The 72,089-nt window shown below is 37.0% G+C and overlaps 2 pseudogenes; both read right to left on the bottom strand.

Annotated features, from left to right (window-relative positions):
* Positions 1–23,881: 23,881 nt before the first annotated feature.
* Positions 23,882–25,341, bottom strand: LOC149253394 (phosphatidylinositol 4-kinase gamma 6 pseudogene; annotated as a pseudogene).
* A 51-nt stretch (positions 25,342–25,392) lies between these two features.
* Positions 25,393–44,828, bottom strand: LOC149253393 (phosphatidylinositol 4-kinase gamma 6 pseudogene; annotated as a pseudogene).
* Positions 44,829–72,089: the final 27,261 nt, after the last annotated feature.

Raw genomic sequence — 72,089 nt, 5'->3', positions numbered from 1 at the left:
TAAGCATTTGAGCCTACCATCCACACCAAATCTGCATCCATACACCATCAGGTGGCTCCACCAAGGATGAGATCTTCGCATTAGCCAACAATGTCACCTTCCTTGCTCATCAAGCCCTTTACATATGAGGTTCTATGTGATGTTGCTCTTCTTTAATTTTGTCATGTGTTATTATGCCAACTATACTTGTGGAAGTGAGAAGATATGTATGAGTCCAAGCCTCACATTGTTATTATTAATTTGGGCAGTAAGTTATACAAGATACCAAAGGTAGCCCCGACTACCACCATCTCTTTTATCTCTGCTAAGAAATGCAGTAAGATCATCTCTGAGACCGAGAAATTGGTTTTATTTATTATTCACTCTCTAAGTAAGGGGAAGATCGTGGTCACATCCATGGCCCCCGAGAAGGGTTCCACCACGTAGTAGAAGCAAGTGGATAAGGGTGTGGAAGAATACAAGAACATCTTCTCCTCACCCACAGGGGTACCTTTGCACTGTCAAGCCAAGAATTCGATCGATATGACCCCTAGAGCACCCAATGGGCTGATATACCTCTAATATATTATTGAAAATGAATAAATCAAGTGGGAGATACAGGAGTTTCTACAAAAAGGGCACATCCAACCTAGTTTTTCACCTCACAGGAACCCTATTGTACTGGTATAGAAGAAGGATGGGATCTAGAGACTCTACATTTATTATCCAGCACTAAATAAAATCACTGTAAAGAATAAGTATCCAATCCCACATATTGATGGCCTTCTTGACCAGCTCAAAGGGGCCAAGTACTTCAACAAGATCAATTTAAAGTCTGGTTACCACTAGGTTCCAATAGAACCCACAAATGTATGGAAGATCACCTTCAAATCCAAAGAGGGCTTTTTTGAGTGGTTGGTCATGCCTTTCGGGTTGACAAATGCCTATGCAACTTTTATGAGGCTAATGGATGAAATATTGCATCCCTTTACCAACTCCTTTGTGGTTGAATGACATCCTTATCTTCAACAAGAATTTGGAAGAGCACTTTCAACACATTTGACAGGCCCTTCAAGCCTTGTGGTAGCACAAGCTATGTGCCAAGTTGGAGAAATGCACCTTAGGCATGAGCCACGTTCAATATTTGGGTTACATCGTTATTGATAAATGCATGCATGTGGATCAGGCTAAGATCCAAGTCATTTAGGATTGTCCAACCCTGACCACTCTAACATAGTTTCGCAGTCTTTTGGGTCTTGCTAATTTTTATCGGAGGCTCATGTTGGGATTCTCTCATATCACTTGGCCTTTGAGTCAAGTTACCAAGGGTGGAGAAAAAGAAAAAAAAAATTAGTCGGAGTCCCAACAAAAGGTGTTCATTGAGATGAAGCACCACCTTTGATCTGTACTAGAACTCACATTTCCATATATTTAACAACCATTTTAAATTGAAACAGATGACTTTGACTATGCTATTTGTGCAGTTCTCACCTAGTAAGGATAGTCAGTGGCCTCCCATAGTGAGACACATTCCAATACAAATCAGAAATACCCCACCTATGATAAAGAGATGTATTCCATCATGCTGGCTTGTCGACAATGGAAACATTACGTTCTAGGGAAGGAGATGATCATTCACATAGACCACTGACCTCTTAAATTTATACAGACAGAAGGGAAGTTACATAATGATCGCCATTACAATTTTTCCACATATCTGCAACAATTCCATTTGAATATTAAATAAAAGAAGGGTAGCACCAATCATGTTTTGGATTGCCTCAGCCAGCTCCTCGTTAAAGCACTGACCATTATTCTCAACCCTTATGTACATGAGACCTATGGATGGCTAAAACTATACAAAAATGATCCATAATTCACCACCACATACCATATGCTAATGGATGGCAAGTAAGTTCTTAACTTCCACCTCCAATACACATTATTATGCTACCTGGGCCACATTTGTGTTCTTTCAAGCCAATGAGGCAAGCTGATTTGTGAGGCACACTATAGTCGAGTCACAGGGAACTTTGGTGTGGAGAAAATTGTGGTAGTACTATAGAAGTATTTTTATTAGCCAAAACTCCAATGGGACATTGGAAAATATATCAGATCTTGAACTTTCTGTGCCATCACCAAGCTAACCATCAAGAAGCAGGGTTTGTAAAATCTTCTTCCTAATCCCATCTAGCCCTAGAAATCCATCTCCATGGACTATCTATCTAGCTTCCCTTCTACCAAGCATGGTAATGACTTTTTATTTGTGGTAGTGTATAAAGTTTCTAAGATTTCTATATTGGCAGCCTACAACAAGAGTATCACAGTAGAGGGCACTGCCAAACTCTTCTTTGAACAGTTGTGGGTACATTTTGGGATCCCGCATACCTGATCCAGGTGGATATTGGTGGCCACCTGCCAAGTCCACCTGGACCCCCACCATTGTCTTTCTCAGCATTTTCAGTTTCCTTAATTGTAGCACAACTTACTATTTTTAGCAGTTTTTCGGGTCCTGAACTTCCGGAGCCGTTTTGAGGCCCTAAACGACGTTTTTTGGGAAATCTACCGCGATTTTTCTGATAAAAATCGTCTTTTCCGTCGTAGTCCTCGGAGAGATCTTTCCAACGGGCTATCATGGACATCAAACGGAGATAGTATGACCAATTCGCGACCCCGGGAAGTTGATGTACCAACTTACCCAAAAACGGGGCCCACAATTTGGCGTTTCATCTTCTAGGGTTAGGTTTTGGAATGTGAAGGGTTTTCTATTGTTTCTCAACGATAAATAGGCCTCCGAGCCTCATTGTAAGACAGTTCAGAGGCATGTAGCCATCACATCTCTTCTCAGAGATAAGCTACCATCGCCCTAGCTAGTTTATTTCCATTTCTGTTGTAAGCATATTTGAGTATTTTCCATTAATGAAATGAAGTATTATTTCCGCTGCATCTTTGCGTATATGGTTATCTCTGTAATTTGTTGCGTTCCTGTTTAAATCCGGATCAGTGGTATCAGAGCGGTCTGCTTTTTCTCTATTTTTCTTTGCATGTCCCCAACAAGGTCGGGATATAAGGAGTTAGGGCTTGAACTGGTTGAACCTTTGCAAGACCAGCCTCGCAAATCCCGACGGCCTCCCATGGCGGACGAGAAGAAAGACGAGGGGGCAGGAGATCCCATCAAAATCTTGCTCGAAGAAGCCCTCGAGCGACAACGGAACGCGATGATGGACAATTTTGCCCAGATCCTTCAGCGGCTACCGAGAAGCAACGCATCGGCTTCCAGCAGCTACTCTGGAAACGCCACACCCTTTAAGGTACAAGTTAATTTTGAAATCCCCATATTCGAAGGTCAGATAGACGCAGATGCCGTAGATAAATGGTTAAATCTGCTAGAGGGTTATTTTTCTGTTCATGAATTTTCGAGTCGGGAAAAGATTATTTTTGCTCTCCTCAAAGCAGCCCCCCACGTCAAGGACTGGTGGGAAACCTACTGCGAGCAGAAGGATGAAAGTACTGGCTCACTATTTTCAGCCGCACCCACCTGGGATTCGTTCCGGGATGCTATCAAGGAGCAGTACTACCCTGTCGGGAGCTATGAGGATGAATACATAAAGTGGACCACGCTGCGGCAGGGAAGGGACCAAGACGTGCCGGAGTTCACCAATCTTTTCCATACCCTTCGCACAAAGTTGGGTATCAAGGATTCGAAGCAACATTTGATACTCAAATACCGTGGCTGCCTGCACAAGTACATCCAGGAAGAAATACAATTCCTAGACATCCCCTCGCTCAGCGCAGCCTACCGGTATGCCGTCAAGGTCGAGCAGAAGTTTAAACAAAAGAAGCGAGACTTTGGATCTGCGAATCCAAAGCAGGGGAAAGGTGCCCCTAAACCACAGAACAAAGGACAAATCCAAGGCGGGACAGCCCAAGACAACCAGCCGAAGCTGCAAGCAAAGAACAGCGCCGCAAAGCCGAGAAAGGACACTGGAAAATGGTGCGAGTTCCATAAGAGCTCCACTCACAACACAAGTGAGTGTCGGGCCAAGCAGTCACTGGTGGCTGAGCTAAAGGTTTCAGAATCAGATGCATGTTCCGACACGGAGTCAGAACCCGATAAGGGGTATGAAAAAGGGAAGCAGATCATTGATGCGGACCCCAGCGCCACTGTTGCTACCGCAAAGATCCAGAAAAATGAACCCGAAGATCCAGAGGAGGAGGAGCGTCTCTTCCACTCCCAGATGTGGGTAAAGGGCTCCCCGATACAGTTCATTGTTGATAGCGGGAGTCAAAAGAACCTCATTTCGGCAGAGATCGTGAAGCGGTTGGGCTTACCGACCACATCACATCCACAACCATACACCATTGGGTGGCTTCACCAAGGACGAGATCTTCGCGTGAGCCAGCAGTGTCACCTTCCATACAACATCAAGCCCTTCACGGATGAGGTATTGTGTGACATTGCTCCCCTTGAAGTTTGTGATGTATTACTAGGACAACCATACTTGTGGAAGCGACATGCTGTGTATGAATCGAGGCCCCGTGCAGTTATTATTACATTGGGAAATAAGTTGTTTAGGATACCAGAGGTAGCACCACCTGCCGCCCTCTCTTTGATTACTGCAAAACAATGCAGTAAGATCATTTCCAAAACCAGGAAATTTGTTTTCCTGATGATACGCCCTCAAGGAAAGAAGAAGACAGTGGCCGCGGCCTCCAAACGGGGCCCCTCTGCACGACAACTACAGATGGACAAGATTGTGGAGGAGTACGAGGACATCTTCACCTCCCCAGCAGGGGTTCCTCTGCACTGTCAAGTCAAGCACTCCATCGATCTGACCCCAGGTGCACCGCTACCCAATGGACCAATTTATCAGCGCTCCGTTCTGGAGAACGATGAAATCAAGAGGCAGATTCAGGAGCTCCTGCAGAAAGGTCACATCCGTCCGAGTTCATCGCCCTGTGGGAGCCCGATCGTGTTGGTACAGAAGAAGGATGGGACGTGGAGACTCTGTATTGACTATCGGGCGCTGAACAAGATCACTGTCCGTAATAGGTACCCGATCCCACGGATTGATGACCTCCTAGACCAACTAAAGGGGGCAAAATATTTCAGCAAGATCGATCTGAAGTCAGGATATCACCAGGTACCAATCGAACCCTCAGATGTGTGGAAGACTGCCTTCAAATCCAAGGAGGGCCTCTTCGAATGGTTGGTCATGCCTTTCGGATTGACGAATGCTCCTGCAACCTTTATGAGGCTAATGGATGACATCTTGCGGCCATTCACCAACTCCTTTGTAGTAGTATACTTGGATGACATTCTGATCTTCAGCCAGAGTTGGGAAGAGCACCTCCACCACATCCGACAGGTTCTCCAAACACTGCGGCAACACAAGCTATGTGCCAATTTGGAGAAATGCACTTTTGGCATGACCGAGGTTCAGTATCTGGGATACATCATTGATGAACAGGGGGTGCATGTCGATCCAGCCAAGGTCCAAGTCATTCGGGATTGGCCCTCTCCAACCACTCTAACAGAGCTCCGCAGCTTTCTAGGTCTTGCCAACTTCTACCGCAGGTTTGTGTTGGGGTTTTCTCATATTTCTTGGCCCTTGAGTCAAGTCACCAAGGGCGGGGCGAAAGCAAAATTCTTTTGGTCTGAATCTCAACAGAAGGCATTCAGGGAGTTGAAGGATCGCCTCTGCACGGCACCAGTGCTCGCGTTACCAGATTTACAACAACCATTTGAGGTCGAGACAGATGCCTCTGACTATGCTATTGGGGCAGTCCTTACTCAACATGGACATCCAGTGGCATATCACAGTGAAACACTTTCAGACACAGTCCGGAAGTACCCCACTTATGATAAAGAGATGTATTCCATTGTACAGGCCTGCCGACAATGGAAGCATTACATTTTGGGGAAGGAAACGGTCATCCACACAGACCACCGACCTCTGCAGTTCATACAGACCCAAGGGAAATTGCAGAATGATCGCCATCAGAAGTGGTCTACATACCTGCAACAGTTTCACTTGAATATCAAGTACAAAAAGGGCAGCACCAATAATGTTGCAGATTGCCTCAGTCGACCACCGATCATGGCGCTAACCACCGTGCTCAACTCCTGCGGGCACGAGACTTCTGATTGGCCACTTCTCTACAAAAGCGACCCAGAATTCGGCCACACATACCAGACACTCTTGGAGGGTCGGCAGGTTGCAGATTTTCACCTCCAGGATGCCCTATTATGCCACCTCGGTCACCTTTGTGTTCCTTCAAGCGAGCGTGCCAAGATGATTTGGGAAGCACACTACAGTCGGGCTGCTGGGCATTTCGGGGTCGAGAAAACAGTGGCAGTACTACAAAATTATTTCTATTGGCCGAATCTTCGACAGGATGTTGGGAAGTACATCCCATCATGTACTGCCTGTGCCATTGCCAAACCGACCATTAAGAAGCAAGGCCTCTACACCCCGTTGCCTACCCCTAGTCGACCTTGGGAATCCATCTCCATGGATTACATGTCAGGCCTTCCTTCCACTAAGCATGGAAATGACTGTGTTTTTGTGGTCGTCGACAGGTTCTCAAAGATGGCCATTATGATGGCCTGCAAGAAGAATATCACAGCAGAAGCCACTGCTAAACTCTTCTTTGAACGAGTGTGGGTGCACTTTGGGATCCCACAGTCTATCATCTCAGATCGGGACAGTCGGTTTCTCAGCACATTTTGGTCCAGTCTCTGGTCAATGATGGACACCAAACTCACGAAGTCCACAACCTTCCATCCTCAAACTGATGGCCAGACAGAGGTTGTCAATAGGATGATTGTGCACATTCTGCGCATGTATAACTCAAAGCATCCATGCACATGGGACGAGAGCCTCCCCTATGTTCAGCATAGCTACAACCGAGCTCTTCACAGCTCCACTGGCCATAGCCCTTTTCAAGTGGGTTTGGGATTCCAGCCACTATGCCCCATTGATGTGGCCATGCCACTTGCAGCTACTCACATGAATTCAGCTCATGTCCAGTCCGAAACAGATAAGGCCACCAGCTTCATTGAGCGCATCCAACATATTCACCAGCAGGTCCATGAAATTCTTGAGAAATCAAATGCCAAGTACAAGCAGCGACATGATCAACATCGGGTGCCACACAAGTTTCAGGTGGGCGACAAAGTCTGGTTGCATTTGCAAAAGGAACGCCTTACTGGAGCCTATCGGAAATTGAGACCACTCCGATATGGTCCTTACACCATTACTAAGGCTATGGGAGACAATGCATTTGAGCTCAGCATTCCCCCATTCCTTGGCCTGCACCCAGTGTTCAATGTGGACCGCCTTCGGCCATACTTTTCAACCATTGCTAGACACATCCGACATTGCAGAACAGCTCAAACCCACAGAATTAAATCCAGATTGCATGGAACAAGCTGCAACTGATCGGATCATGGACACACAGATCAAGAACACTCGCCAACAGAATATCCAACTGTATCGAGTTGTCAAAGCAGGCCAACTCCTTCAGCAGGGCAAGTGGCTCACCAGGGAACAAGATCAGCAGAAGTTTCCTCATCTCATGGAGGATCTCAACGCAATGGGGACCATTGCTTCCTAAGGGGGGAGGAATGATCCAGGTGGATATTGGTGGCCACCTGCCAAGTCCACCTGGACCCCCACCATTGTATTTCTCAGCATTTTCAGTTTCCTTAATTGTAGCACAACTTACTATTTTTAGCATTTTTTCGGGTCCTGAACTTCCGGAGCCGTTTTGAGGCCCTAAACGACGTTTTTTGGGAAATCTACCACGATTTTTCTAATAAAAATCGTCTTTTCCGTCGTAGTCCTCGGAGAGATCTTTCCAACGGGCTATCATGCACATCAAACGGAGATAGTATGACCAATTCGCAACCCCGGGAAGTTGATGTACCAACTTACCCAAAAACGGGGCCCACAATTTGGCGTTTCATCTTCTAGGGTTAGGTTTTGGAATGTGAAGGGTTTTCTATTGTTTCTCAACAATAAATAGGCCTCCGAGCCTCATTGTAAGACAGTTCAGAGGCATGTAGCCATCACATCTCTTCTCAGAGATAAGCTACCATCGCCCTAGCTAGTTTATTTCCATTTCTGTTGTAAGCATATTTGAGTATTTTCCATTAATGAAATGAAGTATTATTTCCGCTGCATCTTTGCGTATATGGTTATCTCTGTAATTTGTTGCGTTCCTGTTTAAATCCGGATCAATACCATTATATTAGATCGGGATAGTAGGTTCATGAGCACATTCTAGTCAAGCCTATGGTCATTATTGGACACCAAGCTCACCAATTCGACTGCATTCCATCCCCAAAATGATTGCCAAACAGAGATCGTCAACAAGATGCTCGTACACATATCACGCATGTACAACCCCACACACCCACAAACATGAGACAAGATCATTCCCTACATGCAACACAGCTCTAATTGATCTCTCTACAGCATGATGGGATGAAACCCCTTTCAAGTGGGTCTAGGATTCCAACCATTGTGTATGTTTGATGTTTCCATGCCTCATGCGACTACATAGGTAGAATCTGCACATGTACAGTCTAAGGCTGATAAAATAACCAAGTTTATCAAATGCATCTAGCACATCCACCAACAAGTTCACAACATCTTCGAGAAATCCAATGCCAAGTACAAGCAACAACATGATCAACATCGATTACCACATAAGTTTGAGCTAGGTGAAAAAGTTTGGTTGCATTTATAGAAATAACACCTTATCAAAGCCCATAGAAAGATCCATCCACTCTAATATGGACCTTACACCATAACCAAGGTTGTGGGAGAGAAGGATTTCAAGCTCAGCATTCCCCCATTCCCTGGCCTCCACCCAGTGTTTAATGTGGACCATATTTGGCCATACATTCCACCATTGCTAGACACATTGGACATTGTCAAACAACTAACACCAACATATCTCAACCCAAACTACAGGGAATCGACCACAACTATTCGAATCATGGACACACGGATCAGTAACACTTTTCAACAAAGGATCTAGCTATATAGGTTGTCAAAGCTAGCCAATTCCTGCACCAAGACAAGTGGCTCACCAAGGACCAAGTTCAACAAAAGTTTCCCCATCTCATGGAGGCACTCAACGTAATGGGTATTATTGCTTCCTAAGGGGAGGGACTACTCCAAGTAGATATTGGTGGCCACCCACCTATTCCACTTGGAACCCCAACATTATTTCTTTCACTTTTTTAATTGGAGCACATTTTACTATTTTTGGCATTTTTTCGAGTGTCGAACTTCCAGAGCCGTTTTGAGGCCCTAAACAATGTTTTTTTTGGAAAATAGGCGAACATGTTGCATATATTTGAGGTTTGTAGTCAAAATTTGTAGTCTTCGGATATAACTTTATAAAGAGGTATCATACGTGTCAAACAGAGATCGTATGCCAAAGTTACGACCCTGAGAAGTTGGTGTACCAGATAACCCCAACAGGGCCAATAAACTTTTAGTGCTTCATCTCCTAGAGTTAGGATTTTGGATGTTTATGGTTGTCCCTTGTTTCCAAAAAATAAAAAGGTATTTGAGCCTCATTGTAACACAATTCAGAGGCATGTAGCCACTGCATCTCTTCTGAGAGAGAAGCTACCATCGCCCGAGATAGGTTATTTCAATTCTTCATGTAAATAATTTTGAGTATTTTGTTATTAATGAATTTAAGTTCAGTTTTTGTTGTAGCTCTATGTTTCTATTTAAATCTATATTTCATTTCTTTCCTTCATAAATATGGATTAATGGTATTAGAATTGGTTGAACCTTTTCAATATCAGCCTCACCGACCCCAACAGGCTCCCATGGTGGAAGAAAAGAAAGACAAGGGAGCAGGAGATCCTTTCAAAATGTTACTCTAAGAAGCCCTCAGGAAACAGAGGAACGAGATGGTGGATAAATTTTCCCAGATCCTTCAGTAGGTATCAGAGGGCAAGCATCTTCATCTGACAGTCACCTCAGATGTGCCACCCCTTCAAGGTACAAGTTGACTTTGACATTCTTGTATTTGAAGGCTAGATAAATGCAAGCGTCGTAGATAAATGGTTAAATCCCCTTGAAGGACGTTTTTTGGTCCATAATTTTTCTAACGGGGAAAATATTACTTTTCCACTCCTCAAGGACACCCCCCCATATCAAGGATTGGTGGGAAACCTTTTGTGAGCAGAGGGACAAGAGGGAACCCTTTCAATTTTCAGTCACACCCACTTGGAATTCTAAATTTCGAGACGTCATCAAGGAACAATATTACCATATTGGGAGCTATGAACATAAGTACATAAAATGAACCACATTGCAGAAGGGAAGGGACCAAGACTTGTAGGAATTCACAAACAATTTTTATATCCTTCACACGAAGTTTCGTATCAAAATTTTTGAGTGGCATCTGGTACTCAACTACCAAGACTATCTACAAAATACATCCAAGATGAGATGGAGTTCTTGGACATCTCCTCGCTTGGCACCACATACCGATATGTTGTCAAGATTGATCATAAATTTAAATAGAAGAAGCCAAACTTTGGATCTGTGAATATGAAGCATGGAAGACGTGTCCCCAAACCATGGAACAAAGGACAGAGTCAAGGTGGGGTGACCAAGGACAACCCATTGAAGTCGTAAGCAAATAAAAAGGTCGAGACCCATAACAAAAAAATTATAAAGGAAAATAACAAAAAAGAAAGGTTCTGGGACCCTTTCTCTCTCCTCTAACATGGCAGGTGATGGAAGCATGATATTAGGTATGGTTGACACATGGCATGTATATTCATTTTTTTGGGTAATCAAATGGGTCAATTCTGAGTGATATGTGGATCACTCATAGAGTGTTGCATGGAACTGATGATGTCAGCAGGATGTCACCCCGTAGGCCAGAACCTAGAAGGTTTTAAGAGGTGCATGAAGGAACTGTCAGGATGACTGGGTGTCAGTTTGACATAGTGGAGTCAAAGAAAAATCAACCCGTGATGCAAATGATTAACTTATAAGTGTAGCAGGGGACCCCACTAGGACAACGCATCCCTAAAGGTAGAGCCCAAAGGTAAATTAAAGGCGCAAAGAGGATATCACTAAGATGATGAGCACTAAGACACGTCGAAAGTCCAGTTGGGTAGCCAAAGACAAATGGGAGAAATACATAAGAGGTCCCGCCAGGAAACATCATCCCTGTAGATTGACCTCTAAAAGTTTTCAGAATTTGAATAAGAGAACTGATGGGTTGAAAATATGTAGGACACATTGGCATGGACAGTTGTGAAGCAACGATATATGGAAAAGTGGGTAGGCAACCCCATAGGACATGTAATCCCATAAGGGTTTTCCAAAGGTATTGTAAGGGTGAAAAGAGAAGTGACAAGATAAAGGTGTCAAGAGCCAAGATCCAACACTTGAATCCATGTGACAAGAAAACCGAAGGTGCGGAGGAAGATAGGCCCTCGGGGCTTAAACTCAAAAAGGCCCATGGAGTTTAAAACTAAGTGCTCAAGGACTAAACTCGTGGTCATTGGGCTTGGTCTTGTGGGAAGCAAAGGGATAAATCTAAAGCACAAGGGGGCTTAAAGGGACAAAATGGAAGCATGAACATTAATAATATAATAATTGGAATTTTTATATAATTAGCGGCCACAAAAGTTAGAACCGTAGCCAAAACTGCAGCTAAAACCTGTAAAGTGCTAGATTGCTAGAATTAGAAAAATTAATAAGTTTTTATTGCACAAACAGGTGGTCAAACTAAAGCTTGAAGAGAACATCTGGAAGACTCAAGTGAACAGGACAAAGGAAAAAGAAACATATTCATGCAAAGATTGAAAACAGGAATTTAACTAAAAGGCCTAATGTAAGCAAGAAGTAAAAATCATTTAGAAGCATAATCGATTGAGCAGGCTAGACATACTTTTATGTGAGAAATTGTGGTGTGTGTGAATTGGATTGATGCTGGTGTGGATAATGAGTTTCTCATTAATCATATATTGTTGAAGGTGGTGTTGGATAAATTGTTTTATTTTGTAAAAGGACATGGCATTCATGGTTCTAGTTTGAAAATGGATTAAAGATGAATTATTGATGTCAAACAATTTGTATCTTGTAGATCAAGGGTTGTAGATCCTTCCAATAGGTGTTGGTGTTGTTGCTCCTTTCCTTTGTAGCTGATAAATTAGGGAATTCTAGCTTCCTATTAGTTGTAGCCAAAAAAATTTGCAACAACAAGTTGTAGCTTTCCTTATGAAGAAATTGCATATTTTTTTTAAGAATATATGTGTACTGTTTGGGCTAGTTATGTTGATTATTTTCATGCTCATCTAAATTAATTTTTGAAGTAGTGTTTGGTGTGCTAATATCATTACAAGTGAAAGAAAGTTTATAAAATTACCACAATACCGATTCACCCCCCGTCTCAGTATTTAATTTGTTTCTAACAATTGGTATCAGAGCCAAGTTACTTCATATTAGTTGAAAAACTAGAAGAAGGATTGAGGACCACAACAAAATAGGAAGGAGGATGTACCAGTAGGGCACCTATGTTCAATGGAACAAACTATGTGTTTTGGAAAGTAAAGATGAAGGCCTACATTCAATCACTTAGAGATGATGTATAGGATGATGTGGAAGAAGAATATCAAAAGGCTCTAATAGTAATTGCTAAAGATTAAAATTTGGAGTTCACATGCAATGCTAAAGCCATGAATTCCCTTCTTGCTAGCCTACTTGAATCAGAACTTTCCAAAGTGATGGATTGCACATCCTCCAAATATATCTAGGACAAGATGAGTAGTTTCTATGAAGGTTATATCAAGGTCAACAAAGCTAAACTTCAATTTTAAGAATGCAATTTGAGTCTTTGAGGATGCATGATGATGAAGATATTGAAAAGTAATTCTTAAGCTTTGATGAGGTTTTGAACACTATAAGAGGCCTTGATGAGAAGCTATATGAATTTGTAGTAGTTCAAAAGGTGTTGAGATATCTCTGTGATAGATTTAATCCCAAGGTTTCAGTGATTGAACAAATAACCAATCTGAACACTCTCACTCTAGATCACCTACTAGGCACACTCACTGCTTATTAGATGATAATTTCAAATGGGAAGCCTACAACAAAAGAGTCAACCTTCAAAGAAGATAAGAATCCCAAGGAAGAGCATGATGATTCATGTTGTGAATTAGATGAAGAAGAAGACAAGTTTGTGAGGAAGCTCAAGCAAGGCTCAGGTAAATATCAAGGTAAGCTACCTTTTCAGTCCTTTCATTGTAGCAAAGTTGGTCACTATGCTTCAAAACATCCTGAAAAGAAGAAGAAGGATTATGTAATATATTTGACCTGCAAATATATTAAAATTGAAAATATACCTAATAACAGCAAATAATCCCAAGAGAAATATAAGAACAAAATATAGAAGCTTCAGATCTTTATTAATATCAAACACTTGCAGTAGGGTAACACCATACAATTACTCCTTAAGGAAGGAGATTGCTCCACCAGCCATATGCTTGTCAATACAACAATACTTGACATCTCTCAATGGAGAGTCTCTAGCCTCTATATAGACTTCTTACATACAATACCGTGGATCATTACCATGCATCTTTTAGTACCATATACATAATACAATGGGATTATTACAGTATTCTCTAACTACTTGTGGTCCCTTACATAATGTGAGGTAACCACTTTATTTGTTAATTATGACCCATTTATGTATCATCCTTACATTATTACATTATTCCATTGGGTACCTCCCTCTGTACCTGATATTATCCCCCTATATATACTTCATTCCAACCCCCTTAAACATGTTTCGTCCCTGAAACTTAAGAAGAACACAAATAATAAGATCTACACAAAAGGGTAGTCCACTAGTACCATGCACGTGCATCTAGCCATCCAAGATAAAGGTGAACACTTGATATAGCTATTTCCTTACTCACTTGAGATGGAAATTGGTTCTTGTGGTGCCCATGTGGAAATGTGTTGCAGGTAGCTTGCACTGCCTCTATGTATGTCTTCCAGTTGCCCCTGTCCTGGTTGCTAATCTTGTGCCATTTTGTGGGTTGTTGTCTTGCTGGATGGTCTTATGGTGATATGTTGAAACCTTGACTGTTGGTGTTGTTTTCTTCAATTCTCAACCTAATGGAGCCTGAGTGGTATTAGGCTACTTTCTTGGTTTCTTTTCTTCCATTATTACATCCTTCGTGGACTCCTCCTCTGAGGTGTTAGTACCTGTAGATTTTTTACTTGGTCCTCCCCAGACTCTACCAATTTAGTGATGGAAATATCCATTAATGTAATTTTCTTCTTTTTATACCATAGCTTCAGGGATTTCTTTTATACATTAATATTAACAGTACCAATGGATTCCATCCAATGGTATCCCAAAACAACATCCAAATCATCCATATATAAAGCATAAAAATCAGAATGCAACACATACTTATCCATAGAAATATTCAAATCTTTATAAATTTGAACATCATCATCATCAACCTGTGTGTTCTCAATATGTTTGACTGGGACTTGCAATTTTTTTCCAAATTAATATTGATAAAATTATGCTTGCAACTAGGATTGATAGACACAATGATCGTGTCTTGCTGAGTACATCCATGAACCTGTAGTAATGATATACTATTATAAAATAACCTCTTATGTTTCTCATTATCCTATTTTATAGCATGAGACCATTTGTCCAAAAATACTTCCTCAAATTATTCATCCGCTAGTAGAAAATGAGAAATTAGTGACTAGGTGACTAAAAAAGTTAGTCACCACAACTTTTGCAAGTGAAATACGACCAAAAATGGGAAATCTTAAGTGACACAACTAAAAACGACTAACATAAACAACTAAGTTAGTCACGGGCTAAAATATACAACTAGTTAATAAGTTATGCAATTAAAAATTACTAACATGAATGGCTAATTTAGTCTAGGAACAAAAACACGACCACCTAACAAGTACTACAATAATACAAATCAGTCATTTATGTTAGGCATTGTAATTGTGTATGGAAAATTCAAGATGATGGATGAAGATCCATCTTACTGGAGCCCAGCCAATAATATTTGCCTAAAAATAATTTGAGAGTGTGTTTGGGATTGTAAAATAAATACATGTCAAAGCTTCAAAAAAAAAGAAAAACTTAAAAGTGTGTATGGATTTGTAACATAAACCCATATCAAAACTTTATATGGCGATAAATTTAACGCTTATCTTTAAATATTCTTATGGTCGCCTTAAGGTACTAGGCAAACTCTAATATGATTGATGCAAATATAATTGATAACTTCTTGTCACCATGTAAATTCAACCCTAATTTGAGAAGCCCAAATACCCATTAGAAAATGATGTATAATTTTTTTAAAGAAAACATGTAGATAGATTTAAGTTTATATAATGTAAACACATACTCTAACCTCTTGGTGCCATGAATTTTAACCTAGGGTCATATTTTAGTATGTAAACTCAAGGCATTGGGAAAAGAGCCATGTGAATAGAACTTCATTCACTCCAAGGCCATATTTGATATTGAGTAAACTCAAGGCATTGGGAAAAGAGCCACGTGAATATAACTTCATTCACTCCAAGACCAAATTTGATATTGAACATAGTAAGTGGATCTCAATGAGACCAAGTGATGACTTATTTTAGTTTGTAGTATTTAAAATGAAAGAAGACAAATTCTCGACAAACACTTTCCACTCCAATAACAAAATATAAATAAAAAATGGTTTGACGCATTTAGAATTAACTTTAAAAAATACAAGTTGAAAAATTAACTTAATCCTTTCAAACTTATACATTTAAGTCAATCCTTAAAAACTTTAGCTAATTAATTAACTAATAACAATAATATAACTTAAAGTTATTGTTAAGCTAGAAACCAAATTGCTATATAAAATCCATGTATTCCTAAAAGAAAAATAGTCTAATATTTAAAATTTATGGCGATATACTTACTAGGCAAATCTGAGTTTGAACCTATAACATTGCATGATATATCCAAATAAATTATTTTATAATATAATAATATAATATATCATTTCTTATCCAATTTATAACAAAATAATGCAACAAAATGAAGCTATTTTTCCAAAAATTCACATCATTAATTGTTAGGATATTCCGACACATAGGAAATACTTAAGTATAACTTGGTCTAGAGTAGAGTTAGGTAAAGTGTGTTTCTTTACTATGTACTTTTGTAACGTACAATCCGACGGTCACGATATGTAGTGATCCGACAGTTCATTCTCTCCTTGGTATTACCGACACTTGATCCGTGGCTTAACACCCGATTGTTCCATGATCTCTATTTAAAGAGCATGGAGGGTCATTTGTAGGGTAACAGATCATGAAAGAAGATTATGTAAATTTTCATTCTTTTATTAATAAATTTCCTGAAGTGGCCGTGTTGGCTCAGGTCCTGGACCATTTCCCTCTTTGAGGGTTTTAACCACGTCAACAATATTGGTGTATTGATCTGTGATCTGTTTGGGAGCGGTGTCCTTTGGTGTTCTGTCTAAGGAACTTACCCTGTAAATTCCTACATGGTATCGGAGCTATTTGAGGCCGCATCCATTGGTGATCCAAATATGAAGCCGGTAGAACTGCATCCAACTGCCGTCTCCTAGATCTACTATTTCTGACTGCTTTCGGGCTGATAGGACTGCTCTATTGTGTTAGGAGCATCTGTTCCAGTGAGGAACCCCTTTCGTTTCATGCGAAAAGGTTTCCGGTAGCCCTAGCTACATCATTTTTAAGATCTGGAGGTATACAATGTTTATTTGTAGTTTCTAGTTATTTTCTCTCTGTTTATTTCGATTTATTTATCTCTTTGTTTTTTATTACCGGATCTACACCTTTCATTTCTGTGTATGCTCTTTGCCCCGTGACTCTGTGCAATCTAGGCAAATCAGAAATAGAAATGAAGTTTTTTTCTCATGCATATGCTCTTTTCCACCGCACCTTAGTGTGATCTCGGAAAATCAGAAACATTGAGGAAAATTGTTAGTTTTCAGGTAAAGCTAACTTCAAACCATAAGGTTTGTTTTTTTTGTATGTCCATTTTGGGTTTTATGGTTTTTGTTTTGCAGGAAAAAAAGAGCTTTCTCAAGTAAGCACGCACCCCAAAGTTTCAGTGACAAAAACAAAACAAAAACAAAAAAACAATGCCCCCCTTCCTTTTTTCCAAAAATTACTAACCTTTTAAACTAGCTCACTTGGTCCAAAGTTACTTTATGAGAATAGAGGTCTTGAGTTCAAGTCTTTCTCTTTGTTGAGCTAATTAGATTATGTTTGGAAAGGGGGCAGATTTTTTTTTAAATATAACATTATCATTCATTTCCACACATTCCCGCACTTCGTCGGCATCTTCAACAACTTTTCTTCAAAACGCCATAAATTCTTCATCCGAAAGCCGTTTTCAGAGCCGTTTTTTTAATCAGCCTATTTTTTCAATATCTTTCCATTGGAACACTTATTTTCAGCATCTACAGCTTCAGTTTCTATTAAAATGGAAAGTCCATGCGAAGTTATTCTTGAAAGCACCAACTACATCCAATGGTGGTCCTACATTGTGGATTTACTTAGAAGTAAAGGTCTTTATAGAATAGCCTCAGGCCAAGAAACCAAATTGAAAGATGACGATAAGGCAACCAAATGGGAAAATAGGCAAGATCAAGCACGTGGCTTGATAGGGATGTCTATTTCTCCAGACCTTAGATTCCATATCGCAGAACTTGATACTCCTAATGAAGCAATGATACAGATCACTAAAGTTTTTGGAATTAAAAATGAACTTAGAGCCCATCAACTCGAAAATGAGTTGCTTACATTGGACCCCAATAATTTTTCTTCCATTGAATATTTTCTGTCCAAGTTCAAGACCCTTAGACTTCTCTTGGAAGGTGTTAAGGTTAAGAAAGAAGATGGTAACCTTATCTATTCCATTCTTACTAAGTTGGGACCAGCCTACTCTATGTTTGTTTCCAACTTCCATTCTACAAGAGAAGCCTTCATTTCTCAAGGACAAGACTACAAGTCCCCCCCCCCTTTGATTCCTTTTGTGATTCTTTAATAAGAGAACAAGAAAAACTCTTACACCTTGGTCTTCTTAATCTTGGAAACTCTTCTAAGAAAGCCTTAGCCACCCAACAACAACCAAATTCAAAGAATCCTAAGAAGTCGTATCCTAAAAAGAATGGTCCTAAACCAAACAAGGGTCCTAAGCAATTTCAGCCTCAAAATGAAAAGTCATTTCAACAAAATGATAAGGCAAATAAAAACAAAGGGAAGAAGACTGATAGACATTGCCACTTTTGTAATTGAGATGGCCACTTAGAATCAAAATGCTTTAAGAAGATGGAAGCCTTGGAAGCAGCAATGAAGAAGCATAACATCCATTTGAATCACTCTTCAACTTCAACTTCATCTTCAGGAATAGCACTTTCTGCATGTGGTTGTCAAACATCTTGGTCTGGATATGCACTAAATGTATCTTCTTCTAATTCTCATGAGTGTCTCATTGATTTTGGAGCTTCTTATCACATGGCCAAAAACAAAGCCATGTTTTCTTATTTAAATGATTGTAACACCAAAAATATATATATGTTGATGATGATAGATCTCTTAGTGTTGTAGGGACTGGAACTGTTCATATAGATAATGGTCAATTTAATGATGTATTATGTGTTCCAACCTTATCCTGCAACCTTCTATCTATATATCAGATAACTCATTCAGGTGAAGGTAAAATCGTTGAATTTTCACCTCACGATGTTGTAATTAAGGACCTAAGAGATCCTAGACAGATTTTAGCTACTGGCATTGCTGATGATTCTACAAGGTTGTATAAGTTTAACAACTTTGGGTCATCAAATCTTCCCTCGGTATTTGTTGCTCATAATGATTAAGTGAACAAACTTTGGCATGAGTGATTTGGTCACTTCAACTATCGCTCCCTTCAGAATTTATGTAAAGAAAATATGGTGACAGGTCTTCCCATGGTATCTTGCAGAGATGGTGTTTGTTCTGGATGTGTACTCAAAAAACATCATTGGGACAGTTTTGAAAAACGTGCCTCTTGGCACGCCTCAGCCCCTTTACAACTTGTGCATAGTGATTTATGCAGTCCACTTCAAGTTATTTCATTCTCTGGCTACAAGTATTTCTTAACTTTCATTGATGATTTCTCTAGACGCACTTGGGTATGCTTCTTAAAACTCAAGATTGAAGTATTTAACATGTTCTTGGCCTTTAAGGACTTTGTTGAAAAACAATCTGGACATCAAATTCTTAAGCTAAGATCTGATAATGGCGGAGAATATGTTAACAACAAATTCATCAACTTTTTCACTGAGAATGGAATTCAAATGCAACATATTGTTCCATATACTCCACAACAAAATGGTGTAGTTGAAAGTAAAAATCACACCTTAAAGGAAATGGCTAATTGTATGCTTCAATCTAAAGGACTTAGTCTTAATTTTTGGGCAGAAGCAATTAACTGTGCAAATTACATAATAAATCACACTCCTACTAGGGTTTTAAAGAATATCACTCTAGAAGAAGCATGAAGCTCAATTAAACCAGATGTAAGTCACTTTCGTGTTTTTGGAAGTGAAGCATGGTCCCATATTCTAGATGAGAAACATAAAGCTTTAGAACCTAAGAGTGAAAAATGTATTTTTGTTGGATATTCTGAGGATGCCAAAGGATATAGACTTATTCCACTTAAGTCCAAAAATGTTATCATTAGAAGAGATGTAAAGTTTGATGAAAATATATCGGCCTATGAGCCTAGTTCGACGGATGTGCCACCTCTCTATATATCTTCTACTTTTGAAAATATTTCTTCTTTAGATGATGAAAGCGAGGATGAAAATCCTCCCCCACCTTCTCAGGATCCTTCTTCAACTCCTCAGCTTCCAAAATGGGTCCATGCTACTCAGGATGCAGCGGGCGCTCTTGCCGATGATCCTACATATCAGCGACGTACATGTTCTCAGTTCAATAGAGCCTCTTCTTTACTGGCTCAAGCTTCAGCGAATTATGATCCTGACACCTTTGCAGAAGCTTCAAGCCATCCAGATTGGGATGCAGCTATGAATGAAGAATATCATTCATTATTGGCAAATGATACATGGGATCTTGTTCCTCTACCAAAGGGATGAAAACTTGTTAGATGCAAATGGGTTTATAGAACCAAGTATGGACCAGATGGAAAAGTTGATAAACATAAAGCTCATCTTGTTGCTAAGGGTTTTTCACAAGTTGAAGGCATTGACTATACTGAATCCTTATCCCCTATTTCCAAAATGAACTCTATTCGCCTTGTTCTTTCCCTTGTTGCCTCTTTCAAATGGGAAGTCCATCAAATGGATGTTAAATCTTCCTTCTTGCATGAAGAAATCTATATGGAACAACCTACTGGCTTTATTCAAACAAACTCTAGCCTTGTATGTCGGCTGAAGAAATCCCTTTATGGTCTCAAGCAAGCCCCTCGAGCTTGGTATGCCAAAATGGATAGCTTTCTTTTAGAAACTGGCTTTTCTAGGTGTCATTCTGAAAATACTGTCTACACCAAGAAAGTGGGAAAGTCCCTTATCATTCTTGTTCTCTATGTTGATGATCCTATCCTTACTCGTAGTGATCCCAACCTTATAAACCATGTGAAGTCCAGCCTTAAAAAGAAGTTTGAAATGATAGACTTAGGAAACTTGCATTATTTTCTTATTCTTCAAGTCTTGCAATCCAAGGAAGGTATTTCGCTTTCCCAGTCCAAGTATGCATGTGATCTTCTACGTCATTTTCACATGGAAAACTGTAAGCCATCCCCTTCTCCCTTTCAATCTGGAGCCAAACTGTAAGTCACTTATACTTCACCTGAAGTTTATGCTACCTTATACCATCAACTTGTAGGAAAACTTTTGTATCTGACCCTTACCCGTCCTGACCTTTCCTTCGTTGTTGGCCTTATTGCTCGGTTTATGAAAAATCCACATGAAAGTCATTGGAAAGCAGCTAAAAGAATACTTCGTTATGTTCGAGGTATAGTTTAGTTTGGGATTCATTACAGTGCCGAAGCATCTCCTCTATTGGTTGGTTTCACTGGTTCCGATTGGACTGGTGACCCTGATGATCGGAAGTCTATTGTAGGTTATGTGTTCACTCTTGGTTCAGGACCTATTACATGGGCTTGCAAGAAACAAAGTGCCATCTCTCTTTCTTCAGCAGAAGCAGAGTATCGTGGTGCCATAGAAGCTAGTAAGGAAGCCATGTGGCTTCGTCAGATCCTATCAGAGTTTGGCTTTCAGCAGCGTCCGACTACACTTTGGTGTGATGATAAAAGTGCCATTCAACTATGCAAAGATCCAATCCAACATCAGCACAGAAAACACATTGAACTACACATGCACTTCATCAGAAAGCTCATTCATGACCATGTTCTTAAAGTGCAATATTGTTCAACAGATGATCAAGTTGCAAACATCTTTACAAAGGCTCTCACAGAGGCGAAGTTTACTAAACTTTGATTTATGGTTGGAGTTCAGGAAGTTGTCACTAAGGGGGGATAGGCTCTAATGTCTCCTTCCTTCTCCTATTTTCATATTTGTACATCCTTCAATCCTATCCCAAGTTATTCTTAAGGGGGGATGTTAGGATATTCCGACACATAGGAAATAGTTAAGTATAACTTGGTCTAGAGTAGAGTTAGGTAAAGTGTGTTTCTTTACTATGTACTTTTGTAACATACAATCTGATGATCACGATATGTAGTGATCCGACGGTTCATTCTCTCCTCGGTATTACCGACACTTGATCCATGGCTTAACACCCGATTGGTCCATGATCTCTATTTAAAGAGCATGGAGGGTCATTTGTAGGGTAACCATTCATGAGAGAAGCTTATGTAAATTTTCATTCTTTTATTAATAAATTTCCTGAAGTGGCCGCGTTGGCTCGGGCCGTGGACTATTTCCCTCTTTGAGGGATTTAACCACGTCAATAATACTGGTGTATTGATTTGTGATCTATTTGTGAGCAGTGTCCTTTGGTGTTCTGTCTGAGGAACTTACCCTGTAAATTCCTACATAAATAATCATCTAAATCCACTAATTCTTAAAATAGTTACATTCCAATTCAATATGAAAGAGAAAACGATGAAAAATATTAGATTTTATTTTTCTTTATGGGTTATTTAAAAATGATCAACTTTTCCTCATGAATCTCCCCCCAAAAATAAGTGTTTTTTAAGTTGTCATATTTAGTGTCAACATTTTTTTGATCCGCGAAGCATCCATAATGATCATGGATTCTTAACCAAACCTGCAAAATATTTTTTTGATCGCAGAAGCATCCATAATGATCATGGATTTTTAACCAAACCTCCAGACCACCAAATGTTGGAAGGTGCCAGGTAATAAACGAGAGGGGAAGAATAGGGGTATTTAGTAGAGTGTTCGCTGAAATCTCAGACATTGCTTAAAAAACAGGTGGATGCACCAAGTTTCATGTTTGAATTATGTGTACGGGATACTCTACCTTGTTAGGTCAGTGAAAAAACTAGCTACCCAAATGGAGATCCAGGTAACAATTAATTTCTCTCACCTCACTGATGATATAATTTGGTTTCATTCATTACAAACTCATTAATACAGGGTTTGAAACTTTGAATGAAATATATGTAATGAAGAAAGAATTATTGTTTTGTGATTTTTTCACATTTTTCATTCAACTACAAGGGGAATGATGTTTTCAGCTACAAGGGGGAATGATGTTTGGGGTTTTTAATGGAAAATTATTGAATTTTCTGGACCAGCATCGATGATCAATTAACCCAGATATGAGGGCAAGGGATGTTTGGGGATTTTAATGGGGAAAAATATTGAATTTTTTGAATAATCGATGACCAGTTGACCCTTGGACCATTTTCTGCCACGGTGCCTAATTGTTGTCACATTGTGAGGTCTTTCATAGAGGATTCTATGAGCTATCTGTCCTATGGAGGTCACATGGACTTGTATGATGTTGTGAAGAAGTATATAGATAAGATGTTGATCAATAAGCCTCATTTATATATATGGAAAACACATTATAGTAGTAGGCGACAAAATAAATTGGCTCAACCACTTCCAAGTTCTTTTCATAAGTCTATATAAGTATTGTACAATATATTACAATTAAAATCAAGCATGCACCAAGCAGCTTTCAAAACCTTTTTCAGAAGACCAGTCCCCAAAACTGGCATGCACCAAGTAACCTTCAAAACCTTTTTCAAAAGACCAGTTCTCAAAACTGGCATGAAGTTCCGAGTCTCTCCCTGTGGTTTCTCGTTATGGTTCTTCTTGATGTGACTATTTTCGGCAGAAGTTCCTGGAAAATTTTAATGGACAAGGTCCAATTCCCCTCACTCAAGTCTGAAAACTTTATGCTTTTTGGAGCCACCATACCCATTTCATGGTCACTTTGCGTTTCTCTTAAAGTTGAAACAACTTTCCCTGAATTCTCTTTCCATGCTCCTTTACAGCTTGGACAGTGTTGATTTTGCTGAGGGAAGAAAATACTCCTGGGTGATATAAATTGCCCATGTGATGGGCCTTGTTGCTTCACAACATGAATTTCTCGCTTGCTCTTGGAAAGCGCTTCTTTCAATTATTCACCTCCTAAATAAGGAATCTCAAACTGTCCATGCGATGGATCTTCTTGCTTCAAACCTTGAATTTCTTGCTTGCTCTCGGAAAGCTCTCCCTATAGTTCTTCCCCTCCTAAATAAGGAATCTCTTCCAATTTCAAGAGTGGGCACCCTCTGGTGTTTTTTGGGGAGGATCCCCTCCTAAATAAGGAATCTCAAACTATCCATGTGATGGACCTTGTTGCTTCAAACCATGGATTTCTTGTTTTCTCTCAGAAAGCTCTTCCTGTAGTTCTTCCCCTCCTAAATAAGGAATCTCTTCCAATTTCGAGAGTGGGCACCCTCTGGTGGTTTTTGGGGAGGAGAAATTATATGGAAAAGACATTCTAGTACCTCCATGCAAAAGTCTTGGTGATGAAGGATAATTTACAAAAAAATATTTGGAAACAACACCATGAAATGACCGATTCAAAGCCAAATGATGCTGGAAATCATTTCTTTCCTGGTAATGACCTGGGAATGTAGATTGAGAGAGAAAGCACGGAAGTCCAGTCACTTCAGGTATTTTAGGTAGGGTATTATACCTACTTGATTTCTGAGGATCATGCATCCTGCCAAAGTTCAACCCATTCTCCACATAATTCAGAGAGTTAGAAACATGACGAAAAGCTTCCTCATACTCCATATCATCAAACTCAAACTGATTTTTTGCATGTTCCTTCTCAGGGAAGGCTTCTAAGAAATTAGTAACCGATTCACAACTAGTGGTAGACATTTGTTGATCTGCCTCAAATTTAGCCTGCATACAAATTAGTTCCAGCTCACTCACTTCCTCTTCTACACCATGAAACTATGGACTCATCATTTCACCAATTTCTGCAAGGCAAAGACCAGCAGCGGCAATAATTTTTAAGAATGTGGTGCACAATATAAGAATCCTTAAAGATGACTCCCTCAGCATGGGAAACTTCAATCTCAGCATATCTGCATCTTTATTTGCATCAAGCCTATTTATATACTCTAACTCATCCTCTGAAAATGGAAGAGAAGCTTGAGGCCAATGAAGCCACTCAAAGAAAGGATCCTCCAGCGTTTTTGGAAGGCAAAGACCATGGTCTATAGGTATAAGCTCAACATCATCACTCATTTGAGGATATCTACCAAAATCTCTTTCCAACCTTTTTACAAGGATGTTTCCAGCATGTCTATCAGTATTTAATATCCCTATATCTAAAATTCATATCCTATGTACAGCAGCAACAGAGAAGTTGGATGTCCCATGATCACTAGCATCACAATTATGTATATCAAACTGCTGAAATGAAGCAATTTTACTCGTTTACTTTTTTATCTTTTGTTTATGGTCATCCCATTGTTAATATTAAAAATTGGATGTGAAATCTTAACAAGCACAGTTGGAGGCACCTTTGCAAAGTTTCTGTGATCTAGAAGGTAAGCAGCAACTTCTTGGAAACCTGTGTCTCCCACAAGAACTAAACTCTTTAGGTCAAGTTTCCCTAGAATCATTCCAATGTAACCTTTAGTTGAATGATGCTGGAAATCATTTCTTTCTTGGTAGTGACCTAGGAATGTAGATTGAGAGAGAAAGCATGAAAGTCCAGTCACTTTAGGTATTTTAGGTAGGGTATTATACCTACTTGATTTCTGAGGATCATGCATCCTGCCAAAGTTCAACCCATTCTCCACATAATTCAAAGAGTCAAAAACATGCTAAAAATCTTCCTCATACTCCATGTCATCAAACTCAAACTGATTTTTTGCATGTTCCTTCTCAGGGAAGGCTTCTGAGAAATTAGTAACCAATTCACAACTAGTGGTACAAATTTCTTGATCTACCTCAAATTTAGCCTACATACAAATTAGTTCCAGCTCACTCACTTCCTCTTATACACCATGAAACTATGGACTCATCATTTCACCAAATTCGACAAGGCAAAGACCAGCAACGGCAATAGTTTTTAAGAATGTGGTGCACAATATAAGAATCCTTAAAGACGACTCCTTAGCATGGGTAACTTCAATATCAGCATATCTACATCTTTATTTTCATCAAGCCTATTTATATACTCTAACTCATCCTCTGAAAATGTCAGAGAAGCTTGAGGCCAATGAAGCCACTCAAAGAAAGGATCCTCCAGCATTTTTGGAAAGCAGAGACTATGGTCTATAGGTATAAACTCAACAACATCACTCATTTGAGGATATCTGCCAAAATCTCTTTCCAATCATTTTACAAGGATGTTTCCAACATGTCTGTCAGTATTTAATATCCTTATATCTAAAATTCATATCCTATGTACAACAGCAATAGAGAAGTTGGATGTCCCATGGTCACTGGCATCACAATTATGTATAACAAACTGCTGAAATGAAGCAATTTTACTTGTTTACTTTTTGGGCTTTTGTTTATGGTCATCCCATTGTTAATATTAAAAATTGGATGTGAAATCTTAACAAGAACAGTTGGAGGCACCTTTGAAAAAATTTTGTGATCTAGAAGGTAATCAACAACTTCTTGGACACCTGTCTCTCCCACACAAACTAAACTCTTTAGGTCAGGTTGCCCTAGAATCTTTCCAACGTAACCTTTAGCCGAATGGAAATCATCTCTTTCCTAGTAGTGACCTTGGAATGTATATTGAGAGAGAAATCACGGGAGTCCAGTCACTTCAGGTATTTTAGGTAGGGTATTATACCTACTTTATTTCTGAGGATCATGCATCTTGCCAATGTTCAACCCATTCTCCACATAATTCAGACAGTCAGCAACATGCTGAAAATCTTCCTCATACTCCATGTCATCAAACTCAAACTGATTTTTTGGATGTTCCTTCCTAGGGAAGGCTTCTGAGAAATTAGTAACTGATTCACAACTAGTGGTAGAAATTTGTTGATCTGCCTCATATTCAGCCTACATACAAATTAGTTCCATCTCACTCACTTCCTCTTCTACACCATGAAACTATGGACTCATCATTTCACCAATTTCTAGAAGGCAATGACTAGCAGCGACAACAATTTTTAAGAATGTTGTGCACAATATAAGAATCCTTAAAGACGACTCCCTCAACATGGGCAACTTCACTCTCAACATATCTGCATCTTTATTTGCATCAAGCCTATTTATATACTCTAACTCATCCTCTGAAAATGGCAGATGATTACGAAGTTCTTGCTGTCACAGTGCCTTGTACTAAAGGATAAGACCTGCCCTCCTATTAGAGCCTAACTTTAAGAAGAGCTGATAAGATTTTACCATTTTGCATTCATTGTCTCTTGACTTGCTCTGAATGAAAAATTTTAAGCAAAAGTAACTAGGAGAGCACATCGGGTCACATGGAATGTGATCATCGAAGCTTCTTCAGAGGCCGGTACATACTTCCCAGCACCCATCGAGAGTATCAGTGCATAATAGGCATGGAGTTATATTTGAACTCTAAGCTACACAAGCCGAAAACGCAATGAAGTTACTTCAAAATAACAAAAATTCACATGATTTAAGAAAAACCAATTAGTACCCTGTTTTACCTTGGAACAGGTATATGACTTACAACCCACCATTATTGGTTAAAAAATGCAACAATATATACGCATAGCCTCTTAATATTCAAAAAATTGTTGATATGGACAAGCATGAAATTTTAAGTAATGGCCATGCATGATTCCAATACAAATCAATAGAGCTCCACAAATATTGAACCCTAGTTTAATTAATGATCACACACATATCCAATTTAAAGCAGTGGACCTCCAGAGTCCACACAAACTGAACCATGGGAGTGGTAGAAGGGTCAAAGATATAAGATAAGATCCTACAGCAAAGCACTATATTTAAAAAGGAGAAGGAATGATGGAGGAGGAGATTATTGAAGTGAACTAAGTTCAATGAATCAAAACATTGGTTATAGATGATAGCTTATCATATAAACTACAATGATAATACAAATGACAAGACCTCCTTTCTATATATAGGACTCTAAGGGGTCATAATATAATCAGAGCCAACATAACAATAATAATCTAAGGGCACACAAATAACAATAGTGGGCTTCTATGGGGCACAATAATAACAATATGGGGACTACATGGGCACAACAATATAATAAAGGGGTTGTACTAATAAAAATAAGGGGTTGCACTAGTAGTATAGGGACCTAACAAAACTCAAATCCAATTTTGACAAAATGGGCTTAGATCTTCTCCCTTTCTCTTAGAACAGACAAGTTGACACATGCCTAAAGAGCAGTGGAAAAAATGATTATATTTGGTTGTACACACACTCCATACATTTGGAAAATGGAAAGGTCACATCCTCATAAAGACCACTTCCTACATGGCATTTAATTGTTTCTTCCATAAGAAAAAATTTCTAATACTAGTGTTGTCAAAAAAGTTATGTGGATTCTCCATGCTATTGCACATGGCATACATAATCACAAGCTTGGGGATAATGTTTTGATTGAGCTTAATCCTAATCATGTAGGGATAAATCCATTAATCATCTTGCAAAACCCCTAAGTGTGCACACACTGGCAACATGCTAACCATGACAACAACATCATGGCTCACTCTTTCCAGCCTCAAGGCCTCATTGACATCTTCACTCTGAGCATAAGAAAAAATCATGGTACCCCATGAGATGGCATCTCGTTCATGCCATTGGTCACACAATTGATGTGAAAACTCCAAATTCCCATATTTGGCATACATTATAACAGGTGAATTATCCACTGATGTATTTGACTCAACCATGTTTGACCACATGGGTGTGAATCTTCTTCCCCTCTAGAAGAACATGGAGCTTACTACATGTCTTGAATAAAAAGAGAAATGTAACTAATTGGTCATTTTGTACTAGTGTTATATACTTGACCAAGTTCATGCATTAGAAAATGAAATGTTGTTGTGAATAAAATGACAAGGATTAAACATCACAACTCAGATTATTTGTTTTCACAAGTTATCCACAACTTGAGATTTTTAGCATGTAACTTAGTTGGCATGATTGTGCCTAAGCTTTCACTGAAGTTTGAATACTAAATTATTAAGGTGTTATTTTATATGGTCACATTTTATTTTCTTTTTTTATACAAGTCATCTGACCATATTATAGTGGCCACTAATGCCCAAATGAGGAAAACTTGTTCGAGTTTCTTGCTTGTATAGGGAAAAATGGCTTTGACATTGTTGATATTGAGGTATATGTCATATAAAGTCTTTATAGTCTACTTTAGTTTATATTCTAGTGTTCATTGTATTTCATGTCTTACACTCTCCATTGTACCTTCTTCCTTTTTCAGAAAAGGAACTCGGTATCGATGGTAAGAAGCAAGAAATGAAGAAAGAGGCTCAAAGCAATAACACTGGAGCGACAAATGCAAAAAGAGAGAGAGAAGAGAACCGATCTAGTGATACCCTTAGATTCAATATCCCACATAAGACACACACATAGAGACTGATGGTCAAGTCTCCAGAGTTGGTGAATTCACCTGCAATGCCTTGGCAACATAATGATAATGTTTTGAAATGATGAAACATCATTTCATGTGTAAATTGTAGTCCAACCAATATTAAGTTGGAAACTCATATTGTAATACTTTAACATTTCATATAATACAATTTACGTGGTTGAAATTATTTATAGTTGCACTTGATATTGTTTAGTATTGTAATTAACATATGCAACTTTGCGTTTTCATATAAGATGAATATGCACATTGTATGCCATTTTTTAAATTTAGCTGCAAAAACATACTAATTAATTTATGTTGATTAATAATGAACACATAAAATCAATTTAAAACTACTAAATTAGTAGTTTATATTGATTAATGATGAACACAAATAAAATGAATATACGACTAAATTAGTCATTTATAATGATTATTAATGAAAGCAAATGAATGAATATAAACTACTAAATTAGTCGTTTATATAATGAATATGAAACTACCAAAAAAAGATAAATGACTACTGCAAATGATAAATTTGTGATTACAAATGAGGACTAAATTTTGCATATATACGACTATTAGTAGCTAATTTATAGTATCTTATAACACGACAAAAATTTAGTCACATTTCTCTAGTCATTAATTGGTTTCAAACGATGACTAAAATTTGCATATATATGACTATTAGTAGCTAATTTACAGTATCTTATAATACGACCAACATTTTGGTCATATTTCTTTGGTCATTAATTGGTTTTCTCGGGTGATCATATAGTAATATATTTTGTTGTATATTTGGTCATTAATTGTGACAATTAATGACTAAATCAAGGACTAAATTTATGACTAAATATACTACTAAAAGATAAAATTGAAACAACCAATAAATGACTAAGCTAAAAACGACTAAAAGTTGGTCGCGTTATAAGATACTGTAAATTAGCTACTACTTGTCATCGACTGAAAAATAGTCGTTTATATGAAAATTTTAGTCATTTTTTAATAATTAATTAGCCATTTTGTACTAGTGATCGGGAAGGCTTACCAACTTCTTTTGGTCAAGTGATTCCGACCATATGATAGTATGATCTCTAAAATGAAGGAATAATAAAGGTTTCCATAATCGCGGATATTGTGAATGTTCCATTTGTAGGAATTCTTCAATAGTAGGGCCACTATATTTTCTTGTAAAAAATATTTGAATAGAATCCATGAAGTAGAATGAGGGTTTTGAACAAATTTACCTTCTTTGTGCGACAAGAATGAGGGTTTTGAACAAATTTACCTTCTTTGTGCAACAAATTTTAAAATGGACACAAATATGTCAATATGGTGGAGAATCCTTTTTATAGCCTATTTTCAGAAATGGAATGGTAATTTTTCATCTTTCTGTTTGATTGAAATAATGATCTGGGAACTCGGGAAACACAAATCCATGTTAAAAATGTCCTACCATCACAAAAATTTATGAAAAACAAGTTGATTTTAAATCAACAATATCTCCCTCTTCCAGACTTTGATTCGACCGATTTTTTTTTTAATTGGGTGATTTTTAAAGAGGATCTTATATATACAATTATTTTTCTGAAATTATGCACAAAAAAATAGAAAAAATTATTGGAGACATATCGTCCACGAATCGCCCCAGAAAAAGTTCTACAAAACAATTGATTTTAAATCAACGATATCTCCCTCATCTAAACTCTGATTCGACCAATTTGTTTTTTGAATTTGGGTATTTTTTCACAATGAATTCATATCTATAATTTGTTTTCATAATTATTTCTCCAAAAAATTTAGATCTAATTTTCAAACTCGTCGCCCAAAAAATTCCTGCAAAAAATGAAAAAACAATTCTTCCCGCTTTGTCTAAGAAAAAGCTCTGATACTACTTTTTATATATATTTTACCTGAAAATATATTAAAATTGTAAATAAACCTAATAACTGTAAATAATCCCAAGAGAAATACAAGAATAAATATAGAAGCTTTAGATCTTTATTAATATTAAACCCCTGAGGTGGGGTAACACCATACAATTACTCCTTAAGGAAGGAGATCACTCCACAAGCCATATTCTTGCCAATACAACAATAATTGACATTTCTAAATGGAAAGTCTCTAGCCTTTATAAAGGCTTCATATATACAATACCATGGGTCATTGCCACTGGTTTCTCAATACTATACACCTAATACAATGGGTGTATCGCATTATTCTCTAACTACTTGTGGTCCCTTGCATAATGTGGGTTAACCACTTTATTTGTTAATATTGGCACCTTTATTTATCATCCTTACAGTATTATATTATTCCCCTGGATACCTCTTTCTGTACCCCATATTATCCCCCTAGGTATACTTCAAATTATGATTCAAGAGAAAAATTTAGGAAAGTTTAAAAAGATAGAAAGAAGGTTAAGAAGAGGAGTCTGTATATCCGAGAAGCTAGTTCATCTAAAAGTGAAGGAAACCAATCCTTAGATGAGGGCATAGATAATTAAATAGAAAAATAATTCTCTAATGGCCATATATAATCTGCGAGTTGAAGCTATCAATTCTAATGATGAAGAAGTTGAAGCGGATCTAGAAGGAGAGATGGTAAATGCACTTGAATAAATATAAAAGATGAGAAATAAAAATAAAACTCATAAGGAGACATTGATCAAAGAAAAGGTTAATTTTTTTGAACCATTTCTCCTAAAAATTAAAGGTAAGAAGATTCAATAATCTTTAAATCAAAAACTAATTGAGCAACATCAAGCTTGTGAAAGGCTAGAGGGTGAAATTGTTTTGTTGAGAAAATAATTAGGGAATGAAAAAACACAGTTGAGTTTTAATCAAAAATTTGGAAAATGGATTGATAATATAAATGAGATTTTTGAAGCACAACGAGTCTCCAGAGATCGAAGTGGTAAGAGATCCAACTATCATATTACTTCTTAGAAAGTCCTAGTGCTTCTTTGGTCATCATAGGTAGTACTCCTATTTTCTCATACATCCATTTTGACATAAATGACATCTTTCTATCATCAAAGAAAACGCTATGTGTAAAAAATTATTTACATTCCCATTTATAGCTCAAAGTGTCTCAAAAGGTTTTTAAAAAGAAGGTGCTTGTATATCCCATTTGAAATATGAGGACATCATTTATGAACAGTATGTGGGTGTGAGAGCATTGCATAGAGATAGAAATTCCTTTATAGAGAGAACTATTCTTTGCATTAGAAATACGTTTATTGAGAACTTCTGCCACAAGGAGGAAAAATAAGGGGGAGAGATGACATCCCTATCGAAGTCCCCATTCTACATTAAAAAAATAGTGGTTGTTGCATTGATTAGAATAGTTGTGGAAGTAGAGGAGATATAATTTAAAATCCAACTAACAAAGGAATGAAAAAGCCCAATATGAATGAGGAGGGGTCTGAGATAGAGCCCATTGACCTAGTAAAAAACTTTAGATAGGTTAAACTTTTATAAAACAACCTGTTGTTTTCTAGTGTGAATGGAATGGATAACTTCTTGGGCTAATACAATAATTGCTTCATGAATTTTTCTACCTAACAAAAACTGAAATTGTTCAAGAGAGATGTGCCTTGATGAAACATCCTTCTCTATATAAGCTATAATATTTGATATGAATTTATAGATGGTGTTGCACAATGATATGGGTATGAAAAATTAAAGATATCTAGATGGTCTGATTTGAGAATCAATGTGATAAAAGTAGAGTTAAAAGGGGTGGGAATTTGTCTAGTAGGTTGAGAGTGTTCCACCACTCTTAGTAGGTTATTCTCTAGAAAAACATATATTTTAAGGTAGAATTCCATTAGAAGTCCAACCATTATAGGGATTTCCCCTTCTAGAAATTATGCAAACATAATCAACTTCAGGCTTTGTGACATCAACCTTTAGGCTATCATTACCCCTCTAATCGACAAACCTAGGGAAAGGGTTTGTACTTTTCAAATGTGATCAATAGCGACTCTTATGTTCTAGTGGAATAATTCCTTAAAATATTTTCACCCTTCTGAGGAAATGTCTTGGAAGGTGGAGATAACAGAGCCATACTTTCTTTTAATCTCCCAAATAGTATTTAATACTTTTCTATATTTTCCAATCTTTTGAAAATATTTTAAGTTCTTGTCCCTAGAGTGAATCCAAAGGGTTCTACTCTTCATGCACCATTTATTATCTTTATCAAGAAGGATTTTCCTTCATATATATTCAAGAGATTTTAGATAATCTTAATTCTCATAAGACGATCCTTTTTCAACATGGTTTTCTAATGTGGAGGAGAGAGATTTTTCTATTTCCGCCAGTTCTTGGGAGTCTCTGTCACTTTTTTCTTGGCGCCATGTAAATGAAAAATTTTAAAACCTTTAGGTTCTTGTAAAACTGGATTTGGAGAGATTCAAGGCTGTCAAGGGAGAAAGGCTGTGAAGAAATTTTTTAAGAGGTCATGTAGAGAGGGGTATTCAAATCAATGAGAATTCAATTTGAAATGTTTTGGAAGTTATGGAAGGGAGGGGGGGATTTTAGGAGGATTAGATGGTGCTCTATGTCTCCTCATATAGGGACCCACTATTGCATGTTAAGATTTAGATTGGACATGACATAAGTAATTAGAGAGAAACCAAGGTGCTGAGAAATTTTATCCTGCTCAACGTTATTGCTTGAATAGGTGGAGATAAGTTGAAAGTGACATATATCAATAAGGTACACTCCATAGAAGTGTTAAATGAAATAATTGGAGAGGGTGTCCTTTTCGGCAAAAGCACCCAAACTTGCTGAGTCTCCCAGAGTAAAATTTATATCTCCTCCAATGAATGTATTGAGATGTGAAACTTAAATTCTCTTAAAAACAATGCTCTATAAAGGCTTCCTTTGAATATATGGACTATATGTGTTTATGCCTTAAAAATATTTGTTCAAATCCATAGAGAAAAATCAAAGGTTAAACCCAAGTAAAGCAACCATGTTGAAAGAAAAAAAATATAGTGGGAGTTCCACCCAGATACAAGGACCCCTTTGAATTCCCAAGATAATCTTATGAGATGAAATCCCAATGTCAAATCAGGGTTTTGAGGAAGGACACCTCCTTATCCCAACACCAATTTTTTTGAGGGTTGGCTAGGCCCCTACAATACAAAGAGAGAATAATAATTTGGAAGCCATATCAAGGGCTTCGGAACTAATGGCCCCAATAATCTTGCACTATCTCCCTAAATGAATTTTCAAGGATTCATATTGCTAAGAATGAGAGAGATGGGATTTTCATCCCCTCATATTAGGTTTGTGGTCCATAAATTCCAAAGACCCTAGCCCAGAGCTATGATCTAGAAAAAAATCCTATGAGGAGTCAAAGGATGAGGGAACCCAAGGTCAAGAGAGGAAGTGAAGATTGTTGGGTGGGGGAGAGGGTATGGAAGAGGTTTGATAAGGAGGTGGTTGGAAAAGGGAAATATCATCCAATGGAGAAGAGAAACTAAGAGAGGTGGTAGGTAAGTTGATAGATAGAATGGGATAATTGTAGGGAAGAGAGAGGGAGGGGAGGGTGTAGGAGGGGGAACAAAGGATACATGAGAAATGGGAGAGTGCATAAAACTAGAGGAAGGAAAAAAATCATTCAAACAAAATGGAGGATGAGGGATCAAGATTTCCATACCTTAAGTAGAGAAAGCCCCTACAGTGTACGGTTGAGGAACAATACCACCTTCCACACCTTTGGAGAGAGATGGAACAATGTCCAAAGGGGATGGAGCTTTATCATATCCCCATAGATATCTCAAAGGTTTTTCAAACTGTGTTGCTTCCTTTGTGAAAATATGATTTTGATTTGGGGAGGAAAGCCAAAGTAGGGAGACAAAGAAGGGATTTTCCTTGCGAATCCATTTCCTTCAAGATTTCCCCATTGGGCATTCCTTGCTCAAATGACCATAGGTTTGGAAATGACCATATTTGAAGTGAATTCCTTTATAGTCCAAAATTTTTCTATGAATGAGTCACCTTAAGTTTATGGTGATGGATTATGGTACCTTGAAGATATATTTAGGCTCACCAAAACCCAAGTCATACCCATATATTGTGTTTGCTGGTAGGAGATATTAGCATATTAATAAAACCCCAATGTGTTCCCTATTTCTTTAAAACTTTGGGAAACCAAAAAAATAAAGTAGAACCCGATAATCTTACCCATATTAGCATAATGGAAAACTTATCTAAGTGGGCACCAAAACTAATCAACCATTTTTTAATAAAGAGGGCTTGTGAACCCCATAACTAGTGTCCCCTGAGGAATTTCTTTGTGTCCTTTTTGGACCTAGTTATCCACCCCATCTAACCTTTAGCTAGGATCAAGTAACAAGGGGAGTAGAAAAATAGCAAGAGGAAGTCTAGCTTTCTCCACCAGCGAAGAACTACCATTGACATCCACTTACTAGCAAATCCTCCTACCCCCACTAAGTTTTCCATTTCATGGATATCATTGAGATGGATATCCTTTCCCAGGGTGAGACTAGGTTCCTCAACCTTGTGCTTGATGCATTTTAGGTTAGGTTTCGAGGCTTCAAGTCTAGCTATAGCCACTTGAGGTAAGTGTTGTGGGTTGAAACCAACAGCATGCAAATCTAGAGTTAGTAAACTACAAAGAAAATTGGTGACGGGAATTCCCCTAGAGAAACAAGGGTGTAATACAAGTGAGTGGAAATTGGAAATATATAGGATAATAGGTGCAAACCACTGGGAATAGGATGTAGATGGGAGGAGGGACAGGTCAAAAAATGATCAGGTGTTCTGAATTATGCTCAAAAATAAAAGTGTCAGAATCTTGTCAAACTCAGTCTCAGATTGAAGAGCTCGTCATTCTGAATCCAACGGTGCAAACGGTACTTAAATGCGAGTTTGTATGCAGAAGTTAGAGCAAGTCAAAGTTTAAGATTGACTTGTCTACATGGCATTATTGGGATGATGTGGCAAGGTCTTCAACAAATTAGGAGGCGCCAAGTGGTAGGATGCCATTAGCCCCCACATTTCTCAAATCGCAGTTGCAAGGTAGAAAGGTGTTACAAATCAGCCCTAGTAGGTTTAGAGTTTCAATGCAATAAGGCCATCACATATCACAATCGCAAATCGACAAGGGGAGAACAATTCAAAATCGGCCCTCGGTAATTACCAGGATATGATGCCCAGACGCAGGACTTTATATGTCACAGTTTAAGTTCCTGTCGAGTCCACTGATATCGCATCACACAACATTCTGCCTTTAACATTGTGAAATGCAATAGTTCTCGGATGTGATGCTGCTATAGTTTGCGATTTAATATCCTGTCGGGTCGCTAATATCACATCGTAGTGTTCCACCATGTTAACAAGACCTTCGGCTGCTGAACTTCACTGATTGTGATGAGCGATGGACCCCAAACGCAAATTTTATATCTTACAGTTAAATATCCTCGACGGGTCCATGATATTGCAATCGCAACGTTACGTTGTGTTAACAAGACCATAAGAGCTCACATCACTTTCTGATAGTGATTTGTGATATAGCCGATAGGATATAGCCCACTGTGTGGTGAATTTCTCGCTTTGTTAACAAATTTTGGAGCGGAAATGGGGTTTTTGGTCGGTTTTGGAGAAATTTGTGGAACAATTAGTGGAAGAACTGGGAGAAGTCATAATTTCTTCAGTTCTTATCCAAATTGGATGCAAAAAGAGGCAGGGTAGCCATTTTTTAGTATGATGAACTCATTGATACAAGTTTCAGAGGCATTTGAGCATTGTAAACACACTTTTGTTGTAATTTGAGCATAATAGAGAGGCCCAAGCCATTGGAAGTTAGACCAAGGAGGCGTAGCCAAGGAGGGGTGAACTCCTTTATCATGTTCTTGTTGTGTGTTTTATTTGGATGTTCTTCGTTGTTATTTTTTTTATGTTTAGCATATGTTTTATGTTAAATTTCTTTTAACATTTACATAAGAAACTCTCATGGGAATCAGTTAAATAAGAAAAAGTATTGAATCCTTAGGAACTTGATAAGCAAATGATAAGCATCTTAGGTTTTAATATGAATGGGGAATTAGCACAGCATAACTGAGTTGCTCCAGTTGAGATCAAGTTGGTATCAGAGCATTGGTTTTTTCTTACTAGATTTGCTTTGTGAAGGAAGGATTTAATTGTTTGCAAGTTCATATCATGCTTAGAAGGTTAAAGCTCAAAAGAGGTGAAGGAAATCTAGTTGAAATCCATGAATTGGGTTAAGTGGAAGAAGAGCAAGGTTGCCAAAGTCTTCTACACCAGTACATCCTCAAGTTACAGAAGTTGTAGTTGAGTCTCCAAAGATCATGTCTCATGAAGGAGAACCTATAATGACAGAAGATGAGAAGACCTTCAAAAAGGCTCTCTTTGATATGATAGAGATGGTGAAGGTCCTATATGAAGAGAGGAACAACATGTTGCGGGGAGAAAGATCCAAGCCTCCCAAGGGAGAAGGCTCTTCAGGAGGAGGTAATGGGAATGGAGATAAATCTCCACCATCTCCACCATCTTCTTCATCTTCTTCTTCGAAAGCATCTTCCCACTCTTCCACTAATACCACCACTACTCATACTCATCATCATTCTTCAAAAGGGATTGGTAAATCACCTTTCCTAAAGCTTGATGTTAAATTCGAGTTGCCTATGTACAATGGTGAAGTTAACGCAGATAAGTTGGATAACTGGATTCATCAGTTGGAGGTGTATTGTAGAATTCAGAACCTTCAAGAGGATGATATCAAAATTCAGTTGGCTTCATTGAGAATGGAGGGTGCAACACTTGTATGGTGGGAATCAAGGACTCAAGACGAGATCAAAAAAAATTGTAAGATATCTATTACTTGGTATGATTTCATTACAGCTATGAAAAGACAATTTTACCCTTTAGCCCACATGCAAAAATCTATCATGAATTGGAAAAATTTCAGACAATTAAAAGGTCAAAATGTGCAAGAGTATACTCAAGAGTTTAGGAAAAGAGCTCTTATGTTAGGAGTAGACTTACAGTCACAAGATACTTTGCTGAAATACATTGGAGGGTTGCATGGATATCTTCGACATACCATTCTTATGTTTAGTCCCACGAATCTTAATGAGGTATGTGTTCAAACTACACACCTCAAAGAAAGAGGGGAAAATGTACAAGAATAAGGTAAGAAGAAGCCATTTCAGAGTGGTGAAAAAGGGAAGAAATTTAAAGGAAAGCAGAAGAAAAATGCTTCTGTTAAGAAAGAAGGGGAGAAACCCATGTGCAAGAATTGTTCCAAAGAGGGTCATGATGAAGCACATTATTGGAAGCTTCATCCTAAATTAAGACTGAAGAAATCTAACAATAAAGGGAAACAGAAGACAAATGTTGTTGCACAACAAGACTTGGGTTCTGACTCAGGTGATGAAGCGAAGATTGCAGCCACAATCACTAAAGGGAAATTCGTGGAAAATACAAGCAAAGAGGAAGTTGTGGCAAGCACCAGCGCAACAAATAACTCCAATAATATTTCAAATGAGGAAAACAGAATAGAGTTGTTCCATATCCGAGTTATTTCCAAACACACCAAAATTGATACATTGTTTGACAGTGGATCCCAGGCAAATTTAATTTCTACAAACTTGGTCAAGAAGTTGAATCTGGAAACCGTGCCTCATCATAAACCGTATCTGTTGGGTTGGATAACAAAGGATGCCAATTTTCAGGTCACACAAAAATTCATTTTCAGGTTTGCAATCACTGCCAATTTCATTGATGAAGTCGAATTAGACATTGTGCCATTGGATATTTCTGGGATTGTGTTGGGAAGCCCATATTTGTATGATAGGAAAGTTGTTTTCCATATATTTGAGAAAAAATATCATTTTTTCAAAGATGGAGTGGAGTATATTGTGAGAGTCGATCTCAAAAAACTTAATCTGTCTTTGGAAAGCGCAGGGAAAATGAAGCGACTAGTCAATTCTAGCAAGAATATCGTGCTCCTTATGATCAAGTAGAAGAATGACACAAAGCATGAATCTTTTGCGGGTTGTGACGTAAAGCTGAAAGTTGAATTGGTTTATGTGGTCAATCAATATGAAGACATGTTTCAAGAACCAAAGGGATTGCCACCAAAAATGGGAATTCAACATGAAATTCAGCTACACCAAGATTGTCCACTCCCAAATATCGGTATGTATCGAATGTAAATTATGGAAAGTTTAAAAATTAAGAAACAAATCCAGGAATTGTTAGATAAAGGTGTAACTTGTCCCTCTACTTCGCCATGTGGTTCACCAATCGTTTTGGTACCCAAGAAAGATGGAACCTGGTGCATGTGTGCAGATTATCAATCTTTGAATAAAATTACCATAAAGAATTGACACCCACTACCCAGAATAGTTGATTTGCTAATCAGTTGATGAATGCAAAATATTTCACTAAATTAGATTTGAGAAGTGGATATCATCAAGTTAGAATAGATGAGGAGGATATTTGGAAGACTACTTTTAAAACCAAAAATGGATTGTTTGAGTGCTTGGTTATGCCTTTTGGTCTTTGCAACGCTCTGGCTACATTCATGGTAGTTATGAATGATGTTTTAAGATCGTTTCTTGATGGATTTGTAATTTTATATTTAGATGATATTTTGATATTCAGCAAATCACGAGAAGAGCATGTCAAGCATGTGAAGAAAGTTTTGGATGTCCTGATAAAAGAACAGTTATTTCTGAAGATGTATAAATGTGAATTCAGGAAAAATTCCTTAGTGTATTTGGGCCACATAGTTGGAGGAGGTGAGCTGAAGATTGACCCCTCTAAAGTTTCGGTCATTGTGAATTGGCCAATACCCAAATCAGTCACAGAAGTAAGGAGTTTTCTGGGAGCAGCGCAGTATTGGAGGAAGTTCATTGCCAATTTCTCTTCCATAGAAGCTCCACTACATGCTTTGACCAGCGTGAAGGTTGTCTTCCAGTGGGGAGGAAAACAACAAAAATCATTTGATGCTTTAAAACAAAAGATCAGTTCATCCCCAATTTTAGTATTTTCGGACTTGAAACAACCCTTTGAGATACAAACAGATGCAAGGGACTACGCCATGGGTGCAGTAATTTCATAGCATGGTAAGCCCATTTCATTTTATTCTAGAATTTTTAATGGTGGTGTTATTAACTATCCTATGTATGATAAAGAGCTTTATGAATTGGTGCAAAATGTGAAGAAATGGAAGCATTACTTGATGGGAAAAGAAACCATTATGCACACAAATCCTCAACCTTTGCAATATCTGCAATCTCAAACAAAGTTGCAGTAATCAAGGCACTTTCGTTGGATGGCATTCTTACAACAATTCCACTTGGTAATCAAGTACAAGAAATATATTTTTAACAGTCGTTGTTATGCTTTCTAGACCAATTGTTAATGTAGCCATTTTACTCAAGAATCATTATGTTTTTCCTGAAACTTATGTTGAGAAATATGCACATGATGCTGAATTTCAAGAGGTATATTTAAACTTGATTCAAGGCCACCAAGTTGAGGAATTAGACTACCATGTTCATGATAATATGTTGTATCATTTGGCAAAACTTTGTGTTCCATAGGGAGAGAGAGTAAATGTCATAAGGGAAGCACACACTTCTCTTATTGATGGACATTTCAGTGTAAGTAAAATAGTGGCAAATCTTTAGAGGTATTTTTACTGGTCTCGTATGCTTGAAAGTGTGTCACGTTTTGTCAGAGGTTGTTCATTGTGTGTAGTCAGTAAACCTAGTAATAGGAAGCTAGGATTGTACACACCACTTCCAGTACCTTCACGTCCATGGGAGAGTGTTTCTATGGATTTTGTAGGAGGTCTTCCTTTATCAAGGAAAGGTCATGATTATTTGTATGTAGTTGTGGATAGGTTCAGTAATATGTGCATATTAATGCCTTGTAAAAAGAAAATTACATCTGAACAAACAGCTCAACTTTTCTTTCAAAATGTATGGGTTCATTTTGGATTGCCTACTTTTGTTGTAAGTGATCGTGATTCTTGATTTGTTGGGAATTTTTGGTCAAGTTTATGGAACTTGATGGACACCAAATTGAACAAAAGTACAACCTTCCATCCGCAAACAGATGCTCAAACTGAAGTGGTTAACATGAGAGTTATTCATTTGCGAAGAGGTTATTGCAGCAAACATCCTAAGTTGTGGGATGAATAGTTGCATTATAATCAGCATGCTTACAACCGAGAAAAACACTCTTCTACTCTAACTTCTCCTTTTGAGGCATCTCTTGGTTATTTGAATAAATCTCCTTCGGATTTCATTTTTGAGAAAGATGTAGTTGTAGATGGACATATCGACATAGATAAAGAAAAGAAATTCATTGAGAAAATTCATTTGATTCACCAAACAGTTCAAGAACAACTAGAGGAGAGTTAAGGCAAGTATAAGGCAACGCATGATAAGCATCGGGTGGATCATCAGTTTCAAGTAGGTGATGAAGTTTGGATATACATTAGTAAGGAAAGACTTCAAGGTGAAGGTAAAAAGATGAAACCAATTCGTTATGGTCCATTTAAAATTGTGGAAAAGATTAGTAATAATGCTTTCAATATTGGTTTTCCTTCATATATGCAAATCTATTCCTTTGTTAATGTTGAAAATTTGAGACTGTATGAACCTCCTTTGATTGAAGATCAAGGAAAAAATGTTCAAATTCCATCTATTGAAGACTTTTCTCTAGAATTTCTTGATGTGCTTCAGCAAGACACTATACTTGACAAAAGGACAAGGGCAACTAAAAGGGGAAGTATTGAATATCTTTGAGTGGGTCTCAAAGGTACACATCCATCAAAGGCCAAATGGATTAAAGTGGGGAAGGTGAGGGAACAATACCCTCATCTGTTCAATAACTAAATATAAATCTTTTGGGGTCCAAAAGGCTTCCAGTGGGGAGGAGTGATCAAGTGCTCAGAATTATGCTCAAAAATCAAAGTGTCAGAATCTTGTCAAACTCAGCTTTAGATTGAAGATCTCGTCATTCTGAATCCAATGGTACTCAAATCCGAGTTCGTATGTAGAAGTTAGAGCAAGTCAAAGTTTAAGTTTGACTTGTCTACATGGCAAGATTGGGATGATGTGGCAAGGTCTTCAGCGAATGAGGAGGTGCCAAGTGGCAGGCTTCCATTGGCCCCTGCATTTCACAAATTGCAGTCACAAGGCAGAAAGGTGTTACAAATTGGCCTCAACAGGTTCAGGGTTGTGATGTGATAAGGCCATTGCATATCGCAATCGCAGATCAGTGAGGGGAGAAAAAGTCAGAATCGTCCCCCGACAATTACCAAGTTGCGATGTGATAAATTAACTGGATGCGGGATTTTATATGTCATAGTTTAAGTTCCCATTAGGTCGGTCGATTCGCATCGCATAACATTCCCTCGTTAACATTGTGAAATACGATAGTTCCCAGATGCGATGCCGCTATAGGTTGCGATTTAATATCCAATCGGGTCCGTCGATATCGCATCGCAGTGTTTTGTCATGTTAACAAGACCTTTGGCCATTGAACTTCACTTATTGCAATGAGCGATGGACCCTAGACGCAGGATTTTATATGTTACAGTTAAATATCCCCAGCAGGTCCGCGATATCACAATCGCAACGTTTTCTTGTGTGCTGTGCTATACAACAACCCCCATTTCTAAAAATCTTTACATAAATTTTTTAATAGGGATCCCTTTTTAAATCAAATTAGTTAAGATTTGTGTGTCCACAAATAAAAAATGGTATTAACCCATCATAAGAATAAATCCTTATTAAAAGGCCCGATGTAAATGAATCATTTTATAAACCTTTTAATAAAAATTAAATGTTCCTTTAGTAAATATTATAAAACCATTCTATATTGTGATAAAGTGATCGGAGATTGTATATCGCAATATCAAAGGAAACACACACAAAAGCGAAACCTCACCCAATTCCCCGATCCAAAAAGGTAATCACAATCGGTAAATCGGGGGAAGCAAATGCCAAAGGTATAGTAAAACAAAGCCCCTCAACTCCTCCGATGTGATAAAACAAATCGCAATCGGAAAATCGGTCGTGTCAATGATAAAGGAACATATGAAAAGGTCGACTCAAAACCCCCGATGCGATAAAGCAAGTCGCAATCAGCAATCAGTGGAGTTGCATGACAAAGTGATAAAGCTCAAGCCAAGTCCCGACTGCGATCTATTAATTAGGTGCGCATCTCAAAAAGTAAAAAACACATTTAAAAATTTTGCATGCATTATATCACCTTTCGGTAATCGGAGATATTTACAACAAGTGCTAAAGCCCTTCCCTTCGACACTCCCGATCGCTGATTGCCGATAAATAAAATCTAAAGCACGCTTGAAATAATCATTCAGCATATGAGCGATGTGATGGGAATTTATGATGTTATTTACCACGATTGATAGTTTAAACGGCTATTCAATAATGCAGTTAAGGGTAGATCTTTTAATAAGAACTATATTTAATTTATCATATGCCAATCAACATAATTCTATTCATTGTCATATTGGCTTGCAGTAGCACTTTCTTTGTATCACGGTTTACAACTATTTGTGCAGAATTCCTCTGAAACCAGAAATCCGGAGAAAATGGGGAAGAAATAAAAAAAGCCCACAACAGCAACTCCTGCGGCCAAAGATCCAGGACCAAGCAAAAAAGGATTAATCGTAGATACGACGTGTCTTGGTCTGGGAAACACTAGCTGGGAGAGCATTTATAATCTGATAGAAGCAAAGGAGCATGAACAGTTATCAGAGGAGGCCACAACCGATTCAACTAACAAATTAGAAGGAACTCTTAAAGAATTGGCTTGTTCTTATCTTCACAGGATAGCAGCGCAAGATAAAATCTTGCCATATACTGATGTGGTAAGATGGGTGGTAGAGAAGATTCCAGTTTCGGATAGAACCTTTTGCACAGATGATGGGAGGATATTTGGCTCATTTTAGCCTAAGGATCTCAGGAAAATGTATCACTTACCTCAACCCGAGAAGCGATACAACAAGGCGTTCCTTGAAGCGTTTGCAAAAGAAAACGACTCAGAGTCAGCCCTGATAAAGAAATGGAGGCATTTCCTAGAAAAGCACAAGCACAAGTCATCAAGTAAGTACTCTGTTGACTCATTGGATTCCCCTTACTGTTATGCTGGAGCTATGATGTGTAGGATGTGGGGAATACATGATTCTGCTAAATTCACTATAGAAATGGTCCCTCTAATGGAAGCTGCAATCAATGGTTATGTGATGGATTGGGCAAATATTTTGTCTGATAAACTAGCCACAGCAATTCTAGAGTACAGAACAAATGCACATCAAACTACCAGGACCATTCCCCCATTCTATTACAGTGCATACATTATGGATACTATTTGTTTCAATTCTGAATTTCCATTGCTCGGATGGAGATGGACTCCCCAAGACCCTAAACCAATCCATATTTATCATCAACAGTTATGGAAGGCTAACTACAAAAATCATATGTATAAAATTTTCAATGGTTTTATTTTACCAGTATATTATTCTATTTTTAATAAGCCAGCTTCCAGGGTATTCCAAGAAGTAGAGACAGACTTGGCAGCAGTAGGTAGTTGGTTCAGGGAGGAAAAACTTACCTATATAAGGCTTTTTGGTAGCGTCGCTGAACCCCATGTTCTCTTCCTGTATGTGCCTAATAAATTATTAGCTCGGGAATTGGCTTATCAAATAACAATATAGGGGACATCTAGAACCCTTAAGGATTCAAAGAAACACATGTGACCAATCTTCCCTTTACGATGCAGCATTTTCACTCTTCGTGATTACAAGCATGCAGAGAAGGAAACAGAAAAGATACTAATGTTAAATCTTACCACAATTCCTAACAGGCAATATGATCCAAGACAGGTTGCTTACAATGTCACAGCTCAAGCCAAACTTGCCAAATTTGATCATGAAGCTGATGACTTCGATGATCTATTTGCCTCAACTGAATCATTATTTCAAATTAAAGAATAGGCTAGAATCGGGTCTCAAGATGAAGGGCTAGAAACATTTAATAGGCTTAGAGAACAGAGGTTGTAAACTCTACCTTTAGACCTATTAGCCACAATCCCTACAGTTCAGCCATCCAGTCAAACTGAACAAATAGCTGCTGATAAGACTCCTGATGTGGAAAATATCTCCGAGAAAGAAAAAAAACCAAATCAGGAACAGGAACAAGGAAAAGGTAGTGAACTCATGGATACAAACATTCATATTGATCCCAAACTACTCAAATAATGGCAACAGTTCGACTCAATGATAAGTAATATTGAGAGCCTACCGGGATTTAGCACACCTAAAGTAACAATTGGTCAAAAGACAGCAACTAATACGGTTCCAACTGAAGGAACCAGCGGCCCACCTATGACTCAAAAGGATATAGAGATGATTCCAGAAAACCCATCCAATGAAATCGTTCTACATGTAGAAGAAATACCACCTTTGGATGTCTTCTACAGCCCTAAGCATAGGGCTATAATAAAGAGACAAAGGAAAAAGAGAAAACTTGATCAATCTTCTCTTTTGCCTGCACAAATGGAAATAACTAATGTGGTATGGAGAGAGGAAGTCAACCCTTCCGAAGACCTTACTAAACTCTTTCAGTATGCTGGGGCATACACAACAGCTACTATGGACAAGGCATCGAAAGTTAGCAATTTTCTTAAAGAAAAGGATCAGACAATTGTTTCACTGGAGACACAGGTATATGAAAAACAGCAGAGGATAGAGCAGTTAGAACAGCAGTTGGCAGCACAGCAGCAGTCAAACAACCAATTAAACGAGCAATTGCTCAAAGAGAAACAGAGAATAGATCAACATGCAGTTCAGAAGCAAAAGGAACTATCTCAAGCATTGAGCAAGTTGAAGACAATGAATGAACAGTTGAGCAAAACAAAAGATGAACAAATTTCTCAACTGTCACTGCAAATAAAAAGGTTCAAAGAATTTCCTCAAGTAGGAGAATTCAAATCAGAAGCTCTCCAAATTAATAAGACATTATCTAATCAATTGAACTTTCTGTGTCATAATATCTCTCTTGCTCCACCCCTATGTGAAATTTCCTCATCTGTGATTGATAAGTCAGTTGATGCAAGACAGAAATTGGAGCAAGCAGATGAAACACTAACAGAGTTTCCCTCTTAGTAAGAAACCAAGGAAGGACAAGCTGCAAATTTGCCCCAAATTCTGGAATCACATAAGGAAATCATGTTCCTAGAATGGCAATCTCAACTGATGAAAGCGGAGAGAGTGACTTCAAGGTGCAGATTGGCGACTAGTAATCTGATTGAAATAATTAACGATACTCTTTATTTGTCAAATTTAATTTCAAAATGCACTCCAGGGAAATTGCCATCAGCCAAAGCATTGGAGCAAACATCGAAACAGGAACTGGAAAAGAGGGAGAGATTGATCACAGGCATTCAAACTTTAACATGGGACACCTTTTGGTTCTTCCTTGTTAAACCACATAGTCAAAAGACAGCAATGAAATGTCTAACCGATGCAATCGGTTGCATGATTCCTGAAATTATTGATGCCACATATACTGCCCAACTACATTCACGTATGAGTCATCCTCAAGAAATGCAATTGATGCTCACCGTATGCTAACTCAAGCCAAAGGATAGTCAGCCGAAACAATGAACCATTCTTACTGACTGTAAGCATGTCTATTTCGGGGAGATTTTCATATATTTATGATTTGGTTATACCAGCTCACAGCATTTTTATTTCATAGTTAGTTAGTTTAGAAAGTATTTATAGACCCTTTCATGTTTTTAGAAGGGGTCCTCAAATTTTGTATTAAGACTTGGATCGGGAGTTGCACTATTGTGCTTCCGATATATATTTTTTTATGAAAACTAGACCTGAATTCTGAATTTTAATGAAGAGTACTTTTATGGGATATGCACTATTGCTTTTTGTAAGAGTATTTCCAAGTTGAAAGATGGAATCTGAATGCGATTGATATTGGAGGGGATTCAAATTACATATGGTACTACTATCTATGTCTTTGTTTCATTCTTTTATATGAATCAACGTTTATTCACTTTGCTATCATTGATATATGTATGTGCTTTCACAACAATCCTTTGGCTTATCACTATTGAATGTTTAAGGGTTGTTACTTTTCATTCATATTTATGTCAATTATATATAAAGAATAGCATAATAATGTTTTAATTATTACTTTGTTCAACTACTTGAACAAATTAATTATCACATGAATGAATATTTTTGTTTAAAAGTAGGGTCATATACATGCCTACTTTTCAACAAGAACCATTAAGAATTTCACTAAAACAGAGATTTCACAGGATAGATTAGTTATTTATATTGTTGCACTTTTAGAATAAATCATCTATCATTCCCATTAGAAATTAGAAAACCAATATCTTATCCATCCTATTTACAAATCATTGGGAAACTGGTCCCCTTATATCCAGTCGGAGCCACCTCACCAAACGGAAAAGGAGCTGGCCTTTAAAGTCCGGACCGGGTGGTTTTCCCCGATGTCGATGCAGTGATTTTTGAGGCATCAACATTTTTGGCGCTAGAAGGGGGGCATGAACTATGAATGGCGAGCAAATCCAAACCTACAATCCATTCTGAGAGTAAATCTCCCTCCACCTCACCTCCGACTTCTCCCTCGCATGCTGGAACTCCAGTCTTCAAGCGAGAAGTAGAGGAGACAACTACCACTACTCAACCCCAAAATATCCCAAATAAATTAAGTTCTGAATCTCCTGAAATACAGTCTCTTATCCACAAACTTCAAGGATTCTCAATATCACCACAGAAATCTGAGGTATCTCAAGGCAGTATTACTTCCCAATTCATTTCTTCTCACCCCCTCACCAGAATTCAGAGTGAAAAGCTTGGTATTGAACCTACTGAGTTACCTTTGCCTAAAAGGAAAAGGGCAAGGAAAACAACTGAAGGATCTAACAGTGAAACTTTCTCATCATCATCCTCCATTTCATCTTCTCCATTGCAAAGTCAACCATCCACTCCTCCACTCCAAATTGTCATTCAATAGGGAATTGGAACTTCAACATTGGCTTATCAACCTTCTGGAACCTCAATATCTGCTCCTTCCCAACCATCTGGAACTTCATCGGCATTATCCTCCATTAGTAGCTTGACAATAGCACAAAACCCATGGAGCAGTCCTGGTGCAGTCATTATGCCTGCACCTTTACACCCATTGCTAGCACATCCTGAAAAATGGTTGCCAAAATTTAATCCTAATGCGGGCATACCAGTAGATGAACACATTAACAACTTTATGTTGTCAGTTAACTTAAAAGGAGTTACAGAGGAAGATGTGGTTGTTAGACTTTTCCCTTATACCCTACAAGGATCAGTTGGGTCTTGGTACTTTTCTTTACCATCAGGATCCATTACCAGTTGGAATATTTTTCAAGAACAGTTCTTGACTAAATACGGTGATGACAAATCTGTAGCAACATTAATCAATGATCTTTCAAATCTCAAGATAGATTCTAAAGAACCTATAAAAGAATTCAATTCAAGGTTTAATAAACTCTTGAATAAGATCTTGACTGCCTCTAAACCTAGTGAACAAGTTAGAAGTGAATGGTATATAATAGCTTTACCTTCAAACATAGCTATCTTTGTAGATAGAGCTGCAAAAACCACCCTAGCTGAAAATATGAAAGAGGCAATTGCTGTGGAAAAACGTATCATCGCCTTAGAAAAGAAAGTTGCTCTTGAGGACAGAAAATCTAAAAAAGTCTCCTTCAAAGATGATTCAAAAAAGAAAATGGCTAAAGATCCATATGATATGGAAGGTCTCCAAAAAGTTCTCAAGACTATGTCAAACGAAATGATAGAAATCAAGAAGCAAGTAGCTGAAACTTCAACAAAAAGGCCATTTAGAAACTTTAAGAAACCTGAATCAAAACCACCAAATGCTATATCCAATGCAGACTCAGACCCCGAAGAAGATGAAGAAGAAGAGACAGTCTTATCATATGAAGAAACTGAAGAAGAGGTAATTGTAGAATTTCATGGGATGTGGGACTTCATTTTTCCTAATTCTGATACAGAAAATGAGTAGGAAGCTTTCCTTGTAACTACCAGGAGTAAAGGAACTCCTGAACCTGTTCAAGTAAATCAAAAGAAAAGGAACACGGGTACCGCTACAAAAGAGAAAACTCCCATAAATAAGTTTGCAACCACACCTTCTCAAAATCAGCCATCAACTTTAAATCCACCTCCAATAGCTAAAGCATTAATAGTTACAGACTCTATAGACTACAACATTATTGAAGACATGAAGAAAACAAAGGCAAATATCACTATGTTTGAACTTAGTAAACTCAAACATCAACAAAAGTTGTTGCTTAAGGAGTTAGATGCAATACCTTCTTCTCCTCTTCCTAATGATCTATTGTCCAAAGCTGTTAATGAAACAGGTAAACCACCTCCTGGTAGAGTAGAAGCTACTAATGTTGTCCTAATCGAAGATATATCGAATTCCCATACTCCTCCTTTTCTCTTGACCTGCGAGATCTATAGTAGAAATCTACACAACTGCTTGATTGACTTAGGGGCTTCCTCGAATATATGCCAGCGTCAATTTGTTCCAAACTGAACATTGAACCCCAAAAGTCTGCAATCCATATTGTCTAGTTGGATAGAACTAAGGTCCAGGTATTAGGAGAAATCAACTCAGTTACCATTAGGTTATCAGCTGATCCAAGAGTGGTTTAGAGAATTGATATTTTAATCGTTGATATTCCTGAATTCTATGGTTTGATTTTGAGTAGAGACTGGTCTGAGAAACTTCATGGTTATATTTCCACTGATTGGTCTCATATGTGGCTACCTTATAAAGGAAAGCCAAATCAGATAAAGATTGATCGGGAGAAACATATGACTCATACTGTTACTGAGTTTGAACAAGAAAACCAACCGATAGCATTCAACAACAATATTTTGGGTAATTACTCATTTGAATCATTCTTTGGCAATTTTACTACTCAATCATCACCCTTCTCAGTTAATAATTTCACATCTCAAATTGAAAATTTTTCCCAAACAGATACATCAAGGTGTGTTAAAATTGCTAAGGAAACTGTAAATAAAACTGTAGATAAATCTTTGTTTTGGTCATTATATTTTGATGGGTCTAAATCTAATGAAGGTGCAGGAGCAGGATGTATTTTAGTTAGTCCTGAGGGAGAAAAGACCATGTTATCATGCAGATTAGAATTTGAGTGCACAAACAATACTGCTAAATATGAAGCCTTGATTCAAGGATTTTATAAATTAATTGGTCTTAAAGCTCAATATTTGAAAGTGTTCAATGACTCTGAAATTGTTATAAGACAAGTCAGAAATACTATACATTGCTTTCCTAGTCACCTTAAACATTATCAATCCTTGGTACAAGGCCTTATATCTCATTTTTTAGCATTCAATATTTCCCCCATCCCTAGATCCCAGAATGCAACAGCAAATTTACTAGCCAATGTTGCTTCTAAGCTCCTTCCATCCGAAGATTGCAGTCCCGATAGATTTTCAATAGAGTTGATTTTTAGACCATTGATTCTTGATAATGTCACTAACTGGAGAGTGTTCAATCATGATGATGGAATTTTAAATTTTTTAACTTCTGATAAGTTCTATGATGATCAAATTATTGATGAAAGTGAGCATGATCTTCAAATGAAAGAAAAGCTTGAAAAAACCTCAATACCCAAACCAATGGTCAAACTTGAAGATCTTTATGACATCAAAGATAGGTTTAAACAGGCTACTAATTCAAAGCTCCAAAGTTCTACTTTGAGATTTGAATTAATAAACCTTGGTACTGAGGAGAATCCACAAAACATCAATTTGAGATTAAGATTTTCTTTAGAAAAAATAATTGCATTTATTAGATTATTGCATAAATATAAAAATGTATTCGATTGGAAATATGATGATTTGAAAACGTATGATACATCTATCATACAACATACAATTCCAATGCTTTCACAAGAAAAACCAGTACAGCAGAAATTAAGGAAGATTCATCCTAACTTAGAGAGTCAAATAAACGCTGAATTAAATAAACTCTTGAAAGCTAAGATAATTTTTCCTGTTATACATTCAAATTGGGTGTCTAACATGGTGCCAGTAAGGAAGAAAAATGATGATATTAGAATTTGTATTGATTTTAGAAATCTTAATAAAGCAAGTCAAAAGAATAACTTTCCTCTCCCAACAATGGAGCAAACTCTCCATTCAGTAGCTGGCTCTGAATTAATGTCCTTCTTAGATGGTTTTTCAGGGTATAACCAAATTTTGGTGCACCCCGATGACAGACTTAAGACTACTTTCAGAATCACGTGGGGAACTTATGCCTATCAAAAAATGTCTTTCAGGTTAATCAATGCTAGAGCCACATTCCAAAGAGAGATGGAGATAGCATTCAAAGGTCTAATTAATAAATTAGTAGTTGTCTATTTGGATGACATTACTATTTTCTCTAAGAGAAGATCAAATCACTTACATGATCTGAAACAAATCTTTGAGCGCTGCAAAAAGTATGGCATTTCACTCAATCCTAAGAAGTCATTTTTTGCTCTTGACCAAGGTAAACTCTTGGGCTTCATTGTTTCAAAGGAAGGTATTTATATTGATCCAGATAGAATCAAAGAGATTTCTGATATTCTATTTCCACATAATAAAAAATCAATGCAATTATTTTTAGGTCAAATTAACTTTGTAAAAAGATTTATTCCAGATTTTTCACAAATTGTGTTACCATTACAAACCATGATCAAGAAAAATTCAATGTTTAAATGGGGGCCTATAGAAAGAGAGGCATTTGATTCCATCAAACAGTCAATCATAAATGCCCCTGCTTTAAGCACTCCTAATTTTTCAAATCATTTCATGTTGTATACTCTTGCATCTGATTCATCTTACGCAACAGTGCTAACACAAATCAACGATCAAAACTTGGAAGCACCAATTTCATTTTATAGTTAAAACCTTCAAGGTGTTGAAATTAATTACTCTGAAGTTGCAAAACAAGTCTTTGCCGTATACAAAGCCATTAAACACTTTAGACCCTTTCTTTTAAAGGCTCACACAAAAGTTATAATCCATTTTTCAGCAGTAAGACAATTACTAGTTCAAAGGGCATTGGGAGAAAAAAGGGCAAATTGAGTCACAACATTACAAGAATACGACTTGGAAATTAAACCAGCAAAAATTTTCAAAGGCCAAAGTTTTTGCAAATTGTTAGCATGAGCTTCTAATATTCAGGAACATGAAGGTACAAACGGTACTGAAGAAATCAATCAGATAAGTACCATTAATCCTGAATCCCAATATGTAGATTTGATATTCTATTTGAAAAATGGATATGCTCCTTCTAATCTTTCCTATAAAAACAAGCGTGCCATAACACTGAAAGCAAAAAACTTCATGATTGTTGATGATGTGTTGTTTAGACGGAATTATGATTCAATTTTGTTAAGATGCTTAGAAAAACCTGAAGTGCAAAAGGTCTTAAAGGAGCCACATGATGGTTCAACAGGAGGACATTTTGGAGCTGATACAACATCCCAAAAAATCATTCATGATGGGTATTACTGGCCCAAATTGTTTAGAGATACTCATGAATATGTAAGGAAATGCCAAATATGTCAAACTATCAGTGGAAGACAAAGAAAGCCAGCTTTTCCTTTGCAACCAGTCAACATTGAACAATCCTTTGAACAATGGGGATTGGATATCATTAGAGAAATCACTCCACATTCATCCAAACAACATAGGTATATTCTTACAGCTACTGATTACTTTACTAAGTGGGTGGAAGCAATTCCTTTGAAGACAACAAATTCTGAGGCAATCATTGAATTCATAGATCAGTTCATCATTACCAGGTTTGGTGTCCCAAACGCTCTTATTTTTTATAATGCATCTTACTTCTCTGATAATTCTATACTTGAATTTGCTATCAAAAGAGGATTCAAATTGAAATATTCTACAAACTACTACCCTCAAGGTAATCGTTTAGCAGAATCTACCAATAAAAATCTTATCAAACTCATTAAGAGAACTATTGAGCAGAATCACAAAAACTGGCATAAGTCTTTGATATTTGCATTATGGGTAGACTGTATAACATAGAAGGCCTCAATAGGCACTTCTCCATTTAATCTAGTGTATGGAAAGGAAGTTGTTATACCAGCAAACTTAGTGCTTCCATCACTAGCCTTAGTGCAGTTTATTGAAGAAAATTCCTCATCTTCTATTCAATTGATACATGATCAAATCCAGAAACTAGAAGAAGAAAGGGAGAAATCCCGAATTACACATGCAAAGCATCAACATATTATTAAGTTTTCTTTTTATACAACTTCAACTGGCTCAAAACATTTACAAGTTGGTGATCTAGTTTTGAAGTGGGACAAAGCCCATGAGGATAAAGGAAAACACACTAAGTTGCAGAAAATGTGGCTTGGACCATTCCAAATCAGCGAGAAGATAGGCCCTTCTGCATTCATATTGAAAGATCTATCAGGAAAGAGAGATTCTCTTCCTATCAATGGCCTTATTCTAAAAAAATTATTCAATTGAGGTAACTCCTTCTCCTTTTGTAAATATTCAATTTTTCAGCTGGATTTGTGTGAATAAATTAGTTTGTTTAAAATCCTAAGAAACAAAGTTGTGAATAGCCTTCCATTTGGTCTTTACTATATTGAAAAAGTTACTCAAAAGAAACTAGTTTTAATATTTACTTTTAAGAAATGAAAGCTTTGAAGGAAAATGAAAATTCTAAGAAATTACGTATAAGTAAAATTTGAAAACCCCATTTTATTTTTGTAAAATCTTCTCAAAACTTGGAAATACTGTAAATCATTCAAAAGTTTTAGAAGCTTAAAAAGGTTATCAATAAAAATAGAAACTGATCCAATCTTAGCATCTTCAACTCTCAAAATTGTCATCCATGTTCTCTTAAGAAGAAAATTGTTCATCCCATCCATCAATGTTTATAGTTTCTTAGAGTGTAATTCTAAAATATATTTGATATAAAAGATAAGAAGTCTTATTACAAGCCTTCTTACCATGATCATAGGGGAATAGTTCAACTGACATTACCAACACTACATACCAAAATAAGGTAATGGATTATAATTATAAGACAATGGGTCTCATCACAAGCCAGCTTGTTCAGTTAAATTACAACCAGTGAATGGCATTGTCAACAGCTGGCCACCAAACCAAGACAATGGCTTTTTATCTTACAAAATAAAGAAATAAGAAAAAAAGAAAATGAAATACAAAAAATGTGTGGAAACATATCTTTTTGGATTCATTCTTTTAAATTATACTTTGAAATGGATGGAACAATGAATGATCAAATTATTAAAATGTAACCCTGCCGAGACTATAGACGTTTTCTGGCATTAGCGGCTCTACCTATGACAAAGGAGTCATTATAAAAGCTAAGTTGGAGAAGTCTCTTGTTTTATCATTATCAACCAATTAAGGTTTACTTAAAGCTTAGAATGTATTTAATTTTAAGATGAGAAAGAAATAGCAAAAATAATTATCATTATATTCAAAATTTATGATTATCTAGTTATATTAGATTTTCTCTATCAATTAAGGTTTTCAGATTAAGAAAGTTAAAGTATTATATTACTTTCTCAGAGATAATTGTTTCTCCCAGTGAATCGCCAATTGTTGTGCTGTACAACAACCCCCCCTTTCTAAAAATCTTTACATAAAATTTTTAATAAGAAATGGGTCCCTTTTTAAATCAATTTAGTTAAAATTTGTGTGTCCACAAATAAAAAATGGTATTAACCCATCACAAGAATAAATCCTCATTAAAAGGCTCGATATAAATGAATCATTTTATAAAACCTTTTAATAAAAATAAAGTGTTCCTTTAGTAAATATTATAAAACCATTCTATATTGCGATAAAGCGATCGGAGATCGCACATCACAATATCAAAGGAAACATACACAAAAGTGAAACCTCACCCAATTCTCTGATCCAAAAAGGTAATCGCAATCGGTAAATCGGGGGAAACAAATGCCAAAGGTATAATAAAACAAAGCCCCTCAAATCCTCCAATGCGATAAAGCAAATCACAATCGGCGGAGCTGCATACAAAGCGATAACGCTCAAGCCAAGTCCCGACTACGATCTATTAATTAGGCGCGCATCTCGAAAAGTAAAAAACACATTTAAAAAGTTTGCATGCATTATATCACCTTTCGGTAATCGGAGATATTTACAGCAAGTGCTAAAGCCCTTCCCTTCGACACTCCCAATTGCCGATTTGCGATTTATCGTCGATCGTCGATCAATAAAATCTAAAGCACACTTGAAATAATCATTCGGCATATGAGCCACGTGATGGGCATTTATGATGTCATTTGCCACGATTGACAATTTAAACATCTATTCAATAATGCAATTAAGGGTAGATATTTTAATAAGATTTTATCCATGGTAATCCTTAACTATATTTCATTTATCATATGCCAATCGACGTAATTCTATTCATTGTCATATTGGCTTGCAGCAGCACTTTCTCTGTATCACGGTTTGCAAATGTTTGTGCAAAATTCCTTCGAAACCAGAAATTCGGAGAAAATGGGGAAGAAATCAAAAAAGCCCACAATAGCAGCTCCTGTGGCCAAAGATCCAGGACCAAGCAAAAAAGGATTAATCTCAGATACGACATGTCTTGGTCTGGGAAACACTAGCTGGGAGAGCATTTATAATCTGATAGAAGCAGAGGAGCCTGAAGAGTTATCAGAGGAGGCCACAGCTGATTCAACTAACAAATCAGAAGGAACTCTTAAAGAATTGGCTTGTTCTTATCTTCACAGGATAGCAGCGCGAGCTAAAATCCTGCCATATACTGATGTGGTAAGATGGGTGGTAGAGAAGATTCCAGTTTCGGACAGAACCTTTTGCACAGCTGATGGGAGGATATTCAGCTCATTTCAGCCTGAGGATCTCAGGAAAATGTATCACTTACCTCAACCTGAGAAGCGATACAACAAGGCATTCCTAGAAGCGTTTGCAAAGGAAAATGACTCAGAGTCAACCTCGATAAAGTAGTGAAGGTATTTCCCGAAAAAGCACAAGCACAAGTCATCGGGTAAGTACTATGTTGACTCATTGGCTTCCCCTTACTGCTATGCTAGAGCTATGATGTGTAGGATGTGGGGAATACATGATTCTACTAAATTCACTATAGAAATGGTCCCTCTAATGGAAGCTGCAATCAATGGTTATGTGATCGATTGGGAAAATATTTTGTCCGATAAACTAGCCACAACAATTCTAGATTACAGAAAAAATTCACATCAAACTACCAGGACCATTCCCCCATTCTATTACAGTGCATACATTATGGATACTATTTGTTTCAATTCTGAATTTCCATTGCTCAAATGGAGATGGACTCCCCAAGACCCTAAACCAATCAATATTTATCATTAACACTTATGGAAGGCTAACTACAAAAATCATCTGTATAAAATTTGCAATGGTTTTATTTTACCTGTATATTATTCTATTTTTAATAAGCCTGCTCCCAAGATATCCCAGGAAGTATAGACATACTTGACAGTAGCAGGTAGTTGGTTCGGGGAGGAAAAATTTACCTATATAAGGCTTTTTGGTAGCCTCACTAAACCTCATGTTCTCCCCCTCTATGTGCCTGATAAATTATTAGCTCAGGAATTGGCTTATCAAATAATAGTGGAAGGGACATCTAGAACCCTTAAGGATTCAAAGAAACACATGTGGCCAATCTTCCCTTTACGATGCAGTGTTTTCACTCTTCATGATTACAAGCATGCAGAGAAGGAAACAGAAAAGATATTAACGCTGAATCTTACCAAAATTCCTAACAGGCAATATGATCCAAGATAGGTTGCTTACAATGTCACAGCTGAAGCCAAACTTGCCAAATTTGATCATAAAGCCGATGACTTTAATGATCTATTTGCCTCAACTGAATCATTATTTCAAGTTAAAGGATTGGCTAGAATAAGGTATCAAGATGAAGGGCTAGAAACGTTTAATAGGCTTAGAGAACAGAGGTTGCAAACTCTGCCTTTAGGCCTATTAGCCACAATCCCTACAATTCAGCCATCCAGTCAAACAGAACAAACAGCTACTAATAAGACTCCTAATGTGAAAAAGATCCCGAGAAAGAAAAAAGCCAGATCAGGAATAGGAACAGGGAAAAGGTAGTGAACTCATGGATACAGACATTCATATCGATCCCAAACTACTCAAATAATGGCAGCTGTTCGACTCAGTCGTAAGCAATACTGAGAGCCTACAGGGATTTAGCACGCCTGAAGTAACAACTGGTCAAAAGACAGCAACTAATACGGTTCCAACTGAAGGAACCAGCGGCCCACCCATGACTCAAAAGGATATAGAGATGATTCCAGAAAACCCATCCGATGAAATCATTCTACATGTAGAAGAAATACCACCTTTGGATGTCTTCTACAGCCCTAAGCATAGGGCTGTAATAAAGAGACAAAGGAAAAAGAGAAAACTTGATCAATCTTCTCTTTTGCCTGCACAAATAGAAATAAATAATGTGGTATGGAGAGAGGAAGTCAACCCTTCCAAAGACCTTACTAAACTCTTTCAGTATGCTGAGGCATACACAACAGCTACTATGGACAAGGCATCGGAAGTTAGCAATTTGATTAAAAAAAAGGATCAGACAATTGTTTCACTGGAGACACAGGTATATGAAAAACAACAGAGGATAGAGCAGTTAGAACAGCAGTCGGCAGCACAGTAGCAGTCAAAAAACCAATTAAACAAGAAATTGCTCAAAGAGAAACAGAGAATAGATCAACATGAAGTTTAGAAGCAAAAGGAACTATCTCAAGCATTGAGCAAGCTGAAGACAATGAATGAACAGCTGAGCAAAACAAAAGATGAACAAATCGCTCAACTGTCACTACAAATAAAAAGGTTCAAAGAATTTCCTCAAGTAGGAGAATTCAAATCAGAAGCTCTCCAAATTAATAAGACATTATCTAATCAATTGAACTTGTTTTGTCATAATATCTCTCTTGCTCCACCCCTATGTGAAATTTCCTCATCTATGATTGATAAGTCAGTTGATGCAAGACAGAAATTGGAGCAAGCAGATGAAACACTAGCAGAGTTTCTCTCTTAGTAAGAAACCAAGGAAGGACAAGCTGCAAATCTGCCCCAAATTCTGGAATCACATAAGGAAATCATGTTTCTAGAATGGCAATCTCAACTGATGAAAGCGGAGAGAGCGAGTTCAAGGTGCAGATTGGCGACTAGTAATGTGATTGAAATAATTAACGATACTCTTTATTTGCCCAATTTAAGTTCAGAATGCACTATAGGGAAACTACCATCAGCCAAAGAATTGGAGCAGACATGGAAATAGGAACTGGAAAAGAGGGAGAGATTGATCACGGGCATTCAAACTTTAACATAGGACACCTTTTGGTTCTTCCTTGTTATACCACATAGTCAAAAGACAGCGTTGAAATGTCTGACCAATGCAATCGGTTGCATGATTCCTAAAATTATTGATGCCACATATACTGCTCAACTACATTCACGTATGAGTCACCCTCCAGAACTGCAACTGATGCTAGCCATATGCCAGCTCAAGCCAAAGTATAGTCAGCTGAAACAATGAACCATTCTTATCGACTACAAGCATGTCTATTTTGGGGAGATTTTCATATATTTATGATTTGGTTATACTAGCTCACAGCGTTTTTATTTCATAGTTAGTTAGTTTAGAAAGTATTTATAGACCCTTTCATGTTTTTAGAAGGGGTACTCAAATTTTGTATTAAGCCTTGGATCGGGAGTTGCACTACTGTGCTTCTGATATATATTTCTTTATGAAAACTGGACTCAAATTCTGAATTTTAATGAACAATACTTTTATGGGATATGCACTTTTTCTTTTTGTAAGAGTATTTCCAAGTTGAAAGACAGAAACTGAATGCGATTGATATCGGAGGGGATTCAAATTAGATATGGTACTACTATATATGTTTTTGTTTCATTCTTTTATATGAATCAACGTTTATTCACTTTGCTATCATTGATATATGTATGTGCTTTCACAACAGTCCTTTGGCTTATCACTATTGAATGTTTAAGGGTTGTTATTTTTCATTCATATTTATGTCAATGATATATAAAGAATAGAGTAATAATGTTTTAATTATTACTTTATTCAACTACTTGAACAAAGTAATTATCATATGAATGAATATTTTTGTTTAAAAGTAGAGTCATCTACATGCCTACTTTTCAATAAGAACCATTAAGAATTGCACTAAAACAGAGATTTCCAAGGATAGATTAGTTATTTATATTGTTGCACTTTTAGAATAAATCATCTATCATTCCCATTATAAATTAGAAAACCAATCACTTATCCATCCTATTTACAAATCATTGGGAAATTGGTCCCATTATATCCAATTGGAGCCACCACACCAAACGGAAAAGGAGTTGCCTTTAAGGTCCGAACCGGGTGGTTTTCCCCGATGTCGATGCAACGATTTTCGAGGCATCAACACTATGTTAACAAGACCATAAGAGCCTGCAGCACTTACCAATTGCAATTTTCGATACAACCGACAAGATACAACCCACCGTGTAGCGAATTTATCGATCCGTTAGCAAATTTTGGAGCGGAAATGGGGTTTTTGGTCGGTTTTGGAGCAATTTGTGAAACAATTAGTGGAAGAACTGGGAGAAGTATAACTTCTTCAGTTATTATCCAAATTGGATGCAAAAAGAGGCGAGATAGTCATTTTTGAGTATCTTGAACTCATTGAGACAGGTTTCAAAGGCATTTGAACATTGTAAACACACTTTTGTTGTAATTTGAGCATAATAGAGAGGCCCAAGCCATTGGAAAATGGACCAAGGAGAAGTAGCCCAAGAGGGGTGAACTCCTTTATCATGTGCTTGTTGTGTATTGTATTTGGATGATCTTTGCTGTTATTTTGTTGTTGTTCAGCATATGTTTTATGTTAAATTGTTTCTAACATTTACATAAGAAGTTATCATGGGAATCAGTTAATTAAGCAAAAGTATTGAGTCCTTAAGCACTTGATAAGAAAATGATAAGCATCTTGGGTTTTAATCTAAATGTGGAATTAGCACAGCATAAATAATCTGCTCCATTTGAGATCAAAAATGTAACTCGGAGTGGGAAAGGGAAAGGGCGTTGGGAGAGTAGAGAGGTTGGAGAATGGGAAATCAACCCAATACATGTTCACAACTACAAATGTTAAAGGGTTCTTAAAGTACGACAATGAGGGTGTTGATGACAAGGACTTGGGTGGGGGTGTGGGGGTGGGACTTACACCATCGCGGGTTTTCAAGGTCTACTAGGAGGGAGAGAGGTGTTAAACATGGTTATGGGAGGGGAAGCCGAGATTTGGGTTCCCTCCAGAGGATCCAACATGTAGTCTACAAGGTCAATATCCATTCGATCATCTCTACAAACCCTACCTACCTATATTTTATCATATTTATTCATCTCTTTTCATCTATATTAATATTTACAACTTCTCAATGTTTTTCTCATATTTACATATTTTTATTCATCTTTGCAAATTTTGGTTTTTTGGAACTCATATCCCCATGTTTGAAATTGAAAGTCAGTATAAATAATTAATAATAGATTATAATTTTTATTCTATCTTCATAAATTTTCACTTTTCCCACTCATATTCATGTTTTTAAAAAATAACCGATTACTTTTATCATTTTTATTTTATCTTTAAAGTTTTTAGTTTTTTCCACTTGTTTCCAATGGCTCTCTTTGGGAGGTCGATTGATCTTCGTAAAATCAGTTTTGGAAGAAATCCTTGTCTATTGGTTGGCTCTCGCTAGTGTACCAAGAACAATTCTAAACAAAATTAAAATTTTATTTTACTATTTTCTTTGGAAAGGAAAAAAACAAAAAGTGATACATCTAGCAAGCTAGAAACACATTGTTAAAGCAATGAAATTGGGATTCATGGGGGCTCAAAAGCATTTTCATTTTTGCAAAAGCACTAGCCGCTAAAATTGTTTGGAGGAGTATGTTTGATGTCAATCTATGGGGAACTACGATACAGACAAGTACTAGAAGATTCAAAATGTCAAAAAATGGGTTCGATCAAAGGCAAAAGCATGGCAAGGAGGGTGAAATATTTGGAAGGTGTTTGTGTCAACTTTTGACATAATTAAAAATGTCTTCTTTGGAAAGTATGATATGGATGTAAAATAGACTTAAGAAAGGATGCATGGATAGGAGGTTATTTAATTAAAATAATCTCATTGAATTTGGCAGTGGCATTAAATTATAGAGGCATTTCTTTTCTTTGTGAAGCAATTGATCCCGAAGCTAATGAGATGTTCCTCAAACCTTGGAAATTAGATAATTCTCTATTCCTCTTGGAGATGTTCCTCAAACTTTCAAATAATTCCATTATACTAAGTAGATACCCATACAAACTCATGTGGAAAATGAACAAAGAATGCAGGATGGTGACAATGAAACTAGTCTATGAAGTGATGGTGACACAAGAAGTAGAGCCAAACCCATTTTATTGGTATAAATTTATTTGTAAGTTGTGTTTTCCTTTAAAGATACACCTCTATATATGGCTAACAGTAATTAACGAGATCCTCATGCAAGATAATCTCGAGAGGTGAGGTTAGGAAGGGCCTACAAGATGCCCACTTTGTTGTGATAATCAAGAGTCACTAACACATCTATTCATGGACTATGTATTTTCGCAGGTGGTGTGGAGAATGATTTTGTTTGAGGAGGCTTATGTGGGAACATGGTCAAGTAGGTTTTTAGGGGAATGCCTCAGAAAGTGGAAGAAATCCCCAACCATGGAGAATATTTCTAGCCTTCTAGGATTGGTCCTATGGCATATATGGTTACATTGTTATAGAACCATTTTTTATAATCATATCAAAAATAGTTGACAAGTGGTGCCAAAAACTAGAACAATAATGAAGGAACTTAACATAGAGGATTTAAAGAAGAAAAGAAGAAATCCAATTAGACCTGGGATAAATACTTCAAAAGCTTGGACCTTCTTTATGTTCAATCTTAGCACAATATTCGCTTGATATTATTAGAGTGTGTCTTCTTAGTTCATCAAATAGTTACCAAAACAAAAGAAAAAATAAGACAATATGTTGGATTTCTTCTAGGGCAAAAACCTCTCATTATTTGAGAGGAAAACCCACGCAAAATTCTTCTTATAGAGATTCCAATTGACAAATACCAAGACCATGACCCTTGACCTATTAGGCCACTCCAAGACCAAGACACCAATCCTATTCTTTGTCACTGCTGAGATCATCATCATCACTGCTGCTACACCGAGGTCATTACTATTGCACCAATGAGGTCATTACAGCTACACCATTGTTGCACCTTCACCGAGATCATTGTTGCACTTTCATTGAGATCCTTGCTTCTCCTTCATTGATATTATTGTTGCACTTTCAATGATACTTTTACCATAGCAATGAGATCTTTATATATGAGATATGCACTGAAATATTTATCTAGATCATGATTACCATTATGTCGAGATCATGAATGTCGAGACAAAGAGTGTTTACTATGAGATCACCAAGTTCCTTATCATCTCAATTATGCCAAGGCTATGACTGTGTCTACTCTCTACACTGAGATCTTTCATCATTGTAGTACCCATCCGAAAAAACATAGATCTCTGAGATTGTGAGGCCTTTCGACTATAATTACTCACTGTAATTAACCACGAGATTTCAGAGGCATCCAAGTTCCTATTCTGCCTGTAATACGAATCTTACACGCTTATTTATAGTAGTTAGTCTCCATAATAAGTCGACATGAGATAGTGAACTATTGTGTCTTTATTATATGAGCCGACATGAGTTCCTTTGTGCATTTAGAGGTCGACATAAGAAGAGGATTGTGTGATTATCGTTGGAGGGCTAATGTTTATGACTCAAATATATTTTTCACATGCTCAAGAAGAGCTTCTTCATATGACATTGACTCTTTGACTCAATAATACACGCTAAGGCTCTCAATGGGAGCCACTAACAAATAAACCTCTTTCTCATGAAACCCATATAGCAAGGCATACAAAAATAATTTTATTCCTTTTATTTCATCATTTACAAATATCATGTCATTATGAAGACCGGACCTAGTTACACTTTCTTCAACACTCCCTCTTAACTATGGAGGCATTCATAATGGTACTTGCTCATTCTCAATCTAAATAATTTCTCATAAGAAGAATGAGATTCGTAACCCATTAATATAGCATCATACTAACCAAAATTGTTTCCACAAGAAGGCCTTGACTAACAACTCTACCTCTCATTAGATCATAGCACAATGTTAGCAAGACCAATGCCTATAGACACCTTTGTCATTGTCTCTCAAGGTACATACCCACCGAGGTGTTCACTGAGTATGACCTTCTAGGACTATTCTTATCTTGGGTTCCCAACCCTCAAATAATATCGGTCCTCTTTCCTACTCTTATCTTGGATGCTCTACACATCCTCAAAGAGCATTGGATGCCACATGATTACCTAATCCTCCATTCTTTCTTCCCAAGTGAAGACAAGAATGTTGTGTCTATCTATCCCTATCAACTAGGGAGGATACACCCATCATGTGTCTACATTTCTCTTCATGGCCTTCACTAAGACTTAGTCTTGGTCTAGTGCATGACACATGAAATAGAAAAACAAAACTATCACTCCCTCTTAATCAAGGGTGAATCAATCCAAGATCCCTCTTAAATAGGGACTTATCAGAGCTCCCTCTTAACAAGGGAATATCCTTTTCATCAACATCTTCTTCTCCATGGGTGGTTTAGCTGCTTGATCAATTTTATTTCCTTGATGTCATGAAATTTAGTCGAGCTTATTCCTTGTAGGGCATTAGTCATCCATCACTTTCCTTCTTGGTTCGTCATGTAATTCCTTTCTTCATGGAAAGTGGCCTTCTTGATACTTATCTGGAACCTTTGTCATATGGATACTTCTTCCTCATCAAGTTTCTTTTAGGAATTTCCATCCACCACATGAATGCTAGTTTTACTTCTACGTACAAATCTTGTGCCAGTAGCCCTGCATGAACTCTTCTAGATATTATTCAAGAAATCAAAACATAACATTAACTCAAATCGTACCTTTCGAGATGGCTCTTCATCATGACATATTTTTGTAGGTATCAAAATCCTACATACATGTTGACACATCACCCAAAGATACCCATTGTCAAGGGTCTCCATATTTTTCGGACTTTCATCAGAGTCTTCATATCTTTCCGGGAGATTTCCTAGTCAAATCTTCTTGGTATTTTAGATGTTGATTGCCTTTGTCATGGTTGCATATCTCACGATCTCTTCCTTCCTCACACATTCCATTCCCAGGAGCTTTCAATCAGAGTTTCTTATTTGTATTCAACCACCTCATACTTCATATGAGTACATATTATGTTGGTTTCATCTAGTGTGACTTATGTCTTTCTGCATCCTTTCAGAGGAGGAGATCATTTTCCCTTGATCATGCTTCTCAAGATAGAAGTAGTGGTCCATGTTACCTACAACCATACGACATGACTTTATAATATTAAATAAAAGCATACATACCTCACTATACCTTTAGGTCATCTAGGCTTCTTCAAGTAGCTTCCTTGATTAAAGTGTTTTCAATCCCTTGATCTGCTTCATTTCTCATGTCACCATAACATCATCCATGAGTTCCACAAGTTGGAGTTTCTGATGAAACACTTGCTCCCTCTCTAGATTAGTGAATCCTCCGATGAGGATTCCATCAGAGAATCTTGAGGATATTGCATATCCCCATCTAGCATATGTTTCCTTTTTTACTTGATGTACGATCAGCCTTGTCCTGGATGACTTCTTCCTTTCCTTCAATGTCCAATGAGGTTCCCAAGAGCTATATCCTTCATGTTTGACTACCATGGATTTTATCCTTCATGATTCCCATGGTGATGTCACAAGATCTTGTTTCTAATGCTTTCATGATACCATGATGCATCTTATTATCATGGTTATATCTATAAAAAAATATTTAGGAGCTTATTATAAGACCCTTTTATGAAGGAGACCATCTCAGACATAGTAGAGATTTGTTACTCCTTCTTCCCTTGATCTTTTTCTTCAGCGTCCTCCATCTTTCCGGTGATATGAGATTTCTTTCCATAACTTTCCATAGCATTGAATCTTAGATATATTGTTATCTCTTCATTGAGGACCAAACTTCCCCTTCCATTCTTCAAATGTTTGAATTCTTTAACCTTCAACACTTTTCCCACAACTTGTCCCCCTTTTTTTTTTATCTTACATAGCTACCACAATTTGTTAAATGAGGTAAATTTCCTGTCCTATTGACATTTGTTACCTTGCTTATTAGTTGAAACATAAATGTTTATCCTTTTTATCAATTCTTCCAGATCTCATAGTTGAGATCCTATGAAGATATTATTTTAACTGTATGTAGATTAGGTCTAAGCGATATGACCTTCTTTATTGTATTTTCAGAGAATATATCTTCTAGAATCTCATATATCTCTTGATGTCTCCTCTCCTGCGACATAGGGATGAGAGTACCTTTGACTGATGTCATAAGAATCATATGAGTCCCTTGATCCTTTTCCATTCATTCAAACAATGCCTGACCTTCAGAGACTTTTCCATAGATATTAATGACTTCTCTTTTGGGGACTATATCTATCCTCCTTTCTCATGCAAGTAATTTTGATGACCCAACCAATCTATAGATCTTCTTGCAAACACGAAGTCATTTAACCAAACTTGATTATAGAATGAAAGATACTTACCTGGCAAGAGAAGATAGAATCTTCAACTTGATCACGTTGAAGATGCACTAATGCTTCCTCCGGGTGATCTTCGAGTTGATGTGATTTTATTGTAGATCCTTGTGGTCTTCTTATAATGCTCCTTGTTAGTGTAGAATCCTAGATAATTTGACTTTTAGACCCTTGCTTGAGTTGCCTAGCATGAACAATTGAAATCCCTTTTCAAAGATCTCCTTTGAGACGTTCTTGCATTGTCCAACACCAAGCACCGAAACTACTCCAAACTATAATTTATTGAGATAACTGTGGTATGACAGAGATTATAATGACACCAAATTTGTGGCTAGCACCGTGGTTATTTCAATACTGAATTAGCACCGAGACTGTGAGAGGTACTGAAAACTTCCTTCTCTTCTTTTGACTGTGATTACTTAATCATATTGTGGCACCGAGATGTCAATTGCATAGCACCATGACTGTGGGTAGTATGAGACTATGAAATTATCTTCAGATAAGGATCCTTCAATATATTTAGGTTTTGAAACACAAAGCCCTTCAACTTGCTTTGATGCCCTTCTCAAAACTTTCTCCTTAAATGTTTCTTTTATGCCCTTCCTTTGACTTCAACACCTTAGCTCTGATACCATGTTGAAGAATCTAGGGAAAATTAAGTTAATAAGATTCTTCTCGCCATGATAACTATTTGTGAGGTATTTTTAACTTTTTGTTATTAGCACAATGTACGCTTGATATTATTAGAGCGTGTCTTCTTAGTTCATCAAATAGTTACCAAAATAAAAGAAACAAGAACACAAGATGTTGGCTTTCTGCCAAGGCCAAAACCTCTCACTCTTTGAAAGGAAAACCTACACAAGATTCTTCTTATAGAGATTCTGAATTCACGAATACCAAGACCATGACCCTTGACCTATTAGGCCACTCCAAGGCCAAGACACCAATCCTCTTCTTTGTCACTACTGAGATCATCATCATCGCTGCTGCTACACCAAGGTCATTACTATTACACCAATGAGATCATTACAGTTGCACCATTGCTACACCTTCACCGAGATCATTGCTACACTTTCACTGAGATCCTTGCTTCTCCTTAAGTGAGATTATTGTTGCACTTTCAATGAGACTTTTACCATAACAACAAAATCTTTATATATGAGAGTTGCACTAGGATCTTTATTTAGATCATGACCTTGTAACATCTTCATCAAGATCATGACTGAGATCATGATTACCATTATCCCGAGACCATGAATGTTGAGACAGAGAGTGTTTATTGTGAGATCACTGAGATCCTTATCATCTCAATTATGTTGAGACTGTGATTGTGTCTACTCCCTGCACTGAGATCTTTCATCATTGTAGTACTCGTTTGAAGAACATAGGTCCCTGAGATTGCGAGGTCTTCTGACTATAATTACCCATGAAATTTCAAAGGCTTTTGAGTCCCTTTTCTGCTTGTGATGTGGATCTTACACGCCTATTTATAGTAGTTAGTATCCATAATAAGCCGACATGAGAGAGTGAACTGTTGTGTCTTTATTATATGAGTCAACATGAGTTCCTTTGTGCGTTTAGAGGTCGACATAAGAAGAGGACTATGTGCTTGTCGTTGGAGGGCTAAAGTTTATGACTCAAATATAATTTTCACATGCTCAAGAAGAGCTTCTTCATATGACATTGACTCTTTGACTCAATAATACATCATAAGGCTCTCAATGGGAGCCACTGACAAATAAACCTCTTGCTCATAAAACCCATGTAGCAAGGCATACAAAAATAATTGTATTCCTTTTATTTCATCATTTACAAAGATCATGTCATTATGAAGACCGAACCTAGTTACACTTTCTTCAACACTTTAATGAAGCCAAAAGTCATGTCAAGGATGTTTGTGTATAGCAGGGGTTATATTTCACCTAAACAACAATCACACTTTCCTTCTTAGCCTGGGCTAGGGCCTTGAACTAATAATAAAGTAGAATTAATTGGTTTTTGGCTCGTCCTTACTTTGCAGGTGAAATTCTTACAATTTTTTGGTGATTCTCGTGTGGTTATTGATTAGTTCTTGGGGATCGATACATTACACAGTTTGGTCCTAAATCCTTGGCAAAAAAGAATTCGTCAACTACAAGAATTTTTTAGGCACTACTCCAACTTGTAGAACTTTTAGTGATTAGAGAAAAAGTTGCTAATGTCCTTAAGATGTATGCCAACAACATTTTTTGAACTGATGTCGTTAAGTTTTTATGTTTGAATATGTTATATTATGGATTGGTAGAATGCAATAATTCTTAGTAGACATGTCTAGATTTTGTAATTGAACAATAATTTGTATACTTTGATTTTAATGAAATAGCAAGTATACTATTTTTTCAGTGGGAAAAATAAATAATAATAACTAATTATTTTTCCACTTTTATTTTTATATTTTAAATGAAATTAAAAATAATTTAGCTTTTATTCATTAGTTTATTTTTTTTATCATTTTTATTCATCTATACACATTTTTTTTCAAATCATATTTCCATGTTGAAATGTAATGTAAATAAAAAAAATTTCATCATTTTACACACTCATTTTCAATAATAATAACTAATTATTTTTCCACTTTCATTTTTATATTTTAAATGAAATTAAAAATAGTTTAGCTTTTATTCATTAGTTTTTTTTTATCATTTTTATTCATCTATACACATTTTTTTTTCAACTCATATTTCCATGTTGAAATGTAAGGTAAATAATTATTTTTTTCATCATTTTACACACTCATTTTCCCATCAAATACAAAATATAATAAGAAGTGGGAATAAATAAATGTTTTTTTTTTAAGTTTTTTTATTACTTTAGTATTTCCACTAGTATTTTCATGTTGAAATATAATTAGAAAGAATATAAATACTCAATTTGTTTTATCATTTTTAGTATCTTTAATTTTTTTTTATATTATTCTTTATCAATTTTATAATTTTTTTCACCAATATTTCAACTTGTACAAATATATAATAATTTACAATTGTATTTTTTATCACTTTTATTCATCTTTCAAATTTAAATAATACTTATTTTATACTTTAAATAATACTTAAAAAAATATAATTTTATTAAATTCATATTGAAATTTATTTAAAAAAAAAAATTAGATAATGAAAATGACCTCCCATATATTTCTCATTCTATTGATATCAGGGAGGACCACTAAATTCAATCACAATCATGACTTCCTCCATTCTATCAGACTCGGGCTAAGCCTTTGATTAGTGGAGACACTGTGCTTAAAGTTGCTGGTCAATTAGTGGAGGTTGAGTGTCTCTTAACAATTCCGTGCATGATACTCTTTATCTTCATTTCCTTACAACTAGCAATTGTCCCAAAAGGTATAAAGAGAGGCTGATAGGATTATTAAATTAGAATTGTTGAATTTCTCTAGAAGAGGTGTTGGTTCAAGCCTAATGAATGAGCAATTTCAACTGGCTAAAGGCCTTCTAATTGTTTTTTATTATTGTAAAATTATATTGATAATTCATTGGTTTTACTTTCAAAAGTTTGAAGGAATTTGAAGAGCAAGTATAGAATTGCTTTGTGGGAATTGATCCCAAAATCTTTGATTTGTAGATATATATTCAATGAAATGTTAATTGGTTGAAACCCTGCACAAATGTTTGATATAAGAAAATAAGCCGAAAAGGTTGAAAGGCTTAATTGGTTTGTGGAAAACCTTGTTTTCTTGGACTGGATCATTGTGCAATTATTTTTCTTTAGATGTTTTGTTTATATCTATATTACACGGAACACATTGAATGTCTTATTTCATTTTAGAGTAAGTTAATTACCCAAAATTAAGAAACCTCTATAGATGACCAAGCATCTACGAAGCTTTCTAGTGACCAAGGCTATAACCACCATGACTATCCCCTACTATTTGACAATGCTTCTCTACCCAACCAGACTGAATACTTAGGGAGCAAAAAGCAAGCCAATTACACAAACAAATTGCCTTTGGAAAGAATTATGCACATACATAGAGCAAAATCCAAATACTCTACCAAGAAGAAAGAAAGTTGTCCACACAAATTTTCATTTTTAATTTATGGAAACTTATGATTCGCTATGTTAATAAATCTAAAACATTCTTAATGTGAATACACATTTAGATGAAAAAGATAAAAAAAATTAACATTGTAACATATTATAAGCTCACAGATATATCAAAGTTAGAGATATGTATAGAGTACATTACAACATCACGGTTGAAACCAAAATACTCTTCTCATGATTCTGCTCATGAATCATGAGCACCTCAAATGTGTTGGCCCTGTAGTCGATCTTTGATTGAATCCTGAGAAGTTTTGAAGCCTCAATGTCCCCCTCCTGCAAGAGAAGTTTTGAAGCTTCGACGTCCCCCTCCTGCTAGTTGCAGCGTCTTCAAATCCGCTGACACTGAACGGGACTGCAATTCAATGTAATGAATAACAAGAATTGAGTTAAAAAATAAATATATTTATATGTAAAAGATTACAAGACCATGCATAGTGAAAAGATACGCATGTATTTTTTATTTTATTTTAAAGTAAGTATGAGCAGTTGAAGCTTCTCATCATTTTTCAATAGCCACTCGATTAGTCAAATTAGTAATTCCTTTTCTCCATTATTTTCGCAAAGCACGAGTGTTGACTATTCCGTATTCACAATATACTCTTCTCCAATCCAGTTATTTATATGACACATATTTTATAGTTTTGGGTAAGTTTATTTTTTATTTTTTTCAAATTTTAATTTTTGTTGTTTAAATAAAGTTTTTGACGGTATATATATAAAAAGAGTTAAGAGTTTAACACAAAGTAAAATAGGAAAAATATTTTAATTTAGAAATTAAATATAAATCAAAATGAACATAAACTAATAGTAAAGAACATAAACTGATAGTAAATATCTATATCATAATCTAGAGGAGCTGCCTAAAGCATAAAACCTAAAGTATAAATCCGAAATTTAATGGCTATGGGAAAGAAACGGCAAATCTAATAATATAAAACGCTCTCAAGCACTCGACAGGATGACTGCCCTAATCCTTCTGCTGATTTTGATATTGAGATTGATTTGAGGAGCCAGGATGGTTGCCTTCTTCCATAAATTCAGTCAACAGCAATTGAGGAGAACCCGGACTCGCCTGGACTCCATGCGTATAGCCATAACCTTCAGCTGGATAACCCACAAATTCCGGAACGCCGTACTGATAAATATTAAAAGCCACTGCATTTGAGTTACCATCATTATGAATAGCGTGATTTGGATTAAAATTAGGTTCAGGCCAGTCTGGATATGGCGTTAACGGAAATGGATGCCAACCCTGATTAACATGGAAGGCAGGATTACCAAACCCTTGACCAGGAATAAAGCCCAACTGATGCATGGCGGTATGAGTAGGAGAGTTGACACGGTTGGGCGTGGGCATCGGACTCTCATTGGCTAATTTGCAATACAACTGATGACCGTCATCTGTCAACTTAATGGGCTCCTCTAGGGCACGATTGGCCGCCTCTACCGTTTTGAAAATAAAGATGGCATATCCACTAGACCTGCCCGTATTCTTATTCTCAAATCTATTTTCAGGCTGAAAAAAGCAGAATTTCATTTATATCAGAAATATAAACATTGACAAAATATCAACTCCTCATGACTATGGAGGGAAGAAACATATAAGATGTTTTACCCCAGGCACATGCCAGGAGTAATACACGAAAAAGTTCCACATATATTTGTCCAAAACCTCCCATTGAACAACATAGTCCAAAACCACCCAATAAACAACATCTTGACTAAACTCCTTATTAAACCAGGAAAGCTATGGCGAAAAACACAGCCCATAGCAAAGCACAAAAACCCAAAAAAGAAAACAAGATCTGGCATACAGCGTCCATCGACTGAGGATTGAAGGCACAACCTGCGATCACTAGAAAAACAAA

This window comes from Pinus tabuliformis, chromosome 7 (assembly GCF_031772625.1).
Source record: "Pinus tabuliformis cultivar Carrire ecotype Pingquan chromosome 7, CPIR1, whole genome shotgun sequence".
In the NCBI taxonomy this organism is placed as follows: domain Eukaryota; kingdom Viridiplantae; phylum Streptophyta; class Pinopsida; order Pinales; family Pinaceae; genus Pinus; species Pinus tabuliformis.
Note: the sequence above shows the minus strand (reverse complement) of the source record. Positions and strands in the feature narration are given on the sequence as shown.